The sequence below is a fragment of the Tachysurus fulvidraco genome, chromosome 20, assembly GCF_022655615.1.
Source record: "Tachysurus fulvidraco isolate hzauxx_2018 chromosome 20, HZAU_PFXX_2.0, whole genome shotgun sequence".
In the NCBI taxonomy this organism is placed as follows: domain Eukaryota; kingdom Metazoa; phylum Chordata; class Actinopteri; order Siluriformes; family Bagridae; genus Tachysurus; species Tachysurus fulvidraco.
Genome location: NC_062537.1, coordinates 17,330,379 through 17,391,400, shown reverse-complemented (window position 1 = coordinate 17,391,400; position 61,022 = coordinate 17,330,379). Strand labels below are relative to the sequence as shown.

At 38.6% G+C, this 61,022-nt stretch overlaps 2 long non-coding RNA genes across 2 annotated transcripts; both read left to right on the top strand.

The window, feature by feature from the left end:
• The first annotated feature begins 2,262 nt into the window (after positions 1-2,262).
• Positions 2,263-3,400, top strand: LOC125139699. Its single transcript, XR_007138742.1, has 2 exons — positions 2,263-2,964; positions 3,304-3,400. It is a non-coding gene; the product is annotated as an uncharacterized LOC125139699 (long non-coding RNA).
• Positions 3,401-10,866: 7,466 nt separating this feature from the next.
• Positions 10,867-18,824, top strand: LOC113661351. Its single transcript, XR_003445033.2, has 3 exons — positions 10,867-11,034; positions 11,119-11,177; positions 18,617-18,824. It is a non-coding gene; the product is annotated as an uncharacterized LOC113661351 (long non-coding RNA).
• The last annotated feature ends 42,198 nt before the right edge of the window (positions 18,825-61,022 follow it).

Here is a 61,022-nt window from a genome sequence, read left to right as displayed (position 1 = left end):
TTCTGCTAATGTCACACATGCGCACTGAACACTCTCTCCGACACATACTGACAAGCCCCGCCCCTTTCTGCTCATTGGCTACACGTTTGTTTTGATTTATGTTTTGATTTTTGTTTATTATTCGTCCCGACTCAGTTTTCTGAAGCAGTTCTCAAAAATCGGAGACCCTGCCTTTAAGTGTTTTTATGTAAATACAAAGCGTCCGATGTTACCCTGAACCTGGGTCTGATTGGCGGTGTATTGAAAATGTAGCATTCCTTTTATTTTTCAGCTTTTATTTGGTGGTTAAATTATTTGTCCTGTATCAGTCATGTTCATGTCTGTTTGTTTGTTATCGTGTCTGATGAACATGCTAGGAGGTGCAGCAGAGGAAGCAACATAATGACTATAAATACAGTACACACATGTCCTCTAAGGTTGTTGTAAAATGATTCAGGGTGCATACTGTACTTACACACAACATAACTCTCATCTACATTCACCAATGACAGCTTTTGCTCTCATATTGCTGCATCTGCCAGATTCCTGCTTTGTTTTTTTGTTGAATTCTTTCAATTATCGATCATCATTATTATTAAGGGAAAAAGTCAGAAAGAGAAGACCTACTGAGATTTATCTTGAATACGGAGTAAAACCTCGTCTGATTAATCGGTCGTTTATTAAAACCTCCTGTAAAACCTTCTGGAGCAGCACAGAAGCTGTAGACCTTTTAAAGCCCAAAACAAGTAGGATTTCCAGATGGACCAAATTAAGCTTGAAACGAGAAAGATAAGGTTAGAAATTAAATTAGTTAAGCAGAGGATAGAGGTGTGTAAAATGAAATGAAGGAGAAATGAAAGCATGGTCTTAGCTATTTGCGATTGCTAGAATCTTGAAATTAAATAAAAATGAAAGCTGTGCAGAGAAATGCTGGGAATGACTGGGATCACTTGGAAATTTCTTTTGTTTTCCAAAGAAAAGCTCAATTTTTAGCTATTCCAAAAACATCAAATTGATCAGATGATTTAAAGAACGATCTACGTTGTAACACAGAGACACTCATCAGTCCTCTGTTTCAATCTCGTGTTATGTTTCCTAATCCAAGTGAATCATTTTAAAAGGCTAAGTGATTATTAGTAGCCTTCTGTAATCTCAACTGAAATCTAATCACTGGAAACAGAAAGAAAGAAAGAAAGAAAGAAAGAAAGAAAGAAAGAAAGAAAGAAAGAAAGAAAGAAAGAAAGAAAGAAAGAAAATAACACAATCATTGTAGGGGTTAGGGAGGGAGGAAGGAAGGAAGGAAGGAAGGAAGGAAGGAAAGAAAGAAAGAAAGAAAGAAAGAGAGAAAGAAAGAAAAACAACACAATCACTGTGTGGTTGTAAAAAAGAAGAAAGAAAGAAAGAAAGAAAGAAAGAAAGAAAGAAAGAAAGAAAGAAAGAAAGAAAGAAAGAAAGAAAGAAAACAACACAATCACTTTGTGGTTAGGGAGGAAGGAAGGAAGGAAGGAAGGAAGGAAGGAAGGAAGGAAATGTTCATGCCATGCTGTGAGCTCCTCCCTTTACAACAGCACAACCCTATATGTACTGTGTACTGAGGACTTTGTCTCAAAAGCAGCTTAAGTTATAAGTCAGTGTATTCAATACAAACCCCATTCATTTCCCAGTACAAAAACTCCCCTGGTGTATAATAGAAACCTAAGTGCAGTCACTGAATATATAACCAGTGTACAATAGAGCTTTGACTTACACAGAGATATTGGTGAAGTAAACGGTTGTGTGGATCCTGATGGCACATGTCTACAAAAAGTTACCAGAATAAACTTTTATACTATTCTTCTGGTATTGTTAAGCAAGCGGTACAAATTTATCTGGTCTAAAATAAGTGTGAAGATTGTAAAGGTTTTTAAAAGAGTGTGAAGTATGCACACTTTCCATTTATTTATGTATCTATTATTTATTTATTTATTTATAGAAATGTTGTTTAAATAGTATGATGTATAAAAAAACATTTCCTATCTATCTATCTATCTATCTATCTATCTATCTATCTATCTATCTATCTATCTATCTATCTATTTTTGTAAATGCATTTAAAAGGCATGAAGTATGCACAGTTTTCCATTTATGTATGTATGTATGTATGTATGTATGTATTTATTTATTTATTTATTTATTTATTGAAATGCTGTTCAAATAGTATGATGTATAAACATTTCCTATTTATTTATTTATGTTCATTTTTATAAAAGAATATAAAGTATGCACATGAACATTTCCATTTATTATTCATTTATTTAATGAAACGTTATTGAAAGAGTTTGAAGCTTACTTGACAACACATTTCATTCATAGCGTATAAAAACGATATAGATACTGGACATATTGGACAACAACTTTCCTTCTTCTTTATATTTTTTTTATTTTGTTAAATTATTGAGTGTGAAGCTTACTGGACATCTTTCACCATCGCAATTCTGATAAATTATATATATTTTTTAAAATATAAAATACCACAATGTATAAACAGAGCATTGTTAATTGTGTCAACGTATTTCTTCTCTTTAACTCATTATCATGAAATATTTTGGAGGTAGAAATCAAATTTGGAAAATATCAAAAATGACATTTTCAGCCATCCATGGTCTTGACTACTTGTGAAATGCAACAAATTATCATCAGGTTGTGATTATTCTGGTTTTTTAGGCAGCAGGCGAACATTTGTTTCTATAGTTTAACCATCATGAAATGTTTTACAGGGTAAAGTACAGATAAGTACTGAAAATACCCAATGTCTAAAACTCTGGATTGTATATTTTTGCAGCAGTCTGGAAGTCCTGATGTTACACACACTGTATAATTTGGCACAAACTATATTGGTGTTTTCCTGGTCAGTGACTCAGCCCTGTTCCTGAACCACATAAAATAAGTTGGTGGTTGTAGATTTAAAACCATTTGAATATCTCTTTTCACTTGTTTGGAACAATGGTGAGTTTGTCTTCCTAATTATTAGAACTTATTCTTCAATGTATTTATTATTTGACCTTTTAATGCTTCTGTATAAAAAAATGTCTTTTTAAAAATGTAACAATTGTATTTATAATATATTTTATACCTAGTGTAGGTTTTCATTTCATATGATACTGTAGTTTATTAAAGTTCAGAACACTTTAGCCGTTATTTTGTCTGTTCTTCTGTCATGAAGAATGGCGTTTTCTAAAACATTAAATAGTGAACAGTAGACATGAAGAAAATCAAACTGAAGTTAATGTGAAAGGAACTAGAGAGATTTTGATCCATCTGCTCATCTGCTGTTTTGTTTTGAAGTCCATGCTGAAGAGATCAGTGTTTGTGGGTTTTGTCCTGTTTGTATTGGTTCCTCTGATCCATGCTGGCTGCTGGTCACAGAAATTGAGATTAGGTAGATAAACACACACACACACACACACACACAAATATATATACACAGAGACACACAAACATTGTATATATATATATATATATATATATATACGTATATATATATATATATATATATATATATATATAGTGTGTGTGTATGTGTATGTAAACACACACACAATACACACATACATACATACATACATACATACATACATACATACATACATACACTTCCCTCTGCCATACACACCCCTTACAGCCACATCATCCCTTACACACACAGTATACCCATGTATATTCATATTGTATTGTTGATATACATTTCTCTCTGCACCAGGTACGAATCACTGTATTGATAAAACAGACAAAACCTGGCACTTTATGGGCTCCAACTGGAGGAACAGCATATGTGAAAAGTGCACATGCAACACCTTCTCCATGGATTGCTGTGACGGGTAACAAATATGACGGCAAAAATTACACATGCCTAATATACAGACACACAAACATCCATCATTACAGTGGGAGCAGAAAAAGCAGCTTTGTGTCTGTGTTATTTACTGAGGTCTTGTTCAAATCCCTGACCTGCCTCTCTGAGAGCCGCTCTAAAGTTCCGACTTAGGGGTACAAACGCAAACGTGGCATTTCATAGCAAACAATTCAAAAGCACAAATCCACTCGATGTAGTCAAGAACAATCCACCAACCTTCAGCACGAGTAAACAGGATCATGCGGGAAATCCATTGAGCAAACACAGCCAGTCAGACAAGGGTCAACTGCAGAGGAAATCTGGCAAAGACTAGTAAATATATCACATCTATGGATCCTTTAGACCATAACAATGACAGTAGTAAATGTATGCAGTTCAAATATTTAAATATTTGGACGCTAACATCCTGTATATAGTGGTGTTCCAATGTAATCTATGGAAATGGACTTATGGGACATTTTCAATCAGTATATAAAAATGGGTTTGATATCAACATTTACTTTGAAATACTTTTTGTACCGAAACACTTGTGTGAAAAATTTTAACCTATTTTTTATATCACCTTTATTAGGCTGATAGAAAAACAGAAATACTTATAAGCTACAAATTCCTAGTCCTGAGTGTCTAATTTTATGTGAGCTTCATATTAAACACCACAATAAAGTGAGACATGATTGTGAAGACATTCAGCAAGACTGCTGAACACGAACACAACAAACAGGCTTCTGGGAGAAAAAAGTTATCCACAGAAAGGTCTTGCATGTGAGCTACATTAAAAAGGAGTCAAACTTTGAAACTTTTACACTAAAAGTAACTTCACTAATGAGAATGTTAAACCAAGGAGCTGTCAGTGATGGGAGTTAAATAAACACAAATAGTTAGTTCGATCACAGGTCCATAAAAAGAAAATATTAATTATAGATAACGTCATACAAAGAAAGTATCTTAAAAGTAAAGGTCAGGTCAACTCCGACTCTATACACACCCACACACTCGCTGCTGACAAGAGACATTACACAACCTTGGTGAAGTAAACACTAAGCACTGTGTATTCTGACTTTGCCAAACCTCTGTTTGCCTAAGCTCTACTGTCTGTTTCCTGGTTTGTGTATTCTGTCTTTAGCTACAATATCCTGTTTGGTGATATTTTCATTAAAACTGTCTAACTGTATTTGCATATGTACATACATACATACATACATACATACATACATATACACACACATACATACACACACGTACATACATACATACATACATACATACATACATACATATACACACATACATGCACACACACATACATACATACATACATACATACATACATACATACATATACACACACATACATACACACACGTACATACATACATACATACATACATACATACATACATATACACACATACATACATACATACATACATACATACATACATACATACATACACATACATACACACACGTACATACATACATACATACATACATACATACATACATACATACATATACACACATACATGCACACACACATACATACATACATACATATACACACATACATACATACATACATACATACATACATACATACATACACACACACATACCTACCTACATACATACATACATACATACATATACACACATACATACAAACACACACACATACATACATACCTACCTACATACATACATACATACATACATACATACATACATACATATACACACACGTACATACACACATACATACACATGAACATACACACACATACATACATACATACATACATACATACATACATACATACATACACATACATAAACACATACATACACACATACATACACATGAACATACACACATACATACATACACACACACACACACACACACACATACATACATACATACACACATACATACACACACACACACACACACACACACACACACACACACACACACACACATACATACATACATACATACATACATACATACATACATACATACATACATACATACATTGTTTCTGTAGTTTCCTGCATTTTATTCACCAATGCACAGCTCATTTCATGACCAAGTTAAATGAACATGTTGTATACTGATTACATGATATCCCTTTAACAAGGGACCTATACATTTTTTATTCATTTATTTATTTTAATCTATTTTCATGTAATATGTAAATACATCATCTATTTATTTTACAGATTCCCGACACACGTGACCAAAGGCTGCATCATGGCATACAATTTCCGAACGTGTACTTACACATTAACCAGTATGGACCCGAGTGTTAAATGTTACGTTATTGGAAAATAAAAAGTACATCACAACACATCACATCACATCATATACACGCTGTGCTTTGTAAAACCATATCTACATGTAAAGCATTGTGGAGTTAAACAAAAAAAAAAGAAAGTTGCTGAATTGTTTGTGCTGTCGTAAAATGGTGGGATGAATCGGGAGATGATTTGTGGAGGAGAAAATGCACTTTGACATCCAGTGGTCTACCTGTTTGTAATAAATTCGACCTCCATTGTGCTGAGCATGTGATTTTATTTGTCTCTGGTTTTTTTTTGTTAGTCTATAGATTGGTTTGAGGTAATATACATGATTTTGGCCAAAACATATAACACATGATCAAGAAAGAAGGATAAGCAAGGATTTGTGTAAACAGACATAGAACAGCACAATATCAAGGTTAACACAAATCTTTAAACAAAAATCCTTAAAGTCCTCATAAAGCATAAAAAATGTTAGTGCTTTTTTTTGTTTGTTTATTAGCTTAAGGGACGAAATCGGAGAGTTAAGTTCAGCAAAAAATAAAAAAATAAAAATAAAATAAAAACACAAATTTGGATAAAGACGTTTTTATATAAAATAAATACATTGACGAGATACTTTTTGGTTTTTCGATGTTTGGTCGAGATGTTTTGGTTTTTCATAACAACTACTCACGTTAAAGACTAAATTATGGAACACATTTATGAGGATAAAAATAAATGAACTTAAATTAACCCCAAATCTATTTCCTACTATCAAAAAAATTAATATGCTGCTGTTTCTTCCATGAGGCCATAAAATTAACAAGTTTCATTGATGTTAGAGTAAATACATTTAATGAAGAAATTTATAATGGACTTTCTTAACCTTGTTGGATATACAAAACTTGTTCAGGAAGAGCCAGGCTTTTTTCCCCCCTAATCTATATCTGATATAAAAGAATCCCAGTAGAATTGATCTCTTGGTGTAATCCTCCTTTTTATTTTAAAAGGTTTGTGAATACGCCTGTTACACTTCCTGTCTAAAATACGAAGCTAGATACCTAATATTTGTTGTAATATAAAATCTTTGGTCTCTTGGTACGTTTAAAATGTATCGGAAAGATCGTGTTTACGAGCTGAACGCATCACAAAGTCGTTATTACGAGTGGGTATAAAAACATGGTGAAATTAACGTGTGGCTGACGTTAAATTTGTTGAAATAAAATGTTCATTGAAATGAATCTGCTTGTACAAAATAGGACAGCATTGTACATTTATTATATAAAAAAAACGTTTACATGCTTTATATGGGTTTATTTCCTACAACGCACAGCCTCTAGATCTTTTCGATCGCTATCATGTCTTGTGCTTAGAACAAGTGTATCTTGTTATCAAAGTCTAGATTGTTTAGTCAAGGTTTTATCTAGATCTTAGAACAGCCTATGGCTATGAAAAGCAGATCAGATGATATCGTAAACATGACGAATCTAAAATGCGATGAAACAGGAAACAGGAGCTAACCAGGATTCATCGTTTAGCACTTTTGTGAAATGATGCAGCATAAGCATACTTATATTTAAGCTTGTAAATATACTGAAGATCAAAGAGGTCTTTAAGCATGTTTAATAAGCAGGTAAACGGAAGAATTACCTCTCAGTTTTAAATTAACCAATCTTGGTCAAATGTATTATTTTGAGCCAAAAGTAACTCAAATTATTTAATTAGTTGGGTTATTTGGGGTAACATTAATGATGAACCTTAAAATGATGCTCATTTTAAGCTTACATTATAAGGAATGACAGATAAACAAATAATAAACGGTAGCTGATCTTTTCGGAATTAAGCTAACAAGCTGACAGTTAATAACCATTTACAAAATGTCTTATTTTGGATAAATTAGCATGTCTAATTAAGATATCTAGTAAGGAACGGGTTTATTATTGCTATTAATTACATTATATTGTATCTACATACTGTAGATGTATTTATAGTATAAATTAAATTGAATTGAATTGAATAAAAAATAAATAAAAACAATTATCTCTGGGTAACATCGCGGTGTAGGAAAGATTTAAATATAAATTACTGTAAATGCCTTCATGTTTCAGATTCAGGCACAAAAGAAGACTGACTCTATGGTGATGGAAGATGTTGGATGATGGAAATGAGTTTTTGTGACTGATGCTGCCTTCAGAACGATCCTACTTCTTACTACGGAAGTCGTAATTACGAATACGTCGTGTTCACGTGCTCCTTTGACATAAAGAACACCAGTTTCATTCATTTATTCAGTTGCAATCAAAAATATTTAACCCGTTCATGTCAAAAGACATTATAGTGATATTGATGAATAATAATGATGAACAATTGTTGACTTAACTATGAGGTTCAGATGAAAATGTAACTCTTTTAACATAACCAGCTTCAGTACTGTGGAGCAACCTTTTTATAAGCTTTTATAACTTCTAACAATGGTTTTCGGTATATCTTTTTTCGGGATTCTTGGGGTGCGAAAGCCTCTAGCTCAACTAGTGATGTTTCCTGGCTTCCGTGCTTTTCAAGATTTTCAATCGGATTTAAATCTGTTGACTGTAAAGGCCATTCCAGGATGTTCCTTTGGTTGACTCGGACGTGTGCTTGGGATCATTGTTTTGCTTGAAAGTCCGTTGATCACCAAGGTTTAATTTGTCAACAGAAGGCATCACATTTCTCTTTAAAATGGCTGGGTATTTCTAGGAATCCATGATCCATGATGCCAGGCACACGATCAAGACTGGCAGTTCCTGCCCCAGAAAAACATCCTCACACCATCAATGACCCACCTACCTGTACATCTGAACAGCAAACTGGGCTGGACAGACAATACTGAGGCAATCTATAAGAAAGGACAGAGCAGACTCTTTCCGCTGAGGAGACTAAAACTATCATCATTGCTGGAGAACGACTCTCACCCCCTGTATGAAATGGGTTCATCTCCGAGCTTTTTCAGTGACAGACGGACTATTCTCCCTCCTGCTATTAGACTTTACAATCAAAGCTGCTCCCGTGAACCAGTCACCATAACACACTCACTGGTATTACTGTTTAACTGCAATAATAACAATAACAAAGTATTTTAAACAACTTATGTACAATAACAGAGCTTTTAAAAACTGTACAATATTATCTGTGTGCAATATGTCTGTTAATGTTACTACTTACTTGTGCTCTCTTTTTTCCTTCTTTGTATTTATACATTGTGTTGTGTATATACTGTATACTATATTATGTCTTTATTCTTTTATTTATTTGCATTTCTTTTTCTTTGCTGCTGTAACAGAGAAATTTCCCCATTGTGGGATGAATAAAGGTATATCTTATCTTATCTTATCTTATCTTATCTTATCTTATCTTATCTTATCTTATCTTACATGCCTCACCATTGGGTATTAGGGTATGGCATTCTTCTGGTCATACCGCTGGTCCATATGTCAAAACAGTTCCAGTTTGGTTTCATCAGTCCCTAGAACTATCTCCCAAATCTCTGTAGTCTTAAACAAATTCTTCCTGGCACTCGAGTTGAGTTGATATTCTAGTGGACTTTTGTTGTTCCTTGTGGTCAAGAGTGGAGTGCGTCTTGAAGTCCACTCATGAAGTCCTTGTTTATTCAGTGCATGTCTTATAGATGCCACTGAAGCACTTGATCGGGTCATCCTGTGGGTGTCTTTCAGTCACACAGGGTTTTTTTCTTAGTTGTCTTGACTAACTTGGTTCGGGCCCTTGATGAAATTTTGGGTTTTCTTCCACGGCCAGGCAGGTTTGCAGGTTAAGGTATCCTTAAGTTTTAAACTTCTTTATAATGCTCCCAATGGTGTTTCTTGGAATGTTATTTGGAAAGCTTCTTATACCCAAGGCCCTTCAGCTGTGATAAAATATCTCCTCTTGCTCAGCTTTTCATCCAACTCACCTTGAATACCTGCATGGGTGGGGTTTATATATGCATCACTACATTATAAATGCATTGCTAGTGAAAAAGTGGCAACCAAACTTGAGAGACTGAACGTCATGACCATACTGTTGTTCATTCATTCATTCATTCATTCATTCATTTTCTACCGCTTATCCGAACTACCTCGGGTCACGGGGAGCCTGTGCCATACAGGCAGGATACACCCTGGACGGAGTGCCAACCCATCGCAGGGCACACACACACTCTCATTTACTCACACACTCACACACTACAGACAATATTTCCAGAGATACCAATCAACCTACCATGCATGTCTTTGGACCGGGGGAGGAAACCGGAGTACCCGGAGGAAACCCCAGAGGCACGGGGAGAACATGCAAACTCACACTCACAAGGCGGAGGTGGGAATCGAACCCCCAACCCTGGAGGTGTGAGGCTAACCACCAAGCCACCATGCCCCCCATACTGGTGTTGTATTACATAAATCTATACTTGCACATTAAGCAGTATGATCAATGATGTAACTGATCGTTGAATTCGATCCAAATTTCTTGGACCGGAAGATTAATTTACGCAAGAGGTCTTCAATCTTTTCCACAAAACTCCATGTGGCTGCAGGCTTCCATTCCATCTTGAGCAGGAGCCACACCTGATTTCACTTGTCTAATCAGCTCACCTTCTGCGTCCATCATCAATCAGGTGTGTCTACAATTTGGCTGGAATGAAAGCCTGCAGCCATAAAGGCTCTTCATAGGTAAGATTAAAGCCCTCTGATTTATATGGTTAGAAGAAGCACGATCCATGTTAAAGAGTATTTTCACCACAAGAAGCCCAGGAACAAAGACACTATAACCTCAGTTCATACTCCATGCTTGACATTACAGTGTGCACTGAGTTGCTCTTTCTTGAGTTAATTCTCAACAGGAAAGTAAGGATTCCGACTTTTCTGTATCTTTGCTGATTTTCTCCAGCAGAGTTTTCAGACTGATGCTTTTCTTGGTCTGTGTCCTAGTGAACCGGTATCCGGATGTATTCACTGATAGAGACTGACAGTGACTTCATATCACTTCGGTAAGTCGCTCTGGATAAGAGCTTCTCCCAAACACCATAAATATTAATGTGAATGTAAATTCCAAGAGTCCGATCGTACTCGTTGCATACTCGATTCCTGTTTCCGTCTCATTATCTCAGGGTATTTGTAACGTTCCTCCAATTACGAGGACGTTTTTGACATTATTCTCTGCAGCTCTGAGCATTTCTTTGTTTAAGTACACTAGTTATGGCTTTGTCTCAATCAGCTCTTGGGTAGTTGTGTAAGTAATTAAAGGATAGAGAGAGAGCAGGGAGAGGGCGAGAGAAGGAGGGAGAGGAAGAAGGGAGAGAGGGAGAGAGAGAGAGAGAAAGGAGGGAGAGGAAGGAGAGAGAGAGTGGGAGAGAGAGAGAGAGAGAAAGGGAGAGGGAGAGAGAAGGAGGGGAGAAGAAGAAGAGAGAGAGAGGGAGGAGGAAGGGAGAGAGGAGAGGAAGAAGAGAGAGAGGGGAGGAGAAGGAGCGAGGAGAGAGAGAGAGAGAGAGAGAGAGAGGAGATAGAGAGAAGAAAGAGCGACTAGAGAGATAGATGCAGCAGATGATATATCTCCTCTCTTCTTTCTCTTCCTCCTCTCTCTCTCTCTCTCTCTCTCTCTCTCTCTCTCTCCCTTCTTTCTCTTCCTCCTCTCTCTCTCTCTCTCTCTCTCTCTCTCTCTCTCTCTCTCTCTCACAAAATCCCTCTTTTCCACTGAAATCCCACGATCCACATCCACATGATCGCATGATCGCTGCATTATTCCTTTACTGCGTCTCAGCTCATGTAAAATGGCAGAATAACCAAACGATTAGATGATCCAGGATTACATACAGTGTGTTAGTGTTATTTTTAACTTTATTTAACATTCCATATACACAGTTTGTTTAAGTTGAACAACTTTTAAGTGTTTAATGATTAAAATAAAAAATCCCCTAACTAGCTTAAGATCCTGCTTGAGGTATCGAGGCAGAAACCCTTGATCAGGCTAACAGATTTATGTGATTTATTATGCTGAAATATTTTATATATTTGGATTTTTCCAGTGACTGGTGAGGAGATTAGTCATCATTGTCACCAGAAATTGCCTCATCAGTATCCCAGTGTGTAGTGAGCCAGAGTCCTTACCAGTGCCATGACCTGTGTACGTGATATACTGAGATTCACAACCAAGGGAGCTAGAGAGCTGATTGAGACGTGTCCTTTGACTTGGGTATTACTGTCCATCTAGTCATCACATGTTTTCAATTTTCCACCCAGTCAAAATCTCTCCCTCTCCCGCTCTCTCTCTCTCATTCCCATGAATGCACATGGGTTCCTTTCTTTCCCCCCCACAACAGTCGCAGTAATAAACAGAATTGTTTTAGCCCAGCGAGGCATTCTGTCACGTCTCACAAAAGCTCTGAGGCAGTACTAAGTAGTGTGTTGACAGTTGATGATGGAATAGATTAGAACAGTAGCATGTATAATGACACATTACAGGCTTGTTAGGCTCTTGCTGATGCAGCTGTGTAATCTGGGAGGTGACTGCGTGTGTCAGTATCGATAGCGGCTACGGCGCTTGAGAAATCTTTCAACGATGTAGTCGTAAACTTTTTTGTAGAAAAAAGAGAAATCTTCTGTTCTATCCATCGAGACGTTATGTTCAGCTTCGATGGATAAATCACGAGGCTTTCCGATTATCCGTGCATACATGTATGTAAATGTAGCCCATAAAGGGGCGGAGCTTACATTACATTCGTTCAGCCTCTACTACAGTATGTAACAGCGCCGCTGGCCTTCATCACTTCTTTATTTCAGTGGATTGCTTGCCATGAAGAAATAATTAAATGTATACACTACAAAAATATTAGCAGCTTTAGCAAAGCTAGACAGCTACCTGAATATAAGGCTTTGCTATCTGTAAGCTTAACTAGGATCGATATTAGCAATATCTTTTAGATGTTAGCTAGCTAGCCGAGCCAGATACCTTGCTAAGATGGAAGTGTGCTATAGTCCAGTATGTAAGAAAGGGAACAAGGACATAGCATTGAGTTTATGAAATAATTCTTCCTGCTAGTGGACTTGGACTTTTTTGACCCGACTTTGCGTTATCCTCTGTGGCACTCCTCTGACACTGTAAAGTTAATCTCTGTCCAGTCCTAAACGTCCGTAGGTAATAAAACTCGAGTAATTTCTTTCATTAGCTCATCTCCATGTTAATATGGAATTGTAATTTAGTGCTGTAGCTGGAGTCAAGACATTTACAACGACTCCCATAAGGAACATGGCTGAAGATAAGCTCAGGGTATTACAGCTATTTCATTTAGACCTACTGTGTGTGTGTGTGTGTGTGTGTGTGTGTGTGTGTGTGTGTGTGTGTGTGTGTGTGTGTGATAAGTACATTTATAATGAACAATATTAAAAATGTTTGTGTGATCTGAGTGCTTTATTAAACCTCTAGCATTTACTGAATGAATAAAACAAAAGCAGGAATGTGACCTGAGCTCAGCTCACTGACCGAACTAAGTGAGGACGGTGCGAATGGGCGGGGCCTAATAGTTAGTTTTCACACCCATCTGACCAGTTTACTCCCCTTTAAAGGCAAACTTATATTACAAATACACACTGAACTGCTTGAGGACATATTATAGATATGTTCATGATGATGATGCTGATGATTTCCAATTATTGATGATGTTTGATGATGATGATTGATTATTGATGATGATGATGATGATTTCTAATTATTGATGATTGATTATTGATTATGTTTAATGATGATGATGATTGATTATTGATAATGATTAACAATAAACCTGATGATTGATTATTGATGTTTAACAATAAACCTGATGATGATGATGATTGATTATTGGTGATGTTTAATGATAAAGATGATGATGATGATTACTTATGACTGATTATTGATGATGTTTAATGATATTATTATTGATGATGAAACTGGTGTTTAATAATGATGATGATCATTTTTTGATGATGATAATGATTGAATATTGTGAGAGTGAAGTGGAGAGCATAAGAACATCGACAGCAGACACTCTATTTGTCTAAACTCCCAGAAACAGGAAGTTTGTGTGGAGAGATGTGTGAGTCAAGGAGAGATGAGGTGATGTGAGGTGAGGGGAGGGGAGGGTGGTATTTAGAGATGCTGTAGTTAAACACATTGCTTAGGGTGATTTTTCTGCCCCAGTTACTGCAGACCAGCCATCTGTGTAACACTCTGCATGGAAAACAGGTGTAAGTGGGAGTATTTTTCGAAAAACAAACAGATTTGGGAATCTCACATACACACGGCTCTGAACTAGCAATTAGTAGGACGTCTTGCTCGGGTCGCTGCTCAAGGCATTTCATTTCCCCCTGCAAACAGAATCATTTTTGTGAGTGTGTGAAATTTGTGCTGGGTTTCTCCACTCAATCTTAAAAAAAGCAACTGTTTTTTTTCTTCTTTTGTGTTTCCTTGAACACAGCTGATCCATCTTGAGAATGAATCGAGGTGTGAGTGTGTGTGCGTGTGTGTGTGCACGCAGTTGTGATTTCCGCATCATTGGAGATGAACGCAGACCTGTGTGTGTGTGTGACGCAGTTAAGCAACAGATCCACACGCTTGCCTTGATTTTCATAAAACTTTGAGAGGAAGTAGCAGAGACTGCTGCGAGGCAGACGGCAAAGAAAAACGGCTAAACGCTATTTACTAGCTTCAAGATATTTCGTACGAGACATACTGTATGAAGCTAACTCTACATTCTCACACTATACATGCTTCTAATTTCTAATCTCTGTACAATTCTATTCAACTAAATCAAAACCAGGGGTAACGGTGGCTTAGTGGTTCGCACGTTTGCCTCCCACCTCCAGGGTTGGGGGTTCGATTCCCACCTCCGCCTTGTGTGTGTGGAGTTTGCATGTTCTCCCCGTGCCTTGGGGGTTTCCTCCGGGTACTCCGGTTTCCTCCCCCGGTCCAAAGACATACATGGTAGGTTGATTGGCATCTCTGGAAAATTGTCCGTAGTGTGTGAGTGTGTGAGTGAATGTGTGTGTGTGTGTCCTGTGATGGGTTGCCACTCCATCCAGGGTGTATCCTGCCTTGATGCCTGATGACGCCTGAGATAGGCACAGGCTCCACGTGACCCGAGAAGTTCGGATAAGCGGTAGAAAATGAATGAATGAATAATTCAAAACCTTCAGTCTTTACCGAGGTCTAAATCTAAGTGTGATTGTTCACACAGTAAGCACCCCACAGCGTGCTCCGTTGTCCTCAACTAAAACACACGCGGGTTACAGTACTTTACTTCCCGAGTCAGGTTTAACACTGACAGGAACCAGCACAGTTCCAGAACAACCTGTACTCACACCATCCCCCTACAGGAAGTCTCGGGTTGGATACCATGCTGCACTTCCTGGCCCACATGACGGCCCTCATGTTATCGATTTTTCACGTGAGCCGTGTTCTGTTTCAGACTAAACTGCCACAGTGAAAGTCTCCTTGGAGCCTGATTTAGATTCGCTCGCAGAGGCCAGAGTTGACAATCCCAGAATTATCATCTGGGGAAAATCGCACACTCGCTCCAACAAAGCTTGTCATTAAGCTGGATGAGGACATAAGCTGCTGATTTCTATACATTTACACAGATTTATTTTGCATGTTTATCGTACTGATGTTTTTTATGTCAAAAAAAAGAAATAAAGCACTGATGTTGGAAATGTGATTTAGAGCTCTGTAAATCACACATGGATTGTCTTTGCTGTTGTTTATCAGCATGACGGTGGGAGGGGAGAAGGACTCGCGAGGCGTTATTTAAATGTAAGAAATCCAACAACGATTCAAGATTTCAGGGCTTTTGCCTCGCTCAAGTTCATCAGTGTGTGTGTGTGTCTGTGTCTGTCTCTCTATGTCTGTGTCTATCTCTCTCTGTCTTTTTCTCTCTCTCGTTCTCTCCGTCTCTGTCCCTTTGTTTCTCTCTCTCTGTCTTTTTCTCTCTCTCGTTCTCTCCGTCTCTGTCCCTTTGTTTCTCTCTCTCTCTCTCACTGTGTCCCTCTGTTTGTCTCTCTCACTCTCCATCTATGTGTCCTTCTCTCTCTCTCTCTCTCTCTCTCTCTCTCTCTCTCTCTCCGTCTCTGTGTCCCTTTGTTTGTTTCTCTCACTCTCTCCATCTCTGTGTCCTTCTGTCTCTCTCTCTCTCTCTCTCTCTCTCTCTCTCTCTCTCTCCCCGTCTCTGTGTCCCTCTGTTTGTCTCTCTCTCTCTCTCATTCTCTCTCTCTCTCTCTGTCTGTGTGTTCCTCTGTTTGTCTCTCTCTCTCTCCCCCGTCTCTGTGTCCCTCTGTTTGTCTCTCTCTCTCTCTCTCTCTCTCTCTCTCTCTCTCTCTCTCTGTCTGTCTGTGTTCCCCTGTTTGTCTCTCTCTCTCTCCCCGTCTCTGTGTCCCTCTGTTTGTCTCTCTCTCTCACTCTCTCTCTGTCTGTCTGTGTTCCTCTGTTTGTCTCTCTCTCTCCCCGTCTCTGTGTCCCTCTGTTTGTCTCTCTTTCTCACTCTCTCACTCTCTCTCTCTCTCTCTGTCTGTCTGTGTTCCTCTGTTTGTCTCTCTCTCTCTCTCCTTGTCTCTGTGTCCCTCTGTTTGTCTCTCTCTCTCTCTCTCTCTCTCTCTCTCTCTCTCTCTGTCTGTGTTCCTCTGTTTGTCTCTCTCACTCTCTCCATCTCTGTGTCCCTCTGTCCCTCTGTCTCTCTCTCTCTCTCTCTCTCTCTCTCTCTCTCTCTCTCTCTCTCTCTCTCTCTCTCTCTGGTTCATGTTGTCCTGTCCTTTTCGAAAGGACAAACAAACATACATAAACTCGCCGACATCTCACACCCTGCCAAAGTGATGTCTTACTGGTTATCTAATAAAAACCAACACCTAGTTATGCATTGTGGGTAATACATACAGTCTCATTATAAGCATGAACAACACCGCTATAAACACTATGAAATCAAACTAAGGACTGACATTCTGGGGCTGAACTCTAAAAAGACGACTGTTTGAAATGGAGAGATTTTTTTGAGCATGTATTGTACCGTTCAACAATTAAAGTGTCTCTGCTGTAATTTCAACACGCCAGAACGTTCCACCAACACAGGGCTTTTTTTCCGTCGCTATTTCCCTCTGCTAGTCGAGATTAAAAATAAAAAAGCCATTGAAGCCCCTCTGATGTTTGATTTCATTCGCCAGCATTCCAATTTCCTTAAGTGTTGGGAAATATCTGCTAGTTTCAAGCAAACATCAGAAGGGTTTGAGGCTTAATTATTGCTCAGGCTTAATGAAATTCGCTCTCTGCGCAAATGACGGCTTTGACTCTCCGCGGGGGATTGATGCAAAACTTGACAGCACTTTTCTTTTTCTAATTGCAACATGTTCTTTTTCTCTCTGTGCTCTCTATGTTGCCAGGAGTGACAGCAATAATGGGGAAAAAGTCATCATTTAAGCAAAGTTTAAACATGTACTGTGCGCTGGGTCTGAATGAAAATGTTTAGCCGCATGCCTTTGTAAGGGGGTGTTTACTTTCTGAGTCCAAATCAGACTTTGTTTTGGTTCGAGTAATGACTCACATAATCAAACAAACCAAGAAGAAAAAAAATCTCATTTAATCTTGCGTCCTCTTTCCTGGTTGTGAACTCGTTATTCCCATAATGAGATATGAACCCATATCTCACAGAAGTGAGGTCTTCACGGGTCCACTTGGATCCGAAAACCCGAGGTCCGACCTGAGACCCGAGCGGGTTGGGGTCTAAAAGTTTCACGTGTGCCTCGGACACGGGTCGAGTCTAATAATAGCGGCATCGGGTCTCGGGTAATTTAAAATAAATGTGTTTTTACTGAACAGACCCGAGAAGACCGAACTACTGTATCTCGTGTGTGTGTGTGCATCGACTGGAGGCTTTTTCCAACCTCTCCTCTGTTTGCCAAGACCGCTTGCGACATCGTGTGACTGGCGGTAAGCTAATTTTCATTGAAACAGACCTGTCAATCAATGAATCCACTCTGTAGCAGTTACTTTAGTGGAGAGTTACGCAACATTCGGGTAAAAAAAAAATTGCCGTCGGGTCGGACTCGTGTCTAATTTTTTCGTGTTTTGTCTCGGGTCGGGTCTTTTATTAAAAAAAATAAATTATGCACGTCGGGTTCGGGTAAAAAGTGCTTCGGGTCACTTCGGGTCGGGTACTTTCTTTTAGACCCGAGAAGACCTCTAAGTGAGACCCCTCACATTTTTGTAAATATTGTATGATATCTTTTCATGTGAAGAATTGACACCGTGTTAAAGTATAATGTAGTGAGTGTACAGCTTGTATAACAGTGTCAATTTGCTGTCCCACCCAAAATAACTCATCACACAGCAATTACCAAACCGCTGACCACTAAAGTGTGCATGTGAAAATGTGCTAAAGTGTCAATATTTTGTGTGGCCACCATTATTTTCCAGCACTGCCTTAACCCTCTTGAGCATGGAGATCAGAAGAGCATCACCGGTTGCCACTGGGGTCCTCTTCAGAGCTGGTGGATGTTCGAGACCTTGCACTCCTCCATCTTCCATTTGAGGATGCCCCACAGATGCTCAATAGGGTTTAGGTCTGGAGACATGCTTGGCCAGTCCATCACCTTTACCCTCATCTTCTTTGGCAAGGCAGTGGTCATTTTGGAGGTGTGTTTGGGGTCGTTATCATGTTGGAATACTGCCCTGCAGCCCAGTCTCCGAAGTGAGGGGATCATGCTATCCTAAAAGCTGCCCACAATTCACACCTTAAGGAAGTCTGAAACTACTGTTGATTAATCACATGAGAGAACTACAGTAATTATCACATGACATAATGGTATTAACAGGCTCAAAGTTTGCCAAGAAAACATTCTCCACACCATTTTACCACCTCCACCAACCTGTACCGTTGACACAAGGCAGGTTGGGACCTTGTATTCATACATTTGGCATCAAATTCTTACCCTAACATCCAGAAACCAGATTTATCAGACCAGAATTATTCTTCAGAGTGTGATGCGATCAGCTGTGGTGCCATCTGCATTGAGCTCCCTGACCTGGAGTCCATCTATATCACCAGTGCTGGACCAAAGCCAGGAAGATGGTGAAAGATCTCAGCCGTCCCAACAATGGACATTTTTCTCTGGTGCATTTTGGGAATACTTTGAGACCCCGAAGGCAAGCACAGAGAACCAGGAGCTTTTTCTTCCCGCAGTCCGTTCGGGCCGTCAAGCTGGTGAGCACCTAGATCCTGGACCCTCTCTGAACTTTTCGAGACTGCCACTCAACACTACCCCTGTACTTATGATACTACCTCTGTTTCTGATTCTATTTTAGATTTTCTAATTATATTTATGTATTTAAATCTAAAATAAATGACATATTTCCAATATATTTACTGATATATATTTATTTCTTCTATATATTGTATCCACTTGTGCCTTATTTTTATTCCTATATTTTATTCTTTACTTTATTTTAATTTTATTTTATTCTTATATTCTCTACTATTGGATATTTTTATATTAATCCCAGCTGTAAAAAGCATTTCACTATATGTTGTACTGTGTATGTGTGTATGTCTTCAGCTGTCCAGGTTTGCTTCCCATTGCAGCCTCAGGCTTTCTGTTCTTGTCTGACTGAAATGGAAACCGACATGTTCTTCTTCTCTTAGAGCTTATCCATGTGAAAGTTCAACATGAAGTGCCTTCTTACCCCTTTTCCACCAGAAAGAATGTGCTAGTTCAGAGCAAGCACTGGGGCTGGTTTAAAGTCGGTTCCACTGGCAAACCTTCTAAGAACCGGTTTGCCTTTCCATCGGTTAGTGAGCATCACAGAGCCGAGTCTGACGTCACTGTATACGTGTCACGTGTCCCAGCAACTTTAGCGCAGCAGCGGCAAACACAAACACATAAACAATGGCGGATTTTACTTTATTGTTAATGCTCATGGCTTTGTGAACCTACATTGGCATCCAAACATGGCCAACGTGTACGTGCAGCTCCATGTAATTTGTATAAACGGAGGTTGTAATTGAGAAAGTACGTAACGTTATTTTATCATTAACACAGAAAAACGTTAGCCTTAGCATGTAGCTACCTACTATCATTTGTGCTGATAATTGATTATATTGCAGTAAAGTAATAGTGTATTAAACATCAGTATATTATCAAATGCGCTAACGGTAGCCCGGCCCCAACCCCTGACACAAGCGGTTCTTAAGTCTAGACCAGCAATGTTTTGGTGCTACTTAAGAACCACTTTTCCTGGTTCACAGCCGGTGCTTTGGCTGTCGAAAAAGAAAGAACTGGTTCTAAATCAGGCTCCGAACCAGCACTCAAACTGCCTCGGTGGAAAAGGGTCTGAGATGATTTTCGGCTCAGCACAATGGTACAGAGTGGTTATGTGAGTTACTGTACTGTACCTATCAGCTGGTCCTCTCTCATCAACAAGGACTCTGTGATAGAATTACTCAACCCAGTGCATCTGCCACCAGCAATCGTGCCACGGATAAATGCGTCCTGATGGTCGATGTGGATATTAACCAAATCTGCTGGCCGTATCTGCATAATTTTACGTAGATACGATTGGCTGATTAGATGTACTGTATGTGTGACGGTGTTCCTAATAAAGCTCAGTGAGTGTACAGGAAGTATATAGAAAGTAACAGATACGGGTACTGTAATATGATAACGGATATTCCTCTGCCAGTTTGAAAGGGTAAAGTGCGGTTGTTCGTATACCTGACCTTGGAGAATCTCATATTCCCATAGTGTATCAATGTGGTATAGAAATATGGTGCTATATGGCATTAACACTCTAAATACACTACATACCCCATAACAGGGCTAATATAAAGGTGTTTAACCCAATAGCCGCTTTAATCCATTATTAGATATTATCTGCTGTTTCCATAACCATATACAGTACATGAACAATATGGATGCCACATACAATAAATAAAACAGATTCTTTCGGATCCTTTTGTAACCTCCATGACATAATTAGACACTTTCACTCGATAATGATGTGCATTAAGCTCTAAAACAGTTAATTTCACTGCAGATTCACTATTAAAGCATTAATGAGTCCAATCACTTTTATTTTGCTCTCGAATCTGAAGGCTTGATCTCCCCCAATAGCACTCATTTAGTGCCTTTTTGTATCTCTGTCTTTCCATTTAACGCGTTGCCAAGATCGTTGATTGCTACCTTGAGCCATGAGTTCTGAGCAGCTGATTACAGAGGAAGCGCTCGATGCTCATCCACATCAGTTCATCTGAGCTGTGTTTACACACTGACAATAACTCACTCTGGAGCTTTATGCTCATTTTACACTGGTATGAATCATCCTTCTTTTCCAGTCTGTTTAATTCTTTTTCAACATCCTGTTTAATTTTTGTGTTATCAAAATGTTGTGACGTGAGATTTTAATGAGTAACACATGTCCATATCGTAACACGAGGTGGAAATCGCTGGTCACTGTCAGGGCTGTGAGACGACGAGGTCAGTGTGAAAGTTGCACTTGAAACCATGACATGGGTGACTGCTGAGCGCTGAAACGTAATTTATTTCAATCATGAAGAAACGAAGCAAAAGGGAACAAAAATCTGTATCATCAAGTATGTTCCTGAGTGTAACATGTAATAAGAGGAAGCTCACTGCTTTATCAAGTCAGATACGTTATCCGTACTCCAAGTGCAAACTCTGAGTCTAGACCCAGGCACCCAGAGATAATGTTTACTAAGAAATGAGGAGAAATGTACATTTAAAAAAAAAAATGTAGTAACTGCAGCTAACTGAGTCACTAAGCTGCGCATAAAAAGTTATCTGAAGAAAAGAAAAAAGTCTCTAGAAGTTACCGGCTAATGTCAAAGACTAATTTAACATGCTAACTAGCAAAAACAGTGTTTACATGATGTTTTGCACATGCTTTCTTTGCACAATTCATTACAATACCTCGTATAACTGCTGCTATTGTATTGAGTGTTCATTACAGTATTTATCCGCATGTACTGTAGAATACACAGTATTTACTCTGGCGCTGTTTTGGGGGTATTGTCTTTGTGTATTGTCTGTCGTGTAATGTCTTGTAGTGATTTGTATTGTTGTATTGGACTTTGTTTGTAACAGGTTGCACAGATGCACTTTATGTGGCTAGGATTAACTTACTTAAGTCTTTAGCTCTGTGTTGTTCTATGTAGCTCTGTGTGATTTTATGTAGCACCATGGTCCGGGAAAAAAACATTGTTTCATTACACTAATTACTGCGTCAGCTACATATGGTTAAAATGACAATAAAAGCTTCTTGACTTGCATTGTACATTTACGGCATTACAGCAGACCCCCTTGTCCAGAGTGACTTACAACCGAGCGTTAAGGGCCTTGCTCAGCGGCCCAGCAGTGGCAGATTGGTGGACCTGGGGTTCTAACCCAAGACCTTCCGATCAGTAGCCCAATACCTTAACCACTGAGCTGAATAGCTACGAATATCTGCAAATATATCAAAATGTGTTATGTTCCCAATCTACGTATCGAAATAGAGCTACAAGACAGTCTCTAACTTTGGCTCAATAAGCCAATAGGCTTTGTGATATTTGAAGTAATGTGGCTAAGTTGGGTCAAACAGGGACTCCCCAGCTAACAGCGGTAAGGGTGCAGGTTAGCGTATGCTTCGTCAGAGACACATGAAGCTAACTACACTGTGTTTTTGCAGCTAACTGCTGCTCATGCTGTATCACAGAGCTGTGTAACGCACTACTTTCTGTAACTATGAGCTCACATACTGCCACAATATGTTTGTGTTTCTCTAATTTAATAGGTTAGACCTTAATCCACCCCCCTCTTCCTGAGAGTATAACGAGTTTTACTCTTAATCTGCGGATGACAGGGCAAACACTAGTTTCCTGTTCTACCACTCAGGACCCTGAAGTTAACAGGTTTTATAATATGAAGTACAGTTTTAATAGAAGTCCTATCAGGAAAGAAAGTCTATGCTATAGAGGTCTATGTTTGGGACGTGGTAGCCTGCAAGCAGGCAAGGTTGTGAGTTCGAATCCCTGGTCCACCAAGTTGTCACTGCTGGGCCCCTTATCAAGGCTCTTGACCCTTAAGTGCTCATTTGTATAAAAATGTACATCACCATGGATAAGGGTGTCTATCAAATGATGCTTGTTTGTTTTTGTTCTTTAGCAGCAATGCTACTGTAACATCTGCCAAAGCTGCTGATTTGACTAAAAGAAATAGCACCTCACTCCATTCCTCCAGGCAACCACACTGCATTAAAAACCTACTTTTTTGGTACTTCTATAACTGTAATAGACAAATATTGCATTGCCTTTTAATATCTGATGATATCAGCTCTTGCTAGAACTATTTGTCCCCAAGATGACAGGTTGATGATTCAGTAAGCCAGAGGAATGAACAGAACATTTCTCTGCTGATTCCACATGAATGATTCACATAAGAGAGTGAGGTATTTTCTTCCACCGCTGCAGAACTATAGGGCTTTTCTTCTTCAGACGATAAGAGAAATTGCACTGTGACTCCCTGAGACTCTGATGTACAGCTATTATGTTTTTTTTTTCTTTCTTCCAATAAGAACGACAGTTAAACTTCCGCTTCACGTTTTATCTATAAGTCCTTATGACGTATAGAAATGAATGCAAATAAGGATGCGTCCTGTAATTCCCCGAGGAGAAAAGTCAATTTGGTGAAAAAAGAGTTACAGATGATCAGATATTTTCACAAGCATGTGTAGAATGTATGATTTGGAATGAATCACCAATATTTTCAGAAGGTTAGATGAACTCCTATGATGACTTGATCAGCAACCTGGATGGAACGCAGCTTAATTAAAATTATACAATTGAGAGATTCATATTTAAATGGGCTTGGAAAATGGATACAGGTATTGAGGCCAGGTTTCATTCACCTTCAATAGTTCAGATGCCATAGAGGGCAAAGCAGAGATTTTTCCTTGAGATATAGTGAACAATTAACAAATGATCATATTAGGTGAAAAAGACTCAAGGGATGTGCAAATACTCAGAAAACTGGGCCAGCAGCAGCAGCAGTGGGCAAGGGTGGCTTAGCCCAGGCACATTTGGGTCTTGCCCACCCAACATTAATTACGTTTTTAATTTTAGCCAAACGGAAAAATAACACAGAAAATCCCAGCATGATTTTTTTTACTTCTGATTGGGTGAGCAGCCTGCAGCCAATGGACAACGATCTGTCTGCAGCAGCACAGAACGTTTTTTCACCTTACGCTACTTTCACTTCCACATGCTAACATGCACTAACACCAGACTGACTTTTTTTGGTGTTTTTAAAAGTTTACCTACTTTTCTCAAATTGCGATTGTTGTACATCAGATACCGAATACTTACAATTTGAATGACATTACATTTGATTAAGTGTATGTTTCTTTACCTTGATGTATTCTGCACTATATTCTGATGTATTTTAAGCCTATAAAGCAAGACTAGTGCTGCCTGTGTCTCTGTTGCTAGATACAGCTAATTCCAGTTTACCCTACACGAGCACTTCTCCTCCGCGGTCCTCGACAAGTGCCCCAAAGCAGAAACATCTCATGGCTCTTTCAGCCCGAGTCCAGGTGGTTAGCGTGAATCCATAGCGTGATAGCATTTCACTATGTCACTATTCTACTATTTTCTTGCTATATCATGTTAATAATCTAGTGTATCGAATGTGTAATAGATCTGAGAGGAAGTGTACCGTAGCACAAGCATTTCCTTGTATATAGATTATAGGCTATACCAGGGGTCGGCAACCTTAAACACTCAATGAGCCATTTGGACCCGTTTCCCACAGAAAAAAAACATAGGGAGCCACAAAACCCATTTGACAACTAAAATGAAGAGAACACTGCATATATCGTTTTTATCTTTATGGAACGTGTAGAAAAATCTGTAGTGTGTTGCATTTATGAAATCAATGAACTGCTACCGAGTAAACGCAATTTTATTTCTGCAGGCAAACAAAAATATTTTGAACAGTTTGAACTAACCTTAACAAAAAAGATGCTGGGTTGAAGGTTATGTTCAAATAAAATGTTCAATGTCTAATTGAGTCCTCTTCGTATTCATGACCAGGGCTCTCAAGTTTTGAAGACAGGCAAGCGTGACATCTCCAACCCTTGTAAGATGTCTTGTAATTTATTTTTAAACTGACTGTTTTTTTTTTTTTTTTAGAAAGTTTAAACTTAGTTAATAAAATTTAAAGGACTGTCAAATATGCCCATGAAATCCAAATGAAATATATTTTTACAAGACATAATTACATCAACCAGAGTCTTTGTGTTGGGAAAACCAACCTGTTCATTGCTTCATCGGGCATCGAGGCAGGATACACCCTGGACGGAGTGCCAACCCATCGCAGGGCAGATAAAGAGAGAGAGAGAGAGAAAGGCAGATATATATAAAGTACAGTATCTTGTAAGTTTTGCAGGTATCAGAAAAGAGTGAATAAATTAAACTGTAATTGATGAATAAAGGATGATTCCCGAGCACTTAAATGAGAATATGTCAGACAGCTCCAGTGGACTAGAACTAGGTTTATGTTTTAAATGATTTATTAATTTATTTTATATAATTAAGTCATATCAACAGCACATGAACTGTTTATTCTATTTTGTTTCTTCATAAAAACATTAGTTTACTCATCTCTTCAGATTTTAGGCTTTCTTTTCTTCGACTTGACCTTGAATTTCACCGATGCGTTTTACCTTCGACAAACGTCTTCATTCCTCGCTGCCCGTCTTCCCACTTATCCTTGGAGCAATCATGTGCTTACGTGTAATATTAATTTTTGCACACGAATATTACGCATCACGCGTAATAAGGAAAGAACAGGCGTATTGTGAACCTTCTTTAATTAGGAGCACACAATACATCCATTAGCATTTTGATGAGAGCTGTTGGATGCGCAGGCCGAGAGGAGTGACGGCTTGCTGGAGAGCGTCGCGTGTGGACCGTGAAGCACATTAATCATCACACTCGGGTCTTTTTGTGCAGGAAAGCACCGTTCTGCTTCATTATTTCAGGTAAACGAGAAACATGAAAAGAGAGAGGGGAAATGAATACAGTTGCATTTCTCACAGTGGCAATTCACACTCTGATGGAGACACACAAACACACACACACAAACGCACACACACACGCACGCACACACACACACGCACGCACGCACACACGCACAGGCTGCTTCGTTTACCTTTAGTTGATTATTGAGCTGATATAAATGTCACAGTGGGTTTAAATTATTTTTTTTAATCCCTGCTGTGTACTTTTGCGGCATATTTCTTTATTTATATTTCATAGTCATAACAGTTTCATTCTCTTCGTGAAAGGAGAAAAGACATTGTGTATTTCACAATAATTCCATGCAAAACTTTGAGGTAGGAGAGCTCTTTTTTCATCTGCTGTTCTCTTTACAGAGGCAATTCCATCAGTGTGAAATGAACTCTTTTGGTTAGTTTCTGTTTCTATGCTCTGATCTTTGGTTTGGGCAAAAAAATAGAATTAAAAAAAAAAACTATGATGGATACTTATGGAAATGTATTTTGGCCATTTATTAGATGTTTTTTTTACAGTGTCTGGGATAAGTTCAGTTCTTATTGTAATTAAACTGATAGGGTTCAGTAAAGGGCTTTTAAATTAGGCTGATTTTGGGACTTTTATTAATAATTCCCCAGAGTGGTTGTAAAGTCTAAGAAAAAGAATCCTGGGTTATATAGTTTGACGTTTCACACTGCTCATATTTTCCAACGGATTAACAATTTCATCCTAAATATTCCTAATCTGACACTTCACACTGTACATTCTCTAATCCCAGACTAACCTTCTGATTTGCATATTTGCCATGTCAACAATCATGATTGGAATAATAGTGTCCCGGTTAGTCACAGGCGAATGCGGATCCATGTGCGGTTACTATTTAATACGCAAAAACAGGAAACAAACAATGAACAAGCAGGCGAAACAGATCAGAACACTGAGCAGGACAGGGAACATGAACAGAGACATAAACAGACAACATACTAAACACTAAACAACGACTCACAACCGGGAATTGAACAAAACAGAGTACTTATAGTGAACGAGAACCAATCACAAAACGTAGACAGACAAGGACTAAGACAAAACACCTGGGGAAGAGATTGAATGCAATTAAATGTCCATGGTAACAAATAGGTGGGCGGGGTCAACAATTAACATCAGGGAATGACAACAGACGGACACGAGGGAAAATACAGACAGACTCGTTACAAATAGCTTCTTAAATACTCCGAAATTAATTCTTCACATATCCCAGCATTGGACATTGGGATCTGAGCACAGGGTCAGGCATGATACAGTGCAGTGAAGGTTAAGGGCCTTGCTCAAGGGTCCAAAAGTGGCAACTTGGCAGTGCTGTGGCTTGAACACAATCCTCTGATTACCAACCCAGAACCTTGTTCCGCGACTCGGGGTTAAAAGCAGCGTGGAACGTACCATAGTGGCACTTGATGCTAATTTTATATAATTACTCCTAATCACCAGAGGGAGCCCTTTTCTGAACATAAGGGTTCCTTACAGAGTACTTTGCAGGCATTGAATCCAGTGGAGATGTTTCTGTGGCCCAACAGGATGAACTCCTGACGGTCTACCAGGAGCAACTGACTTTGCTACAGAACACCTTGTGCAGGTCATGCATGGGCTTCTGCCACCATGGGGGAACTGGCAAAAATGGGACGCTGCTGAGGGATGCTGGGACGCTGCTGAGGATTCCCTTGATGTTGATTTAGCGTAACAACTTTCCCCATAATGCCCCCTCCCAACTGCCAGAGCGAGCCCTCTTCTGAATAGTGATGCGGCGCTGGGTTGAAGGGCACCTGCTGGTTTTGTAACTTTTGTTTCTCATTGTAATTGCTGTTTCCATGTAAATATATTCTTTCTAATTTTTTGCTCAGATTTGTTGTCATGTTGGTCGTATTGGTTGTGTTGGTCAGGATGTGGTAGCTTATTGGTTAAGGTGTTGGACTACCGATTGGAAGGTTGTGAGTTCCACCAGGCTGCCACTAATGAGCCCTTGAGCAATGCACTTAGCAATCGAAGCGGTATAGAATGAGATTTTTTTAAAAAAAAGCAAGATGCTCTGGATAAGTGTGTTTGTTTGCTATTGGATTTTACTATCAATACACTATATAAACTAATTTGCTATATGCTTATGAAATCCAAGGAAAACTGAACTTCTGGTGATCCCAGGTGATGCAGGATCTTGCCAAATCCTTACACAACAATCTGATCTCTTATTCAGTCACAACCTTGGGGTAACCAAGTACACTCAACTGTCTCTTTTTCCTCGCATGTTGCTAATGGAACATGTTCATTTTGGTTTCTTCTCTACAACATCGAAAGGATTCGGCCATTTTTGTCCACACGGGCTGCTCAGGCGCTTTTCATTTCCAGACTAGACCACTGCACCTCACCGCTGGTAGGTCTACTTACAGTATGAACGCAATTTGTCCTGTGCAAATGATCCAAAATGCAGCTAAATGACTTGTTTTCAACATCTCACATACTGAACCACCTCACTGCTGTGTTCCCTCCACTGACTCAAAAGCACATTTGTATGCTGCTAAGGATAAGGGCGTCTGCCAAATTCCATAAATGTAAATGTAAATGCTTATGGATTTCACACCACCTGCTTCAGAGGGTCCCTTACATTTATATGTCCCACAGGATTTATTCTGCTTTAATTAAAAGTAAGAGTCATATCAAATGTTGGGGAATGTATTCGAAATAAGCTACTGAGCTCAATCCCTCACCAGCCTTTTCTTTTTACCCGTCTTAAGGTTATTAAGTAACTAGTAAGTTACTAAAGAGTTTCCTGTGATGGAAAGTGTAAAGTTACAGCTTTACTTATGACAACTAAAAAAAGCACCGACTCTGGAGACTCCTTCCAAAAATGCTTAAAAAAACCCGTCATCATTTAATGTTTAACGTCAATGTTTAATCTCTGGATGTGGCTCAACATCTATACAACCTAAATACATTAGGTTGTTACTATAGAAACTGTACCATTTAAATAAAAAGAAGCAATGCATTCTGACCAATAAGAATTGAATTATCATTAAAACCTTTAAAAAGCTATAATTTTTTTCTTTGGCTTAGTTTTTGCTCCCTACATGTGCGGAATGATCGTAATTACGAGTTTCCCACTAGGAAGTTGCACACTTAATGAAACGTCATGTCGTAATTACGTCTCCTACGACTTTGTGCAGCATTAAGGCGGTCTTATCCTTGGTGTTGTTATTATTGATTTAAATGCTTTAATTATGAAAATGGTTTCTTAGAGGTTACAGGAACGTCTCTCATTAACAGCGTGTCTGAAATGTTTCAAAAGAATACACCCCCCTCCCTGCCCTTCCCTTCCCTCCTTTCCCTATTGAAAACATAATCACAAATGAGGACCCCAGATGGTCGACAGGAGGCAGCGTTAATTCCCACTCATGACATCTTAGTACAAATTTGATCAATTCTGTTGACCCGTCCTAATGCGTCCTGCTCCAGAAAATGCAAGTTTATATATAAAAGAAGAGTGTCGTTTATCCACACAGCACTGTGTATCATTTTTATTCATTTACATACAGAACAGAGAGACTTTCATGAGCTCTGCAAGGAATCGACTGGCTCCCAAATGCTTTGCTGCTCCTGATATAAGTGCACTATATAAAAATAAAAATGCCCCATAGGGAACCATTTGTGCTTCAGCAAATAGCCCTAAATGCACTACATGCATCTTAGGGAAGAAAAAAGAAAAGGTTCCTCAAGGCATCTTTGGACAGTTAATTGTCGTGGCTTTTTATACATTATCTGAAAGGCATATCTTCTCTTTTATGGTTCTGCGTAGTCACTTTAAAGGTTTTCCTTAGAGGGAATAAACCAAAAGATAGATAGTAAATGTGTAGGATATGTTTTAGAGTTCTAACACGGTGACACCATGCATCTATATCTGTTTGGTGCTCCAGAAATCTGTATCAAGTGTTTGTGTGTCGTTCAGATCTAAAGGAGAAGTGGGTGTAGCTTAAACTGGAAGGATTTAAAAAAAAGGAAAGATAGAAAAAAAGAGAAATTTCCCCAGAAATCAATTGGAGAGAAGCTTGCAGGTAGAAATGCCAGCATTGTGAAAAAACAGTTCCTCAGCCTCAGCTACATCACTCAGGTACATAACGGGTCTCAAGACACTTACTGTATGTCTTGTGTCTAGACGACTTTTTTTTTTCAGTTTGCAGTCTGTACAGTGCTCATGTGCTTGATTTAAAATATATGTTCTCAGAACGAGGCACGGTGGCTTAGTGGTTAGCACGTTCGCCTCACACCTCCAGGGTTAGGGGTTCGATTCCCACCTCCGCCTTGTGTGTTTGGAGTTTGCATGTTCTCCCCGTGTCTCGGGGGTTTCCTCCGGGTACTCCGGTTTCCTCCCCCGGTCCAAAGACATGCATGGTAGGTTGATTGGTATCTCTGGAAAATTGGCCGTAGTGTGTGTGTGAATGAGAGTGTGTGTGTTCCCTGCGAAGGGTTGGCACTCCATCCAGGGTGTATCCTGCCTTGATGCCCGATGACGCCTGAGATAGGCACAGGCTCCCCGTGACCCGAGTAGTTTGGATAAGCGGTAGAAAATGAGTGATCTCAGAATGTTCACTGCACACTATGTAGTGCTCAAATTCTTAACTAGAGTGATTTGAGATATATCCTGCTACTCTGTAAGTACTAAACATCCATCCAAGACTCCGGCTCTCAACAACTCATCAACCATGCAAAGGATTTACTCCGCATCCGACAGCCGAAAAAAGTATCGATTCCCTTACGATTATTTGTTTTGAAATGTAATTTACTTCCTAAAAACTGCCGCCCACTAGCCATGTTCAAAACCGCTCACGTTCCAACGCCGCTCATAATATCAGTTATTTATTTGAGGAAAAAGAGGATTACTTTCTTTCTTTCTGCACTGCACAACAAATCATTGTCAAACGCTACACACGCCTGAGTCGAACCTTCCCGTAATTATAACTTTGTCTAATTTGCAGAGCGATAACTTTTTAAAGCTTGTTGTCATAGCAACCGAGCGAGGCAGCGAGCGTGTCTGTGTAAGGTCATGGTTTTATGAGCAGGAAAAAAGGAAAGGTTTTCATGCAGAAACTCTTTTTGAATCGTTAATTTCAATTACATAGTTTTAGTATTTGGGTTCAATTTGGGAATAAAACACTAAACCTTGTTTTAAAAAAAAAAAAAACCCAGTTTCAGACTTGGATGTCACCCGGCTGCTTCACACACACACACACACACTCCGACTCCAATACTACACACTCCATAAACTCCACACTGACCTCGGTGTAATGTACAGGACTCAGGATATGTATAAGGTTTGTACAAAATCCAAAACAAATCTCCATCAGTCAGCAGCTGATAACTGCGACAATACAGACTTCATATTCAAACTCGAGTGAACTTCTGAATACAATTTTTGACTTTTTGATAAATAAAGCACACAGTTATAGGAGGGGAATTAGTTTATAATCACGCTGTCCAGCACCCTTTTGTGTCTGGTTCCTCTCAAGGTTTTCTTCCTCATATCATCCCAGGGAGTGTTTTTTTAAGTCACACCTTTTATTAATCAATTAATTAATTATTATTGTTTTTATTTTCAGATTTTCACATGATTTGTTTTTCAGGGTTTGTATTTATTTATTTATTTATTTATTTATTTATTTATTTATTTATTTATGTATTTATTTATTTTAATGTGATTCAATTCGTTTATTATTATTAGTATTATTTTTTTTTACATTATTCATTTATTTTCAACAAGATTATTTTCACCTCAATTTTATTTCTGATCATTAATTTTTTTTTTCAAAAAAATTCACAAATCACATTTACTTTCTTTTCACATGTGACCTTTTTAATAATTCACATATTTTAATACACACACACACACACACACACACACACACACACACACACACACACACACACACACACACTACGGACAATTTTCCAGAGATGCCAATCAGCCTACCATGCATGTCTTTGGACGGGGGAGGAAACCGGAGTACCCCGAGGAAACCCCCGAGGTACGAGGAGAACATGCAAACGTCACACACACAAGGCAGCGGCGGGAATCGAACCCCCAACCCAGGAGGTGTGAGGCAAACGTGCTAACCACTAAGCCACCGTGCCCCCCTTCTTCATATATGTTTTTTATACATAATTTGTATTTTCACACGTCTTTTACATTTTGTTCATTTTCCTCTATACATTTTTTAAATGACTATCTTCATATGATGTTTCTTTTTTTCCCTTTATCTTTTACACAATCCGTTAAGTTTCACTGTAATTTTTCACAGGTAGGTGGTAATTTATGATGGACTTAATGATCACGTTAGTTACAGTACATCATGTCGTGTCATTGCACTCTCACATCTAATCTCGCATCGGTTATAACCATGTTACAAACATACGCTTGTGTGAAATGTATTATGATCGATTTGTCAGTAGAGTAAAATAAATCCATCCAGGTTTGCGAACAGAGATGTGAAAAAGGAACAAAAGTTAAAGAAAACAAATAAATAAATAAATAAATAAAAACAACCTAGCTGTCGGTAGGATAATGTGTTTCTTCTGACCTTCGGCTATTGCCTGGGAGAGTAATCTGATTGAAGCGTATCTGTTGGAGCTCTCCTGTTTGGAAAAAAGCTTCCAAACACATCAATCTTACAAATGTGACTGAATGCCAGTATCAGGAGTTTACAAAACTCAACGAAGGTCTTTCTGGATTCTGCTGTCTGGAAGATGAATATATGAAGAGTTCAAATTTTGCAATTAGCGGAACAGACGCCAGGGCAGCGTGTCACTGGATGAGTTCCTGGAAATATCATGTTTTTGTGAAAAGTCTGTAAAGTTATTCCTTTTTTTTTAACCCCCATTTTACATCTACACTGGCTTTCTGTTCCCCTGAGATCAGTATAAACAGATGAATTATTTTCAGGCTGTGATCTAAAATGAGTCAGGATTCTGTTGGCTTTTATTGTGAGACGTGTGTTTTTTTCCCCCTGTTTTAAAGAACCTTACACTGAATTTTAGCTGCTTATGGACAAGAACTTGGGACATGACAGAGAGCAGAAATGGGTTTGATATCAGCATTTACTCCAAATATAAAAACACGTGTGAAAAAACATTTTTTTTTTTGGAAATTTTATGTTGCTATAACAAACAGTAATACAACAAACTCTTAATTCTTTGAGTGTTTACTTTTATATGAGCTTTATATTAATCACCACTTTGGAGTGGGACATGATAGATATTCATTTACGTTTACATTTACAGCATTTAGCAGACACTCTTATCCAGAGTGACTTACATGTTTAAGGGCCTTGCTCAGGGGCCCTGCAGTGGCAATTTGGTGGACCTGGGATTCGACCCAATGACCTTCCCACGGGTGTCCATGTGGAATATGGACACAACAAAACAGGAGAACATTTCATTTGCTTGCTCTCTGTAAGAAACCAGTTAGTGGTTTCTGTAAAGTCTGCAGTTTCATCACAGGTGAAGTCCTGCTACAAGAGGACAAGTTTATTACTAGTAAAGCACTAATTATAATCATTTAAACAAAACGACTAGGTTTCATTTGTTCTTTTTTGTTTCGTTCTTGTAGTATCAGATATATTTAAGCAACCTGTGCATATGATAATATCCAGGCTGTGAGCAGTGAGCTCTAGCTAATTCACTAATTACGGGCTATTACATGGATTACTATGTGGTGTTGCAGCTTTGGCCGATATTGAGGGATGTTAATGAAGTTAATCGGCTGGGTTTTAATCAGTTTTGCATGTTATAGTTTTCTATTTTTATATACATTTTTTTAAATAAAACCTTCTGGAGAATTGTAATTGAAAGTTTCCAGAATCATAAAGCCTAAATAAGGCACATTTACATTTGGTCTGTTTTGTTTATTTTAACTATTCAAATTTTGTTTATTTGAATCTCTGACTCAATGTAGAAATATACAAATCATACATTATTAAATACTTTTACTTTCAAGTCCCATGATCTGGTTGCCAGCAAGTACTACACAGTATTTTACACTGAATAGCATTTTTTAAATTTTACTTCTTGTAACAAGAGCCAGAGATTATCTTCCATATTGTTGTTTCCTTTGCATAAAATTCTGCACTTGTATCTGCTGCCTCTACACATCCATGACACAGGCCTGGTGTAAGAAGAAGAAACCTTTATTTTGTCACACGTACACTACAGCACAGTAAATATCTTTCTTTCAAACATAATACAATGCTCCTGGAGCAGAGAGGGTTAAGGGCCAGAAGCAGCTTAGCAGTGTTGGGGCAACAACCCAGAGCCTTAACCGCTTGAGCCATCACTGCCCTAGAAGTCCCTAGAAGACAGATTGATGACAGATGACACAGACTGATGGCGATCTGGATGAATGTCATGATTAATGTTGACAGTTGAAACAAAGCAGACTCCAAAAGTGTTCTCTTCATGTGACACGAGTAAGCTGGTAAAACATGTTTATGGTGTGTCAATAGTATAAAACTATGAGCACTGTAGCCTTTACAGACTGAGCTGAACCCAGGGTTATAATCACTCTAAACCCTACTTTTAACCCTGGGGAGAACATTTCACACTTGTAATTTAGAAGCATGGCATTTAACCCGGGGATAAGAAACTCTCCTCTGTAGCAGGATTAGCAGCTTTTGCTGTGTTAAATATATGTTGCTATGTGGTGGAGGCTCAAGCGGTTAAGGCTCTGGGTTGTTGGTCAGAGGATCGGGGTTCAAGTCCCAGCACTGCCAAGCTGCCACTGTTGGGCCCCTGAGCGAGGCCCTTAACCCTCACTGCTCTAGGGGTGCTGTATCATGGCTGACCCTGCGCTCTGACCCCGACCTCTAAACTTGGGATATGAGAAGAAAGAATTTCATTGATTGTTAATGTATATGTGGCAAAATTCTGTCGTCTGTTCTAAAAACGTGTACAGCCTGAAATGATGTAGTGGTAGAATGTTATGACCAGTTGCTTAGCAACAGAAAGCCAATCAGAAACTGACCAGCTCATGACTCGTATCGTATGAACACCAGGATGTGTCTGAACAAACACTTAACAAAAACAGCTTGGTAGATACAGTCAGGTGGCAAAACACTGAGCATCACAAAGCAACAAGCATAAACAGAACTAAATACATTGTTTCATGATCCGCTGAATAATAATCAGAAGATGGATTTCTTCATTCAGAATCAGAACCGATTAGGACCAAGTAAATGTACCAGAACTTTGCAGGGTCTAATGATACAGAATTAAACAATAGGGAGAAACTGTTGGTGAACCAGCGGCCACAAATGCTGAGAGCCACAAACCCTCAGGAGATATCAGTGAGAAATTGTTAGCTAATCATGATACTTTCATTTATTTATTTATTTGTTTCTTTGCTTATTTTTTCCTCCGTGCTTGCGAATCGCTTCACCTGACTAGCCACTTAATCCCCGAATAGCAGCACCACTACCGCTATGCCTTTAATGAGAGAATGTATCAGTTCAACACCCTCCGTGTCTAACTACCTCGATCTAACATTAGCAATCTGTCAGAGGAAGAAGCGATTGTTTTCCAGGTATCACACAGAGATCCCTCGGCTCTGTTTTGACCTCTCTGAATGTCACTTGCTATTTCCTAGACGGAGCGAATTATTATTTTTGACTCCGCCGATACAGACTTTTGGTGGCAGATTGACTTTTCAGAAATGGTTTTTTAAAAGCTTTTTGATGACAGCTAAATAGCAGCAAATTGCTTTTTGAATGACTGGCTTTGTTTTGAATCCTGCCACAATCATGGGTGTCTCGACGCATGGCAAGAAAATTGCCTTAAAATATGCGTGTATACGTCTGTCAGGATTAAAAAAAAAGAAGAAAAATGTGTGTTCAATATTTATCACGATGTTCCATCAAGGGCCAATGTTTAAATCTTCTCAGATATTTAGATGGACAATAACAAGCAGTTTAGGAAGGAGAAATCAATGAAAACGTATGTCTTACATGGCTGCTTGTGGTATTTCATCATCATCATCATCATCATCATCTTTGTGATCATTATCCTGCATTTAATTCAGGAACGTAGTCAGTAAAGAGAAGTTTAGCTCTATAAGTAGCAAGGACATGTGGGTGTTTACAACACAAAATCTGTACTTGAAGCTGTGTTAGCGCAGTGGTTAAACACGCTTTGTGCTGCAGGATTAAAAACGCTGACGCTGCCAGCAGCAAAAATCACAATATCTGCCCACGGTTGGTTACGAGAGAAATGCCTGAGCCTAAAGACACCCACGGGAATCATCTCCATCTCATGTGAAGCTTTTAAGCGACTGCTTTTATCCCAACACTTATCAAAAAGATTGATTATGAAACCAAAGCATTAGTCACATATGCAAAAGTGAATGTGCTTTTACAAGTACGTAGGCTAAAGCTTCGATATGCACGAAGACCGTTTTTAGCGCTGTGGTATTATTATAGGTAACAACAGCTCATACAGGGGCAGGAAGTTTATTTGTGAACTGGTTAAAGTATCTTTGAAAATTTATTAAAACGTCCAGTACTGTAGGTTCTGGATGTCAGGTTCTGGGTGTCTCTACAGAGCGGAATTAGACACAAATGAAGGGATAACTTAAAAAGGGGGGTTATTAAGAAAAATACAAACACATGGAAAAACACTGGGGAAGACAAAGGAACTGAGATAACAAAACAGAAACCAGGAGACATCACAACAAACCAAAGACAGCAAACGAAATACAACACAAACACAGAAACACGAGGAACAGGTGTGCACAAGTGGGAATTGGATTAAGGATAGGGGCGGGGCTTAACAAATGTGAACACAAAACAAAAATGAACACAAAACAATGGCACATGGTAGAAGTCGCACAAAAACTGCTAGAGTGTCCGACTTGTGTCCAGGCAGGGAATTGTCCCAGCCATTCCTGTCACCGAGTATATGATGTTGAAACCAGAAGTGAGCGCAGGAGTTTGACAAAGGTCTTGAAAGACAGAGTTTGAGATACTAGCTTAAGAAAAATGCTAATAAGGCTTTGAATAGAGCTTCTTGCTAACAGTTAGCATATTGCTACTTGTTCCTGTTTGGTATTCTGGACTCATGCTGCGTTCGAGTTGAAGTCATTCTAAAAAAAAACTGGAATTCCTACTTTTGCAACAAAAAAAAACTCCCTTACAGGCTGTTTAAAATGAGGTAAAATAAAGACATGGTATCTGAGTATGAATTTGCACACGCTAATCTCTACAAAATGCTAATCACTAACATTAGAGAAATGAGATGGAGGATCCTGCCACTGGACTGCGCCAAGACGCAAGACGCCTCACTGCGTATAATAGCGCTACAATTCTAATCATAAAAAAAAACAAAAAATATATGGTGAGTTGTGATATGGTTGTGTTCCCCATGTGTGTTTATGATGATGTAAGATGAACATACCTGATGAACCACCAGGGTTCAACAGAATAGAATCAAGCGAGTATTCAGACAAACACATCAAACATGTGCAGCATGAAAACAAGCAGAATGTGTTGTTGTTGAAAACTATTATATTTACAGCATTTGACACTGAGAAACATTCTCACACCGATACAGTGAGGATATAGTCTAAGAATAACCTGAAGGTAAAATCCTACAATAAAGACTACACAAGCACTCCTTTCTCTCGGAGTAGATTCAGTGCTTCATGAATAGATGCGAGTCTTAAGTCCTCGTCTGAAGGAATTCAGTGACTCGGCTGCTTGAACTGCCGGGAGACGTCCCGATGCTTGTCTCGCTCATGTCTTGAAGAATGATGGGTTGAGTCACGAGGTGGCTGTTGGCTGGTTGAGAGGAAGGCTTGAGAAGTGTTTTCAGGTGGATGTAGGATGATGTGCTGATGTCACCCGTTTCTTTTTGGAGTGCAAATTCTTATCTAAAAAAGGAGAAAACAACAAGCCAATCATTTTTAAACAAAACTGAGGAATTCATTCATCAATCCATCCATCCATCCTTTATACCAGTATCCCATCCATACTTCCATCCATCCATACATCAATCCATCCATCCTCTATACCAGCATACCATGCATCCTTCCGTCTATCCATCAATCCTTTATACCAGTACACCATCCATCCATCTATCCATCCATCCTCTATATCATTATCCTGCCCATCCATCCACTATACCAGTATCCCATCCATCCATCCATCCATCCATCCATCCATCCATCCATCCATCCATCCATCCATCTATCCAGCCATGCAACCATCCTGTATACCAGTACCCTATCCATCCATGCATCCATCCATCCATCCATCCATCCATCCATCCATCCATCCATCCATCCATCCAGCCATGCAACCATCCTGTATACCAGCACCCTATCCATCCATCCATCCATCCATCCATCCTCTATACAAGTATACTATCTATCCATCTACCCATTGATCCATCCATCGGTCCATCGATTGATCCATCCATCCACCCATCCATCCATCCATCCATCCATCCATCCATCCATCCATCCTCTATACAAGTATACTATCTATCCATCTATCCATTGATCCATCCATCGGTCCATCGATTGACCCATCCATCCATCCATCCATCCATCCATCCATCCATCCATCCATCCATCCATCCATCCTCTGTAACAGTACCCTATCCAGGATCAGAGGGAACCTGGAGCATATCCCAGCATATGGCTTTTCTATTCACTCTACATTGTTTTAAGGTCAGATTTTCTATGGAGACTGTATCTATTCTCATATGATCATCTATAAATTTGCTTTATTAAAATGATTATTACTATTAACTGTAATAATTTATGTGACACTGAAGAAATCAGTGAGGTCCAAACATCTGAGAGTGCCAGTGCTTCAAATTTGTATTTTTTTCTGATTAACACAACACTTTTCATTGTGTTTGTGTGATTTTCATCAAAAAATTATATACTAACAAGAACCGGAGTGAAAATGTGAATCTATGACATTCTGACCTGAATTCATTTCAGAGTTTATCAGTATTTAGTTTGTGCCCTTTTTGTTTTAACAAGTTTGTTGAAAGCTTGAAAAAAAGCTGATCCGTTTCAAATCGAATCCATCAGTGTCGTCTGATCACACGCTTCAATAGAAGAGATTAGACGTGAGGAAAATCTGATCTTAACACAGTCATTGAAATATTTAAATTTCTTTTTAAATGTGGATCTAGAAATAGTGTGAAATCTTAAATGTTTTTTAACTTTGTTTAAAAAATATCTTTTTATTTATTTCTAATTTTAAATAAAGAAAAAACAATCCTACATTTAGATTTTTGTTTATGTCTCAGACTTTTGCCCTCCACTGTATCTTCTTTATTTTCTGACCCTATTCTCTTTTTTGCAGTCTACATTTTTGTAGGTTGCTGCACGAAATGATGAATTGAGGCTTTTTGAATAGAATATTACACTATAACGTGCTCTCAGACCACTGACTGAAAGTCACGATCAAAGACATTTTGTCTGATGTGTGATTTTTGTCTGCAACAAAATCTGTCCATCAAACCTACAGCGCAAACCTAAGAGTAAAGACTAAAGGCTTCTATTACATTCCACCACTTTGGAACTTTCCGGAGTTGATTAATCGTATGGTCAAAGGTCATATAAAAAGACATTCTGAAATGCTTCCACTGAGAAACATTACCCATGGTATTCATGGATGAACTTTTTTGCCTTCAGACTATTGAGTCACGCTGTCGCACCAGTGATGTGAGAGAAACACGTGTCGTGCGGACTGGATGGATTGTTGCTATGCGACTGGTTTGAATTGTAGGTGATATTATTCCATGCCAATTCAATATATATATATTTGAATTATGTGCAGGATGAAATGAGTGGCCTCCGTGCCTGGAATTCGTCTTCACGTTTGACCAAATTAGACCATAATATCTGAAGTGGTTTTTTGACACGCGCATAAAAACTTACTTGCTTTATAATGCCTCTTTTTCCTGCATGTATAGTGCTCCAATACAGATACATTAAAGACATGTTATTCCTTACCTCGGTATACAAGACACTCTTACCCAGCATCCTCGTACACTTCCTCATTCTCTGTGGCTGTCTGCCTTTGGTGGTTAGCAGCACAATGTGAATTATCGTGTTTAATGCAAGCAGAGAGCCGTAGCTAATGACAGCCATGCTGATGTTGCTTTAATATGGCAGGTTTTTAAACAAGAAATGAAATTCAACTAACTGACATTTCAACTAAAATCTGGACAAGAGATTTAGCAGAAATTGATCCCAAAACAAGCCATAAGCCAATAATACCATAACTTTTGGCTTACTATGTAGTATATTATATTATATAATATATAATATAAAACTCTTCTTGTTTTAAATTCTCACTAAAACCCCTAAAGATGAAATCCTAAAACCGCCCCTGCTCTTATGCCTACCGAAAATCACTGAAATTTTACTTTTTACTTTTACTTCAAATACTTAAGTACATTTAATATCAGAAAATTACTTTTGATACTCAATCAGATATCAGATACTTTAAGACTTTTACTTGAGTAATATTCTAAAAGGTGACTTTCACTTCTACCAAAGTCTTTTTCTAGTACGATACTTGTACTTTCACTCAAGTATTTCTTTCTAGTACTTTATACAACACTGGTTATTTTCATGTAAAATATATCGCTTGCCATATCAGGGTTGATGACTCTAAGTCTAATCTGACGGAATGGAACTAGGAAGTGGGATTTTACATTAAGAACATAGATGAGACTAAATATAGGCACTTTTTGATCTCTAATGGATCGAACAAACATAAACAAACCCTTCAGCCATAGTACAGCTTTTCACACTCGAATTGTTAACACTGAGTAAATACTAAGTAAACAGAATCTTGGGTTATGTAGTTTGATGTTTCACACTGGTTGATGTTTCACCGAGGTTAAAAATTAAACCTGACTCTTCATAATCTGACATTTCACACATTCCGCTAATCTACAATGCTGCATTTTTTCCGTTGATACGGCACGCATTTCCGTGATATTATATTGTTATTGTTTTGCCGCCTGACTTTGTTACTACATACAAATTTCACGTGATAGGACACATGCGCAGTTCAGTTTCTGATTGGTTGTCTGTTGCTAAGCAACTAGCCATAACACTGCATCTTTTCACACTGTACGCATTTAGCATTTGCTAATCCTGCTTCAGCGCAGAGCTCCATAACACCAGGGGGTAAAAATTCGTACTAACCCCATTTTATTTACACAATTACACGTTTAAAATGATTTTATACTCGCAGTTAAAAACAGGGATTTGAATGACATATCATGTTCATCTAACTGTTCTATGCGAGCAGTGTCATTCTTACAGTCCAACATTAACACGGCTGTGATTAGATATTCACTAAAAGACCCCTCTTGCTCATATAATGTTTCTTAATTATAATTGCGGGTCACTGAGGGCAGCTAAGGGAAACGGCGGTTTGGTGTTCACCTCTGACTGCAGCCATCATGAAAACTGTGGCCTTTGGGCATGTTTTTTCTTCTCTTTTTTCATTTCATATATTTTATCTCACTTTTCTGTCTTTTTCTGTTCATCTCAAATCAAATTAAATCAAATCAAATTTGTCACATACACATACATACAGGGAACAACAGTGAAATGCTTTTTCGCATCTGCCCGGTATATAAGCATAAAAAGGAATCTAATTTAAAAAAAATCCTAAAACCAAAAGGAGATAGATAAATAAAAAAGTATAAACAATATAAAAACTATATAAATATAGTTTATTATATATGTCTGTCTATACATGTTTGTGTGTCTGTTTATCTAGCAATCTGACCATCTCAATCTTCTTTTTTCTTGGTTCTTGCGTCAATCTTTTGTGAGTAGTAATGTTACTAGCTATTAGTTACTAGATAGTAATGTTACTAGCTTCTCTCTCTCTGTCTCTGTCTCTGTCTCTGTCTCTCTCTCTCTCTCTCTCTCTCTCTCTCTCTCTCTCTATCACACCCTTCAGCTCATGCCTTTAGGTTCATGTAGTCTGTTAACTGACACTCTTTAGCTTTATTGCTTTAGAAACAATTTTCAATTATTATTGAAAACGAAAATACAACTTTAATAAAAATAAAAGGTCACAGTGTAAGTGTAATGAAAGTAATTGCAAAAAAACAATTAAACAAAACCGTAGGTTTAACTGCTAAATCTAAAACAAATTACAGTCGGCGACCAGCATAAGTAAATACCGTTCACACAAATTACAGTTAGAGACCTACAGAAGTAAGCAAAGTTAGCATTCAATTTCTGTTAATGTCTCACTGGAGTAGAAAACGTTAGCATGAATTACTGCTAGCATAACTGAGAACTATAATCAGTGTAACTGAGAGTCAGTGGCCATATTGTGAAATAAGAATCGACAGCTATTATTAAAATACCACAGAAATAAGTGGAATTATTACAAATGTATACAAATGTTTCATCTCCTTAACGTTAGCACAGTTAGCATAAATGCCTGTCACTATCACTGTAGGAAAAGCTTAACTCAAAAATAAGCAACTTCACACTGAATTTCTGTGAACATGCCTCAGGAGTAAAAGAAGTTAGCGTCCCTGAGAAGTATAACTAGCATAACTGAGGCTGAGTGACCTTTGAAATTAATATTGCACAGCCATATTGTTGAGCAACATTCAAAATCCTGTTAGTGTTATTAAAAATGGATGTTTTCATCCCATTAAAGTTAGTACACTTAGCTTAAAATTTCTGCTACCACCCCGGAAGAAAAGCTAGCATACATTGGCAAAGAAATATGAGATTACACACGCACTATTTTCAGTGGCGCTCAGAAATAAACAACATTCACCTTAAATGTCATACATGAATAAGACAAGTTAGCTACCTTTTATCATCCCTTTAATGGATGTTAGCAAAAATCGCATGCCACAGAATTAAGAAAATAGCAGTGACTCTCTATCAGAAGTAAGATAATATACAATTTAAGCAATACTTTTTTCAAAGCTAGCACAGACTGCTGTTATTGTTCCACAGAATAAACTCATTAATATCCTTCTCTAAACACCGCTAATGGCGCTAGCATAGCAATTCTCTCGTTAGTGCTAATGAATGCCCCATCACTCTGAGTGCATCTTTTAACTCGGGCCTTGATCCCCTTGACTTAATTATGTGACCCGGCGTTTTTTTTCTTCATTATTTCAAATCTGCTTGACTTATTAACAGTCAGCAGTGCTCTCATTAAGAGGCCTAGGTTAATTGATTGAATTGCTTAATCGGATGGCGTGTAGATTTGGAAGGATTCGATGTGTGTGGGAGGTTTAATGAATTTACTCCAAAGTCTAAAATCCAGAGTCCACAACTAAACGCTAGTGTCTTTTCCTCAGATGAAAATCGTGTCTGTGAGGATTTTGTTGGTGTTTACACAATTATACTTAACGGAGATGAACAAGAAATTGAAATATATTTCAGAATCTGAGGCTGAACGTCTCAAGTAGCATCACTGTTGTGTGTGTGTGTGGTGTGTGTGTGTGTGTGTGTGGGTGGAGGGGAAAGCTTTTTTTTTTTTTAATAAAGCACCGAGGAATTATGTGAATGACACGTTTTCTCACACGCTGTGTATTATTTACCCTGTGCCTCTGCTGGATTTGACCTGCAAGGGTTAATTACATCACTTTGGGCTTAGTAGCCTGCTGAAACAATTATCAGGATGGTCACATTTTTACACACACACACACACACACACACACACACACACACACACACACACACACACACACACACACACACACACACACAGCATCTCCGACAGATATTTAAATATCAGTCAAATTTTTTTTCATTATGTGCACAACTGCACTGAAAGTACTGAATACAAAAGCATGTCATTATATAGTCCTGGAAACACCCCCAATTACCAGTTAGTCATAGGAGCAGCAGGACTCTGAAACCAGATTTGTATTTATTTCTGTCTAGATACATAGATACCGTACTTTCAGACACGATGTTGAAAGTACAAGACGTTTTGTCACTACATTCATTTTTTTTTTTTACATTTACATTTACATTTACAGCATTTGGCAGACGCCCTTATCCAGAGCGACGTACATAAGTGCTTAAATCTCTAACACTGAATACATTAATGCTGGTTCACTAGGTTTTTATTGTAAGTTATGTCAAGATGAGATGTTTAACATTCACTAAGATAACTAAGTAGCTGGCATTAGCAGTGAAAATGATCTATAAATCTATAAATATGAAGTATGAAACTATGTCACATTAGCTTGTTAGCTACCTGCCTGGTGTTGCCATAAAGATTCCCACAATACAACAAATTAAATTATTATTGGTATTTTTTCCATGTGATTAGCAAGTCTGTTGCTAATTTTTTGGTTGGTGTTTTATTTCTATTATTTCCCTAAGTATTGCTAGATATAACAGCTTTTTATTGGAGAAAATAATGATCTCAAATATAAACAAATAAAAGATCAGGTTAATCATTTTTCAATGATATTTAACATATTCATGAAAAGGTCAAGCAGCGAAGACAGAAAATATTGGACTCAGCTATATATCATACTTGTGCTGAGTTACAGCAGAGGCCCGGACTCTGGCCACGTGCATCTGTTTACGTTCTTCGTCACGTGTCTGCCCCACCCTTCGTCTGCTCCTCCCTGTCTACACACCTGTTTCGTTTCCTATTGTGATCATGGCGGAATCTACTGTTGTCCTGTCCTATCTTCAGTCCGTGTCCTGTTTCGTGTTCCCTTTGTTATTAAACCCTGTTTGTTTTGCTATCCTGCGTTTGGGTCCGCTTCCTTACCCCACGTCATGACAGAGACACGGTTCAGCTAGGTACAAATCTACAAAAAAGACAAGCTTCGTGAAATTTAAGGAGTATTAGCATGAATAGACACTATGGACACTTATGAAAGAAGCTTAAACAAAATCTTGAAAAAAAATTCTAGCTTGTGTTAGCTAGCATGAGCAACAAATGACAATGAAATCCACTCAGGTTAGCTAATGTTAGCTAGGTGTACAGTATAACATTAGCTAGCATTCACCCTGGCAATTTTACACTTGATGATGGGTGAAAGAGATAAATGGGCATACAAAGCTTCTTAATATCCCTGTCAGGTTAGCTAATGCCAGCTAGATAGGACACAGTCTGTCAAAATGTCTGAACATATCAAACACACACTGTGTTCTAGCATTTCCTTAAAAAGGCAGCCATTTGTATTATGGCTTTAGATGTAATTAAATATCTGAAATTTAATCTAAACTAAAATAAAAGCAGTTTTTCTCAGTATTTCTGGTGTTTTCTTCTCCTTGACACCTGTAATGTCACTTCCCTTCTTCATCTCAAGATCCTCCAGACTGCCTCGGCTGCTGACCTGAATTCTAAAACAGTCCTATTTCTGTTCTTTTTCTTCTTTTTGCCCTTTCATGCTAGTTATTCCAGAGAAGCTGCATTTTGACAGTAAGGGAAATTAAAAAGTTTTTATGTGGTAGCCATCAAATCTGATCAGGCATTGTGCACTTTACATATCGCAGCCTTTCTTCCAGCTAGCTGCTTGTTAGCTACGATCAATAAGCGATTAGCATATGTCACCGAACGCTAAATGCTTTAAGAGCTAAATGCTTAAAATTCATTTAGCTTCATGTAGTGCAGTAACCAAAATTTATAAAATATTTAATAATATTTATATACTTGACTGTACACTAAAATATACCCAAGTATTTTTTTAAACTCTTATTAAATTCATTTGTTGTCAATGTTTTAGCTAATAAGTCATTCAAAAAAAAAGTGTTTCTATTTAGGTTTTAATGTAACTAATAAATTAAATTGATATTAACACAGTGATTTTTTTACATAGCCACATTTCTAGTCATGACTTTTAAGGATTCTTTTGGTATTAGAATTTATATATAAATGTCTTCATTGTGAGCTTAAAGTACTAGTAGTGACCTACATACTATAAAACTTCTTCCCTTTCAGGCAAGTCTTCGGCATATTTAGATCTGCCCTCGTGTTTTTGCTTTACATTTTCTTCTATTTTCTATAAATATTATTTATATTTCATTCTCCCCTCTTTGATCCGTTGCCTACATTTATGCAGTTTATCTGCTCTGCTCTTTGGCATATTTGCTTCTCTATATGTGGGCCGCTTTCTTTGAATAGCTCTCAGTGAAAACTCTAATATTATGGTGTTTTATCAAATGCTGGGCTGAATGTCACTACCCCAAAAAACATGACACTACTGAATCAACCATGTGACTACCCAAACAGGTATGACACTACTGAATCAGTATAAATACTGAAAGAAGCATGCCACTACTGAAGAAAGCTGAAACTACTACTGAAACAGGCATGCCACTACTGACACGAGAAGGTTACTAAGCATATTTGTATGTCACTGCACCTTTTTAACAGTGAAGACATCTTTCTTTTTGTTGGTTCGAGCCGTTAGTAAGGGCTCTTTAGATTGAGCATATTAAGGGAGTTTTTATTTTAACTGCAAGTATTTAATAAACGTTGTACTTTTTTTTATGATGCCCATGTTTTCTTGCCTACACTTATTTTAAGAGAACCGAACTTGTGTGATCTGATAACAAACACTGGGGTTTACTTCTATTTCCTGGGTTTAACCCTCCCAGGTGGCGTAGTCGAACTGGTTCCAAATAGATAAACTTGGGTTTGTGTGTGATAAGCTGTACGGCTCTCACGCGTACCTCCTAACACACCACACCGCTCCCGCCACAATCACACTCGTACCTCGTTCATACGGTCACACATAAACTGTATGAAACAAGCATGCAACTAATAAAACATACTGTACATGGAACTAATGAAGCAAGCAGATTACTACTGTAACAGGCCTGCGACTGCTGAGACAAGCATCTGACTACCAAAACAGGCGTGCGACTACTGACACGAGAAGGTTACTGAGCATGCATAAACTGTACAGTATGAAACAAGCATGCAACCACTAAATCATACATAGAACCAATAAAGAAAGCAGATTACTACTGAAAGAAGCATGTGACTACTGAAATAACATCACTACCAACACAGCCGTGCCATTACTGAAACACCAATGCCACTACAGAAACAAGAACATCTCTACTGAATCAATAATGACATTACAGATACAACATCACTACCGAAACAAGCAAGTCGATACCAACACAAAAATGTCACATACTGAAACAGTATGTCTACTAAAACTGTCACATCATTACTAAATGAATATGGATACAGATTTACAAATATACTGATGAAAGTTTCCTCTTTTTCCAGAAAGCTCTATAGCTCCAGGCTTGGTGTGTGCAACAGGATCCCACACAGAAGAACAGTACACCTATTAAACAAAGCATTTAGTGGTCCAGCAAAATTCCCACTCTATTTACCACACAAAACAGCTGGCATTAGACATGCTAGGAACCAGACACTATTTGGCACTAGACAACAATATGCTCTGCTGAAGGAAAAGGTGGATGTATAGTTTGTCTTTTTTTCCGTCCTATAGTGGGGAAAGGAGATAACAGTGTAGTGCACTTCTGATATCTGTCTGCAGTACACAAATCTTATATGCACAACCTGGCAACCCTGCTTGTGGACTAGGTATCAATAAACGAATCAGAGATAAATAAACACTATGAGTTTTTGCATGACCTATGAGCATGTACTCAGAATTACGAGTCATATTGTTTGAATTTTCGATCTTGTCGTATTTAGTTTTGTGACTTTATTAATTTTGTACTTTATGCGGTTTTATGCGAGATTGTTAATAATAATTAATGCATCTTTTATTCCACTAGTCCCAGGTTTAAGATTTCTGGGAGTCACCATGATTAACAATGAACAATGAACAATGAAATGTTTGATGCAATAATATTTATTTTCTCCTTTATCTCCTTTAAAATGTATTCAATTGTATATCAAGTATAATATCCGCTAATTCTATCTTCAGCTCTTTGTACCACCAAAATGTAACACTTCTACTATACAGTAAGGTGTGCTGGGATTTATTTGTAGTATTATTTGTGACAAAGAGAGAATAAAATCGACAGTTCCGACTCTAAATGTTAACATGTTAACAAGAGGTCTGCTGCTGTCTTTCAGACCTAAGCATTTGTGTTGATATCAGGAGAAGGGAATTAATGATGTTGAATATGAATTCAAATAGACTTAATAAGCCGAGTTATTTAATCCGCTGCAATTTCGAAAAGCTCACAGAGAGGAAAACACCAGACAGATGCTGCGTTGTGCTGAACATCCTTTAATTTGGGTTTCTATAGCAACCATCTGGGAGTGCATCCTCTCTCTTTAACGGCATGTGTGTGTGCTTGTTAGTCGCCTCACCATGTTGTTCTCTTGTGTTTGTGTGTGTGTGTGTGTGTGTGTGTGTGTGTGTGTGTGTGTGTGTGTGTGTGTGTGTCTTCAGGGGGGAATGTTGGCAGTGGTACACTGTTATTCCCTACGGCATCATTAACTGTGTATGCCTGTGTGTATATGTATGTGTGTGTGTTGCTAGCAGCTGCAAACACTACCCTTTCCTTTGGCAGAGAAAAACCTGGCAATCATGTTAAGCAGCATGGGACATGAATAAATCTGTTGGTGCAAACATTTCAGTGTGATGCTTTTTGATAAGGAAAACTATCGGGTAAAGAAAGGGTGTAGCGACATTAGCAGTGTAACTGTATCATAATCAACATCTGTACCCAGGCCTGCTGTACATAATACACTGCTATTTTATAATGAAGATACACAAACACATACAAACTCTAAAATATAAACTGCTGTAACCCAATGAAACCATTCTTTACATTTAGAAAACAATACTTTCTTAATACTAGAGTATCTAATAGTCTGTGACCTGCATGTAATTAGCCACAGAGGCTTCAGTAGACATCGGAGATCTGATCACAGAACAATTTTACAAAATGCTAGAAAGATTTTAATATTTTAGATGTAAATGTAATGCGTGTGTTTTTATTATGATTTTCATTCATTTTCTACCTCTTATCCGAACTACCTCAGGTCATGAGGAGCCTGTGCCTATCTCAGGCGTCATCGGGCATCGAGGCAGGATACACCCTGGACGGAGTGCCAACCCATCACAGGGCACACACACACACTCATTCAGTCACTACGGACAATTTTCAAGAGATGCCAATCAACCTACCATGCATGTATTTGGCCCGAGGGAGGAAACTGGAGTACCCGGAGGAAACCCCCGAGGCACGGGGAGAACATGCAAACTCCACACACACAAGGCGGAGGCGGGAATCGAACCCCAACCATGGAGGTGTGAGGTGAACGTGCTAACTACTAAGCCACCGTGCCCCCCGTTATTATTTTTTATTGTTTAAAATGTATATATTTCTGTAAAGCTGCTTTGTGATGTTTCATTTGTTAAAAGTGCTATTCACATACATTTTAATTGAATTGAATAGAAATCCGTAGATTAGTTTCTTCAAATATCTCAACATAATATTCCACATGGTTCTATTCCACATACAGGTGTAGACTCCGAAAGCTTCCTGGTTTCCCTGGTAGCACCTATAATTTACTTATATTACACAATTTATGTGAGGAAAAAGTTCAATCAGGCTGCACATTTCACTCATGTACAGTATTTTCCGCACCATAAGGCGCACCGGATTATAAGGTGCTGTCTCAATTACGGGGTCGATTTCTGTACTTAACGCATACATAAGGTGCACCGTATTATAAGGCGCATGCTAAAACATACGGTCTACAAAAAAAGGTAACGGAAGCAAAGCAATTTATTTAACAATTTATTTAACAATACACACACATTATTTTTTAATCAATCTTTTCCCACAAATCCATCAAAGTCCTCATCTTCTGTGTCTGAATTGAACAGCTGAGCAATTTCGCCATCAAACATGCTGGGTTCCCTCTCAACATAGAGATCATCGGTCTCGTTGCCAGGTGGCTGTTTTCGCTATCGCAAAAGCTCGGACAACAGTTACAGCAGATACCTTAGCCCAGGCATCTACAATCCATTCACATATGGTGGCGTAACTCGCCCGGCGCTGCCTCCCAGTCTTAGTAAAGGTGTGTTCGCCGTCTGTGATCCATCGCTCCCACACCGCTCGCAACTTTGAATGCCCTGTTTACACATATGTCCAGTGGTTGGAACGGTTGTTCCTCGTAAGCATGTCTCTTCACTGGTGCCATTTTCGGGGGTCCTTAGACAAACAAATGTTGTTTTGCAACATACCGGTAGTATACCTACCGGAGGCATAGTGGAGGTAAGTGTACATACTGTAAGTATTACATAATGTTCTCTAATTAGTTTATCGCTGCCAGTGTACATAGTGTACGTATTACGTCCCTGTGTCAGCGGAAAACGGTCCGACAGTCAATCAAGCGGAGCGCTTACCAAAGTCACACAATATTTTTACAGATTTTGGAACTTGGTGCACCGGATTATTAGGCGCACGGCCGATCTTTGAGAAAATCTAAGGCTCTTAGGTGCGCCTTATAGTGCGGAAAATACGGTAAATTGTGTTAAAATGCACAAGGAAAGGGCAACATTTGTTAAGCTGTCATTTGGAAAGCTGTCATTTGGAAAGCTGTCATTTGGAAAGCTGTCATTTGGAAAGCAATCCAGGAACTGGAAGGAATTTTAGTCCAGCAGTAACATGACACAGGGTGAGGAACATAGGCAGGCGGGTGGGTGTGCGGGTTGGAGGGATGGAAGGAAGGAAGGAAGAGAAGGGAAGGAAAAGGGAAGGAAGGAAGAGAAGAGAAGGAAAAGGGAAGGAAGGAAGTTAGAGAAGGGAAAGGGAAGGAAGGATTTTTTTTTGTTTGTTTTGTTTTGTTTTTTTGCGAATAAAAGAACTTGTGGATTATTTCGAATTCTTTACAGACACAGAAGTAAACGATGTATTGGCTTTTTGCTTAGTACATTTTCCAGGCTTTCATTTGCATTTTCTCCTGTGCAGATATAATGACCTCACCTGCTCTTGACGTATCGACAGTTAACTGCATGAAAAGCCTTTCACTGCTTCCTGTGTGCATTTCTTGTGTGTGACCTTGTTCGGTTTCTCAGGTTTCTCTCACTATTTGGATTGTGTTCTGGATTTGTTTGCCATGTTGCTGGCTCCATTGGTATATGAACTCCGCCTGTTGACTGACCAGGTTTTCTGCTCACTGTTTTTGAATTTGTTTGCTACGCTGACTGCTGTACTGGTTTATTCCTGTTTACAGACCACATTTTTGATAACAGCTTTGGATTGTATGCTTGGTGCGTTACTCAGTAAAACTCAGTGTGTGGATTCTACACCTTCCTCCTTTGTGGGATTTATGGATGGATGAATGGATGGATAGATAGATGGAGGGAAGCTACTGGAAATTGGGGGATGAAAAGGAGGTACAGAAAATGGATGGATGGATGGATAAATGGATGGATGGATGATGGATGGAAGCTACAGAATAAAGATGGATGGAAGCTACAGAAAGTAGTTGGATAGATAGATAGATAGATAGATAGATAGATAGATAGATAGATAGATAGATAGATAGATAGATAGATAGATGTAGGAAAGTTGGATGGATGGTTGGATGGATGGAGAAAATGTATGGATGGAGGGAGGGATAGAGGGTGGGATGGATGGATAGAAACTATAGAAGATGGATGGATAGATGGATGGCTGGATGGATGGAGGGAGGCATAGAGGGTGGGATGGATGGATAGAAACTACAGAAGATGGATGGATAGATGGATGGCTGGATGGATGGAGAAAATGTATGGATGGAGGGAGGGATAGAGGGTGGGATGGATGAATGGAAACTACAGAAGATGGATGGATGGAAGGACGCTACAGAAAATGAATGGATTAATGGATGGATGGATAAACTTAAACTAGTTAACAAGAGAAATTTGGAAACACAAGAACACTTTATGAAACATAGAATCTAGTAAATAAAGGAAAAGACAACAGCGAAGTGGCTCATTATTCACACAATTACACACAATCACACGCAGTGCAGCAAGACAGCACAGTGCAGCTCAATATAATAAACACAGTGAACAAAAAGGAAAACAAAGTGATAGATGACTTTTATCTTAGCCAAGGAACACAGCTTGATACAGTTTGCACACTCAGATACACAAGTGAACGGGGATCTTTTATCTGAAGCAGGTAGGTGCTCATTCCCACTGAGTGTTGGGTCTGTCGTGATTAGCCTTTAAAAAGCAAAGCGTTTTTAAGAACCGTGCAGCTCTTGCTGCGCTCGCTTTGAAATAATGGCCAGCTTCATACAAAAAACAGCTTAAACTAATGTTTGTGTGCTAGAGCACAATGTTATCTTTTCTATAAAGGACCCTTTAGCACTTAAGTGTGGCATTATGGGTATTACTAATTGGAAAACACTGACTTAACACTAATTCCTTCCACCCGAAGTCTTGTACAAGAATGTACTATGATGAAGGCTGGGCACAAAGCGGACGATGCGATGGTGGTTCAAAGACAACCTGAGAGTTTCCATGTGTTTCTGTCCACAGCAGACTGCACCACCATGCATAGAGACTCCAAACACTTGTAGGACATAAGTATGGATCAGGTAGGTCTGAAAAAAAGAAGAGGTCACACTGAGAGAGAGAGAGAGAGAGAGAGAGAGAGAGAGAGAGAGAGAGAGAGAGAGAGAGAGAGAGCATTAGTGGTGTTCGGAGGTCTGCAGTCAGTGTTCCAGTTTAACCCAAAGGTGTTCATTGGGGTTGAGTCAGAGTCAGGGACAGTCTAGTTCTTCCCCTTTCATCAACCTTGGCAGAAGATCATGGTTTTGCTTTAAAATTGTCGTGCTGTTACAGGCTTCTGACCTCTTAGTTCAAATGATGGGAAATGTTAATTACAAAAATTGTATACAATTGGGACCTTTGAGGCAACAGTTTGGGAAAGAACCTCATATGGGTGTGATGGTCAGGGGTGCACATACTATTGGATGGGCATTGAAAAGATGATTAGAAGCATCCAAAACCCAATGGTTGATTACTTTATATCAAAGATATAACAGAACATAGCCTAGTGTTGTTCAAATAAACATATCCAGTAATGTCAGGAAAGTCAGGAGTCTCTCCAGCAATATGGCATGAAGGCAACATTTGAAGTATGGACCAAGCGAAAGAGAGAAAAGAGAAAAGGTCTTACAGCTTTTAAAGCTCAACCACAGACCAGCCTTTAAGCTCACTAAAATATTTCAGTTTGACTATTAATGGGGTAATTACGTTTTCTCTCTCTCTCATTATCACAGAAAAAGGTGCTGCACAGGTTTTTCTTCATAATGTCATAATTACAGTCACCCGCTACTGCGTTGGCGCAAACACTTCCATTCTGTTGCTTAATGTCAGACGGATGGAGCGGAGGTGTGTCATACACAATGTCATTTGGAGGCTAAAATAATTTAGACAGGAACTGACAAAGAGGACAAAGTATACTTTTGTTCTGTCTGGTTCAAACTGAGCCACTTTAAAATTCATATTCTGTAATAAACATTAGCAACAATTTAAAGAAAAATGGATTTTTATTACAGCAACAAGGTTCAGATCATTTTGTCCTGTTAAATATGTTAGACAGTGAAGCACTGTGGTCATTAAGTGACTGTAATGTTCCATTAGAACTTGGGAACTCTGGGAGAGATTTTTCTACAGTAAAGCAGGTTTTTCTCACAGGAAAGGAAAAACTAGAATCATAAATTGGTCACAAGAAAGTGAGATTTTTAAAACTCTATAAGGTCATTCATTCATTCATTCACTCATTTTCTACCGCTTATCCGAACTACCTCGGGTCACGGGGAGCCTGTGCCTATCTCAGGCGTCATCGGGCATCAAGGCAGGATACACCCTGGACGGAGTGCCAACCCATCGCAGGGCACACACACACTCTCATTCACACACACACTACGGACAATTTTCCAGAGATGCCAAACAACCTACCATGCATGTCTTTGGACCGAGGGAGGAAACCGGAGTACCCGGAGGAAACCCCCGAGGCACGGGGAGAACATGCAAACTCCACACACACAAGGCAGAGGTGGGAATCGAACCCCCAACCCTGGAGGTGTGAGGCAAACGTGCTAACCACTAAGCCACCGTGCCCCCTCTATAAGGTCAATTGATTGATTTTTATCACAATAAAACAATGAGCTACACAATATTTCCTTTATGCCAAATTTAGTTGATCAGCTATGACATATTTGGTGTCTGAAGTTTTGAAAATAATGGACAGCTTCATACAAAAACAGCTTAAAAGCCAAAACTCATGTTTGGGTCCTAGAGCAACTCTATAAAAAACCCAATATCACCTAAGTGATGCATTAATGGGAAAAGGGAAGCATCGTAAATATCCTTAGAAGGCTGTAGAAAGGTGTTAGCTTCTATAAAATTGTTTTTAAGGTAACTCAATGCAGTTAAATCACAGGATTAAAAAAAGAGAAGGATTAAAAAATATATGGTCAAGATTCAGGGGAAAAACAAGTCAATTTCTAACATTTATCCCTAATGAGTAACAAGGTTCAGAACATTTTGTCCTGTTAAATATGTTGCTTGTTATATATGCTGTCATTAACTGACTGTAATTGGTCAATAGTGCGTACTATTAAAACATGGGAGCTCTGGGAGTTTATGTCTGATCGAGTATAACATATTTAGTGTCCGAGGTTTGCGTCTATAGTTTCCGTTTGGGGCTATGACGTGAATGTAGTTAGCGAGTAACGGAATTGTTGCTGCATCCCAAATGATGTACTATACATTTACACTGTGCACTACAGTGACTTATATATGAATTTTATTAGCGTAGTTTCGTCTCAAATGGAACATGGACGCATTACATATGTATGTTCTGCAGCAGTGACGTAAAACATAATGTACATAATGTGACGCCGCTACAATAGCCGTAACAGAATACGCTGAAATTTTTAACACGTTGAAAAATAAATAGTACAACGTCGACTAATTGAAAAGACATTTATGAGATGTCCACTAGAGCGGCCTTGGCCATTATGAATTTTTTTTTTCTAATTCAGTGCCAATGCCTGGTAGTCTTGCCCTTGTTCTGCTAAATAAGCAGAAAGGCGAGCGTTGAGTGCATGTTCAAAGTGAACACTCTACTCACATCACACTGTACTACACAATGGCGTAGGATAGGGCATAAGTATGTAGTTTGTGATGCACCTCCTTTCTGGGCCTTTTTACACCTGGTCACTTCATGTGTTTTCTCTGATCCGATAAGCTATCTGATTTGTTAAAACTGTTCCATTTGCATTAGGCCACATAAACGCGTCTCGGCGAATCGGATATCGATCCGATCTTTCTACTCCGGCCCAAAATGCAAATATATTTGACCTCAATTCCAGGGTAATTGAAATGGAACACGCTTTGGTGTGTGCGGTTGCTACAAAAAACAGCATTTACTGTTTGCTGCATTTTCACTGGTGGCAGCAGCGCATTTTAAGACCAAACGAGACGCTTGGGTGAAAGATCAGAGCCAGTACTGGTGGGAAAACGTATTTGTTTCTGGCGCGATGCACGACTCGCGAGTCACCTGCGAGTGATGTACTTCCGTTTGGGAGGAGTTTAGCACTGACGTATGTGGCTTGAACAACCACATTCATTTACACCTGTCCAGTTTCATCTGAAATGCGTCCCAGACCACCTGAAGGGGTTTGAGCGATCGGATTTATATCCGTCTCGAAACCGTTTCGAAGGGCATTTAGACCTGGTCTTTTTACCATCGGATAGCTATCTGATCACAGAAAACGCATGAAGTGACCAGGTGTAAAAAGCCCCTCTCACATGAAATAACTCACATTTTTAACTAAAATACTTTGTAAAGTACTATCGATATCCCTTACATTCTCACAAAAATAGCTTCCTTGGTTTATCCCGATTTCTTTTTCCATTTTGTACGTAAAATCTTACAACAATAATTGTTTTTTACAAATGATTTATACGTATATAAGTATAACTATTACAAAAAAACTCCCAGCCTTGCCTATAGACTGCTGAAGGACTACTTTAAGGTGTTTGAGGCAAAGATTGACCTGATTATTACTTTCTGGAATAGACATATATTTTATTAAAGTGGTTGTATTTTTTTAGAGAAACTAAGCTGAGTGGAGTACGGGTATGTCGGAAAAATCATTAAAATGAGTTGCTTTGACCCAAACAGAAAACCAGTGCTAGTAGAGAAAAATAAAAACACTGCAATTAGCACTGACTGTCCTTTCCTTCCCTGAGCAGAATAAAGATGTCTCTGGTGTGATTAATATACATACAGAGTAAATGCACACGGTAGGACTGGATTATATCCTCCATAAGTGCACCAGTGGGAAATTTCTCCCGATATCACTAATAAACCGACTTTAATTGTAAAGGCTTCTTCTTTTCTGTCTGTCTCTTTCAAACCAATATAGCTTAATGTGCTATTGATTTGTGTAAGTCAACCTCTGACAGAAGAATGCTATTAGCAAAGCATGATTATCTGTGCAAAGCATTTGGAGTAGATCTAGAGTTTATTGAAGAAGTCTCTTGGACAAGTTGAATTAAATGAATATTGTTGCCAAAAGAGAATGAAAGTATCACTGTGAACTTTATTAGGAACACTTTATATATCTACTTTTACATGCAATTTTCCAGTCAGCCAATCACGTGACGGCAGAACAAGACAAAACATGATGCGGATGCAGATCAAGAACTATAGTTAATATTCAGAATGTGGCAAAATGATGAGTTCTGAGACTTTGACCGTGGCATGAATATCAGTGTTGAGTTGAGGATTACTGTTGAGTATATTAGTGCTGAGTGAGCATGTCATAAACTGCTGACCTCTTGGCGATTTTACACACAGTGGTGTAAAAAACAAACATACAAACAAACAGACAAACATCCGGCGAATTTCCCTGTTGAGGACTGGCCAGACAAGTTTGTGCTGACAGCAACGCTGATGCTATTTAAATAACACTTTTACAATCCTGAGGAGAAGAACATCTTGGCGGACCTTGACATGCTGGTCTCTGTATGATTTTATAGATTGCAGAACTGCTATCAGATTTCAATAGGCTTTGTCTCAGCCATTCTAATGCTCTCATGGACTATTAACCTTTGGACTATTAACCTTTACTCCATTCCCAAACTCTCTTACTGTCTAGAACAGGTTTATATTCTAGGATGTCCCTGTATTTTGCTCCATCCGTCTTTTCCTCAAGCCAGAGTTTCTTGGTTTTACATCCCCTGCTGATAATAAGCATCCCCCTTCGTGATGCTGCCACCACCATGCTTCACTTAAATGAATAGTATAACTGAATTCAACATACAATATAAAAGAATCTCCCTCACATAAATGTACATAGTCAGCCCATATTTTTTGATTTTACAATTTTTTACACCTTGCTCATATGTCTTTAGTGAAAGTGACATGACATATGAAGTATGGTGACCCATACTCAGAATTTGTTCTCTACGTTTAACCCATCCAAAGTGCACACACACAGCTGTGAACACACACACACACACTGTGAACACACACCCGGAGCAGTGTGCAGCCATTTGTGTGTGTTTGTGTGTGGGGGTGGGGTTCATTGCCTTGCTCAAGGGCACCTCAGTCGTGGCCAGCCCCAGACTCGAACCGACAACCTTAGGGTTGAGAGTCAGACTCTCTAACCATTAGGCCACGACTTCCCTGAAGTTCCTTTAGCCAACTCATAAAGTTCAAATATGTACAGGCTGCATAGTTACAATAGGATAACTGTTGACTGTCATTTTTGTCTAAACATAACTAGCTAGCTCCATAAAATACGTATAACTAGCTGCCCAGAATGACACTGATAGCTATTGTGTAAAGCATGTCAAATGGAAATTGTCCCGTCCAGAGACAAGCTGTTTTGTGTTGAGGTTTTGTTCAAACCGACCATCAAAAATACCCTTGCTAATGTTTTTTAGTGCTATTTTTTGATTGGCTATTGTGTAGCCTCTTTTTTTTATTTCCTGATAAATGTCAGGCTCGACTAAGAACTCCAGGGGAGACGCGCTTGATTCCTGCCCGAATCAATAGAGACAGCGGTGCGGACTGATACATTTTGGGCGCTGCGGCTTATTAAATATAAATACGATGTGTGGTGGGAGAGCGTGAGGAAAGACCGAAATGCGTGACTGTCACTCTCAATGCGTGACACTTGACAGCCCTGACTTAACACTTAATAAAATAGTTAATGGAATATATTATAAGTCCCTTTGGAAAAAAAGCTTCTAGACATGCTAAATTGTTTTATATACTGCATATGGCTCATACTTTTTCCTTTCACGTTTCCTAGTGGGGGTTATTGTGTCTAAAATGTCGTCTTAATGTCTTAAAATGACGAAGTCACCAAAAAATAATCACATCCTTTACACCATTACCATTACATCCTAAATGTTCAATGATTTGAGATGCTTGCCATGACAGCAGGATGATTCTACATAAAAAAAGATTGGGGGTAATTAAAATGCATCTCCCTTGTCTTCTCTGTGAGCTTTTATTAAATGTGGAAGGTCAATTGTGAGCATGTATTAGCATTTTGGTGTTGAAGAGAGAAACAAGAGGAAACACAGATTCTCGAGGAGCAAAGTGGTCTGAATGTGTCTGCTTATCATTATGTTCTCAGATTAGCATCAGGAAAGGTTTTTTTTTTTTTTTTGCTTGTGTGAGTATCTGAAGACCATTTGCAATTGTGTCTGCTTGGCTGTCCTCCATCTTTAATTGGCACACTCTAGTCTAAACTCCCACATGGCTTGGCCATGAGGGTGCACTAAATAAATCTCTGCGTTTCAGTGCTGTTTTAATGCGCCCTTGATGAGTTCCCCTTTGGTTGTTTCCCAACCACTATGTTAAAGGCAGTTCTATTACTCTAGCTGCTCAATGTCATTTCATTGACAGGCATTAAATTGGGGATTAAGTCGACGTCACTGTAGATTTTAATAGTCTACCTTACACAGAAGCAATTATGAATGAATACGGTTTGGGTTTTATAAGTAGAAATATCTGTGAAAATGTCAGTTTGGTGCAAACAAGTGTTGATAAATGTCTTCTGGATCACTGTTATTACTTAATAATAATGCATCTAAACATTCATTCATTCATTCATTTTCTACCGCTTATCCGAACTACCTCGGGTCACGGGGAGCCTGTGCCTATCTCAGGCGTCATCGGGCATCAAGGCAGGATACACCCTGGACGGAGTGCATCTAAACATGATTTCTTAAAATAATTGCTTTACTTAGTTAGTTAATTAGGTTATTTAACAAAAGAATAACTATACTGTAGGTGCATCCTATAAATGATGCACTATGCACTAACAGTATGCACTCGAATAAGTATCTAATGGAACTTTTTTTACAAGCAGTTTCCCAGTCAGTGACAAAATAGCAATCAATCACACAGCGCATTCAAATTTAATTTAACTAAATTTTAGATTTACACTTTTTGTCAGCACCTTTTGCATCATCCTGGGACTTTATGTGCACGTCTTCTGTCTTCTTGTTGGAATTCTAACAGATGATGCCATTCATTTAGCTGGTCACAGTGGGATTATCCCTTGCATCAACTATTTTCTCTCTCTCTCTCTCTCTCTCTCTCTCTCTCTCTCTCTCTTTATATATATATATATATATATATATATATATATATATATATATATATATATATATATATATATATATATATATATATATAAAGAGCCAAATGAAGCAGTGCTTTAATTATTTAGTCTGTCCAACACTCTGAAATCCTCATCTGTATTTGATCATCATTTTCCAGAGCTTCAGCTTTCAGGCTAACACAGGGGTCGGCAACCCGTGGCTCCGGAGCCGCAAGTGGCTCTTTCATCCCTCTGCTGCGGCTCCCTGTAGATTTGGAAAATAAATATTTAATTTAAATTTATTTTATTTTAATTAGTTACTTTTTTTTAAAACTGTTTTTAAAAAAGTAATTCTAAATTGTAAGATCATGATGCTCTTGTAACATTAAATGAAACCGTGTTTAATTTGTCTGTCGCTCAAAATATGCGTCATAACTGTCGACTTGCGAAATCCGACACAGAAGCAGGCGCATTTTTGGTTTGCTGCAGCCAGCAAGTTAAAATTTTGATGTCATGAATACGAAGAGGACTCAATTAGACATTGAACATTTTATTTGAACGTGTTTGCTGGCAGAAATAAAATTTCGTTTACTCGGTAGCAGTTCATTGATTTCATAAATGCAACACACTACAGTTTTTTCTACACTTTCCATAAAGGTAAAAACGATATATGCAGTGTTCTCTTCATTTTAGATGTCAAATGGGTTTTGTGGCTCCCTGTGTTTTTTTTCTGTAGGAAACAGGTCCAAATGGCTCATTGAGTGTTTAAGGTTGCCGTCCCCTGGGCTAAGGCTAACGCAGGTTAACATCACTCCGCTGTCAATGTCATACTGTAACACTCATGCGCTTCTAGATCGCTAGCTAATTAGCAGAAATGTGGTTGTAACTTGGCATAGCTGAACGTAATACACAGCTGCATTGCATTCTGGAGCTTTCGGTGAACTGCTGATCATTTCAACAAGATTCATAAACTTGATGTTGAACCTAGAACGAATTTTCCTGGTTTCACAATTGCACTTTTTGACCATATAGTACACATTTATAAAAGGGAAATGATTTATAATCGAACTAAAAAAAAAAACCAGATGAGGATGGGTTCCATTTTCAAACTTTT